At 35.9% G+C, this 59,911-nt stretch overlaps 2 protein-coding genes across 4 annotated transcripts; both read left to right on the top strand.

Annotated features, from left to right (window-relative positions):
- Window positions 1–7,910: 7,910 nt before the first annotated feature.
- LOC306885720 (uncharacterized protein) lies at window positions 7,911–22,871 on the top strand. Of its 3 annotated transcripts, none has more exons than XM_079442451.1 (9): window positions 7,911–7,979; window positions 14,375–14,487; window positions 18,348–18,552; window positions 18,649–18,700; window positions 18,810–18,943; window positions 19,026–19,243; window positions 20,147–20,306; window positions 20,530–20,631; window positions 20,877–21,746. In XM_079442451.1, the coding sequence occupies exons 3-9, from the start codon at window positions 18,351–18,353 to the stop codon at window positions 20,927–20,929; spliced, it is 921 nt and encodes a 306-aa protein (XP_079298577.1). In that variant the 5' UTR covers window positions 7,911–7,979; window positions 14,375–14,487; window positions 18,348–18,350; the 3' UTR covers window positions 20,930–21,746. The 3 variants fall into 3 exon arrangements, with proteins under 3 accessions (XP_079298577.1, XP_079298576.1, XP_079298578.1); XM_079442450.1 differs by lacking the exon at window positions 7,911–7,979 and adding an exon at window positions 13,814–14,130 and having other exon boundaries at window positions 20,877–22,012; XM_079442452.1 differs by lacking the exon at window positions 7,911–7,979 and adding an exon at window positions 13,821–14,130 and having other exon boundaries at window positions 19,029–19,243; window positions 20,877–22,871.
- Window positions 22,872–24,431: 1,560 nt separating this feature from the next.
- On the top strand, window positions 24,432–31,641 carry LOC306885718 (uncharacterized protein). The gene is made up of 8 exons (XM_079442448.1): window positions 24,432–24,519; window positions 29,446–29,654; window positions 29,734–29,788; window positions 29,918–30,033; window positions 30,106–30,332; window positions 30,585–30,744; window positions 30,936–31,046; window positions 31,288–31,641. The coding sequence occupies exons 2-8, from the start codon at window positions 29,453–29,455 to the stop codon at window positions 31,374–31,376; spliced, it is 960 nt and encodes a 319-aa protein (XP_079298574.1). The 5' UTR covers window positions 24,432–24,519; window positions 29,446–29,452; the 3' UTR covers window positions 31,377–31,641.
- Window positions 31,642–59,911: the final 28,270 nt, after the last annotated feature.

Here is a 59,911-nt window from a genome sequence, read left to right as displayed (position 1 = left end):
TGTAACGAAGTAGATTATTTAGCTTAATTTGTACTTAAGTACAAGTAAAAGTAGAGCTTTAAAAATATACTCAAAATTGTCTCAGGACAATGTGAGAGTAGGCCAGCCTGAACACAAGGCAGTCATCGCTCACTCTTGATAAAGGTCAGGACTCCCTCGAGGTTATATTCCGCACCCACCCGCTTCCGCTATATATATTCACTCTTTGTTCACCCGCTGTCTGCTTAGAATAATTTTCTTCCTGACACAACCGTTCCCACTAAATTTAGATTTTGTTTCCAGAATCTCTCATTTAAATTTCCACTACTGAAAGAGAGAGCTATCAAATAAAAGTGTAGTCTAAACTAAATTGTATTTATTTTATTCATCTTGTCAAGTCACAAAATTAATTTAACAATTTGCTGTCAACACTGTAGGAAAAAAAAGTGTTGCAGAGAAAAATGTAGGTTGTACAAAAATTGTAGCCTATTTTTTTTTTTTATTTGTCTTGTCAAAATACAAAATTTGTTTAACATGTTGCTGTTATCTGTCACGGTTGCTGCTACTGAGAGGAGCGAGGAATGAGGAAACGAGGAGTAAACTCAAATCTTTAATGAAACATCCACAGGGAAACACAGGGCATGCAGGCAGGAACACTCACGTAGCACAACGTAGGAGACTAAAAGATGTATAACACCGGACAGGGAATCAAGGAAAGACAACACTATAAATACACACCTAAATGAGGGGGTAATGACAAGACACACCTGGAATCAATGAACTCAGTCACACATGGGAGAAACTGGGTCACGGGGTCACAAACTGTCCATGGGCATGACATGTCGCCCCCCTCCCGGAAGCCACGTCCTCGCGCTGTAGACACAACATAGGGAGGGACGGGTGGGAACTTGGGAGGAGGTTCAGGAGGAGGACGGATACCCGGGAGGGGGCCGGCAGACATATTCCAAGGAGGTGACGAAGGAGGGAGGAACCAGGGAAGAGACAGGAGGAGCCAGGGTGGACCAGACGGAGACAGGAGGGGCTTGGAGCAGGTGGTGCCAGGTGGGGCTCAGGCCACAGCCATAATGTCGACCCACGGTGGAGCCGACAGAGGGAGGAGCCATGGTGGAGGAAGGGCTGACGACTCCAGGGGGCCGACCAATGGCGGCGGAGCAGGTGGCAGAGGAGCCCGAGGCGGAGACGGAGAGCTGATGAGCCAGGGTGACGGGGAAAATCCGGAGGGCCGAGGTGAAACAGATGGCGCAGGCGACTGAGGTGGAGGCGGGGTTCCAGAAGGCCACGGTGGAGCTGGAGTGACAGAGGACCAAGGTGGAGCCGAAGGGAAGGAGGAGCCTGACGGAGCCAGAGGGATGGAGGGACGAAGCACAGACGGAGGAGTGGAGTCCCGAAGCACAGGATGATCGATGACAAACCAAGGCGGAGCCGGAGGGACGAGGGAGCCCAGTGAAGCCAGTGAACTGCCGGGCCAGGGTGGATAGGAGGGAGATAGGAGCTATGGAGGCTCATCACCCATGCTGCAGTCAGCTCACACTTAACACACAATAATCAACAAACACAAACAATAAAACCGAACAATAACAGCAGAAAAAACACTGCGATAAATAAATAAACAAAGAAAAATAAATAAATAAATACACCTAATACTATATAAGGAGAGAGAGACACAGGAATAAATTTGTTTTTAAATGTATTCAATCTTTAACACCAATAACTTTCTAAGCAGCCAAGCAGTGTGTGAATCATCCGGAAGAATTTAGTTCTCAGCGGCACAGACAGATTACCAAACCAGACTGTGATGCTGTATCTTAAGCTCTCAAGAACTGCCTGATAGATGATTATCATAAACTTTTGATTAACACCATGAATTCTCAGACGACGTAAGAAATGTAACCGTTGTTGTAACCTACTACAGAGATTATCTACATGGACATTCCATGTCAACGAATTATCAAAAAAGACTTCAAGATATTTATATGATGGGACCTGTACGATGATTTGATTGTGGATGATCACATTATTCTCCTTACAGCTAGCCTTTTTTGGGACAGGGGTAATGGTAATGATAGAGCTCTTCCAAATTGAGGGAACAGTATGTGAGTATGTGTGTCTAAAGACTTCTGGTAAATGGGGCACAAGCTTCTGACAGCTCTTCACTGCAAGATTTCAAATATCGAAAGAGGTTCCAGTTGGTGCAGGAGAAGCATCCTTTTAAGGTTTCAATACTATCATTGTTCCACACATATACAGTTTCAGTTTGTGGTTTACTGCTTTTAAGCAGGGAAGCAGGCACGTCCTTTTGTAACCACGTCTCAGTGAACACAAGCAGGCATGAATCCCGATACTCATGTCTAACTCTGGTATTAACTCTGAGCTCCTCCACTTTGCTTCTCAGGGACCGGGTGCTGCAAAGAAGCACTGAGGGAAGTGGTGGTTTTCTGCCCTCCCCTGCAATCTCTGCCATACACCGCCACATTTCCCTTCTTCCGGATCCGTATCCGACAGCTTTCCACCAGTGTTCTCACCTGCAATTCCCTTGGTAGCTGGGGGGTAAATTTGTGTCGCTAGGCCGGAGCAGTAAGAGTTGGTCTCGGGTATAGCACAGGACCACCTCCGACATGAAGTCCTGATTCACTAGTATGGAGTTGCATGTGATCAGCAATACAACTAAAATCAGCATCAGTCCTCTTAATAAAAACAGCATTGTGTAACACAGATTGAGCACTGTGTTAAAAGGAAATAAAGTTTAAAAGAATAAAAGAATAAAAAACACTGAAAAAGAAACACAAAGCAGCAGCACGAGGCAGCCCGTGGATCTCACAAAAATCCACAAGAGCCCCCTCTGGGCGGGACATGCAAAACAGGAGAGACAGAGGGCTCTGACAAAGGAGGGAGGAGAGGGGGCAGGTCGGCATACAAGTCAATCAGGTTTCCCTCTGCTTTACATTCACCCAGATCCATGCTCAGATCACCCTCAGCCATGGCATAGAGGGCGAGCTCCTCTCTTCTCCTCCGCTCCTCTCACTGTCCGTGGCTATTCCTCTCGTGGCGAGCGTAGTTGCCGGCTCACGCACCTGGTCTGGTGTCACTTGCAGCATCGTCTCCGCAGTGATCCTCAGCTCTGTCGCTCTGTGCGGCGGTGGCTCGTCGGTCGTGGAAAGCTCAGGCTCTCAGTCTTTCGGGGGTCTTCTCGGTGAGCAAAACACCAGTTCATGAACAGACTCCACTTCAGTGCAAGGGGCTCCAGCTTGAGAGAGGGTGTTTACCACTGCCAGTGGCAGGTCACTTTAGTCTGCTGCATCCCGTCCAGGAGCCACACATGGAGATCCCAGAGATCTGGACAAGGCTGCTATATGGTGCTGAGCCCCTGAGAAAGGAGGTCCTTCCTCAGAGGGATGCGCCAGGTAGAGACTGTCGCGAGGAGCATAAGTTCCGAAAACCAGGTCCGGGTGGGCCAGTAAGGCACAACCAGCAAGACCTTTTCCTCATTCTCCCTGACCTAGCACATATGCTACAGTTGAGCATGGCTTACAATTATAAATATTTAATTCCTGTAAGGAAATCAGGTTTATTCTGAGAAAGCACAAAAATTATAATCCTGTACATGAATAATTATACCAGCAAGACTGACTTTGGTATCCGATACTAAATGAGAAAAAGTAATACCACCCATCCCACTTATACAATAAATGTTTGCCACTGATGACATCATACTTTATTGGTCCCCATAGATGTCATGATTGATCTGTTCAAACACTTTTGTTTAACCCTTATGGTGTTTGGGTCTGTGGGACCCAAAAATGATGTGATTATTTATTTGATTGATTATTTACTCAGGCTTATTGGCCTTGGCTCATTTTCTGTGAAGAACATACATCAGAACAAATTTTCAATGACCACTCACTGTACACTCCCCTACACATTTATATTATATACAGGATGTTCGGGTACACTGGACCCAGGGCTAATAAAAGTGTGAAAATTTCAGATCCTGTGCAACTTCACTCTGTCCTCCTCCTATCTGTGCCTGCTGTTAGTATACAGATGCATGTAAAAAACAATTGAATATGGTGAAAAAGTTTTTGTAACTTATTTCAAAAAGGGAAACTTTCATATATTCTAGATTCATTAAATGTAAAGTAAAACATTTCAATTTTTTTGTTTTGTTTTTGTTTTAATTTTGATGATTAGAGCTTATAGCTCATGAAAGTCAAAAATCCAGTATCTCAAAATATTAGAACATTTCCTAAGATCAATAAAAAAAAAAAGGATCTGCAAAACAGAAAAGTTCAAGTTCTTTAAAGTATGTTCATTTATGCACTCAGTACTTGGTCGGGGCTCCTTTAGCACAAATTCCAGCATCAGTGAGGTGTGGCATAGAAGTGATCAGCCTGTGGCACTGAGGCACTATTGAGCCTTCAGCTCATCTGTATTGTTGGATCGACTGTTTCTCATCTTTCTCTTGACAATATCCCATAGATTCCATATTGGGTTCAGGTCAGGCATGTTGGCTGGCTAATCAAGCACAGTAATATCAAGTGGTATTACTTGCAAGTGGTTTTAGCACTGTGGGCAGGTGGTAAAGTCCTGCTGGGAAAGGAAATCAGCATCTCCATAAAGCTTGTCAGCAGATGGAAGCACACTGTAAAAAAAAGTTCACCTAACTCAAAAAAATAAGGCAACCAATCACAATCAACTTTTTAAGTTAACTCAGCTAGCAACCGACAACTTAAAAACATTAGTTAATCTAATAAATAGGGATGGCTGACGTTTGGAAACACTGCTCCGAAGCGTGATTCGAAGCACCCATGTCACGTGACTAAGGCGATTCAAAGGCCGTTTCTCAATATGCGTACTTGTCTGTACTTGTGTTCTTGTGGACTTGTGAAACGTCATCAGTCGCTGCCCAAGTACTGTTCCAATTCAAAGTTCACATCTAGCCAAGTCCAGTTCAAATGCCCGGATGTGTTCTTGATCCGCCCCTTTTACCGAGGATGCATCGAGAGGTGACTTGTGCGGACTTGATACGGGCCATAACCCAGAATTCAGTTTTTAGTCTTTATAAATTCATATGTTTATTAGCATGAATGTTTGCCTTTAGTTTTAAAAGACAACTATTACCCGTATTATGTAGAGTACTTTGAAAATAACAGATAGATGTTGATAGACTGCCATAGACTGTAAAACAAAATTAAACGATTAAAACTAATTGAATATCCTAACATACAGGATCCTGCAAATCATCTGTAAGAGAGAAAGACAAGACCCGCAAATCTGTTGCCACAGAACAGCAGAATATGAATGCAATGTAAGTCTCTCGTTAAGTGCTTTTAAACCATAAACACTTAATATGGCTTAAAGTGTTAAGATAATGCTATTAAACTTTTTAAAACTTTTTTTTAAAACTAAATATCAAATTCGATGAATAGTTTATTAATTTATTGTATAAGGGAAGCATATGGCCATGAACACAACGAGCAAACTTTCACTTTTCCTCCCATACAGCAAAACGCTTAAGGTGGCATAATAACAGACTAAAGCGGTAATTGTTTCTCATATGGACATTTGTAAAAATATATTTACATATCACCTCAGTGATAAAACTACTGAGCCCCTAAAGGGACATTGGCAAAAAATTAAGACTTTCTCGTGCGCACGTGAAACTATCGCGTGCGCGCGAGAAACTTTCGCGTGCTCACGAGAAAACTATCGCGTGCTCACGAGAAACTATACTTTCTCGTGAGCACGCGAAAGTTTCTCGTGCGCACGCCATAGTTTCTCGTGAGCACGCCATAGTTTCTCGTGCGCACGCCATAGTTTCTCGTGAGCACGCGAACATTTCTCGTGCGCACGCGAACATTTCTCGTGCGCACGCGAAAGTCTTAATTTTTTATTTTTTTGCCAATGTCCCTTTAGGGGCTCCGTATAAAACTCATGGATTCTGATGGTGATTTATTCACAGTGGAGGAGTGAGTTCTGTGATCCTACGAACTCGGAAACCCGCTGCTCACGTGGCCAGTCACATGATTGTGTGCTGTAAATAAAATGAATTTTATTTTCAAATTTACTCTTATTATTCTGTAAAATGTATTGTAAAATACTTATGTAAAATGTATTCTTATTATTCCAAACATATTTTATAATATACAATCAGACATCCATATGAGAAACAATTATTTATAATTTGATTATTTCAATCTCCTGTTTAAAAATAGTCAAATAGACGCAGTATATATCCGTTTATAATGCACATTTTAAAATTGTATTGCATACCTGCTGCTGCCATAATAAAGACCCATTTTGAAAGTTTACGTGCTTTTCTTCTCTTTCTGCTCCCAGTTGCTGTGGTGGAGAAGTTATGAAGTATTGTTCTTTTAAATACTTTCCAGCATTTCAGAAATAACTATGTATGAAAATTACACCGAAGTACAAAGTTCAGGAGTGCTAAAAAAGGGTTTAAATGCTGAATTTTGAATCAATTTCTTCTTGTAACTCAGAGATGTGGATTCAGATGGCAATTAAATTACCACACGACTTTGGTGCAGAGATGGATAAATAGCCTACATGAAAATACATTTAAAATAAAAATACAAAATACTGTGTGGAAAAATGTATTTAAATACAAATACAGTATTTTGTATTTTGAAAATACCCAAAATACATGTGAAATTGGCCATCCAGTGCAAGAATCCCTGAAACTATATCTGGAGCTATTCTGAATGCAAAAAAAAAAAAAACATTTAGATGGGTACAACTGCTTAGAAACTTTAATTTTCTTAATGCACATTTGCATAGGCAAGGCAAGTTTATTTGGTAACACTTTATTTCTCTTTAGACATTCTACTAACAGTATGTAACTTTGCAACTACATGTCAACTAGCAGTCATTAGAGTATTAGTAGACTGTCAGTTTAACCCTCTGGGGTCTGAGGTGATTTTGGGGCCCTTGAGATGTTTTGACATGCCCTGATATTTGTGCTTTTTTCAGCTACTTATAACATACTATTGACCAACATGTATTTTTTTTGTATTCAGCACAAACTGTGCTACAATAATATGTTACCAAGATGGATGTACATGTTTGCATTTGTTAGAAAAAAAATATTAAAAATAGAGGCAGGTAAGACAGAGTGTGAGGAGACTGAAAAAATGTTTTTTTTTTTTATTATTTGTATTTTATTCACAACAAAGTATAATCAAAACTTACATAATGAAGGTCAAAGATACATTATTGTGCACACTGATCTAACCACAAAGATATGAACAGACTTTAACTCATTCCTGCAACATTCTGTTCAACATGTACCTGATATTTACTTATTTCCATGGAATCAAGAAGAAGAAGAAAAACAATCCGTAGTAATTACTATCCTTCCAGTGGCACCAAACAGAATTGTGAATTCTTATTATCATTAATGACATTGCTCACAGAAATCAAATTTTTAATATCAAAATAAAATTTTGAATTCTTGATCTCTAATTGTATTTCCACTAGATGAATAGCTCAATTATATTATAATATATTTAACATTTAAATAACATTTTAGTAAAGAGTTCCACAAGCTTTAAATATCTTTAGTGGTGGGATGCAGTTTTCATAAGGTTAGAAATATATAAAATGATACTTGTATTTTCTGAGCTAATGAAATTATATTTACAGACATTTATAATGAGGGTAAAGTGTATTGTCTGTTCATTTTCAGGCATGCCATGCTTCCTAAGGACAAAAATGTGTGCTCAAAATAATAACACCCACAATATGTATACTATACTGATAATATATTATGTATAAAAAAAATCACTTTACTTTGAACACACACACACACACACACATCCTGTAAGCTGAGATATGTACCACATCCTGTTTTATCTTATAACATCATGAGCATGAAGAGGAAAACAGCGCTTTAGATTGCAGTCTCAAGAGACAATATAACTGACACCTGAGATTCTTGAGACACACATACACAGACGAAGGATAGGGTAAGCTTACATGTAATTGTATTCTGGTCCATGGAATTCTCAGTTTATAAACTGGTGGTGGTGGGAGGATGGAGGGGAACATCAACGTCATAAACTACAATCGTAAAAGAGAAAAGTCAGTACTTATATACTCCAAACATCAAGCTGTGATTGGCCAGAGCTAATAGTTATGCATGAATAACCTGACATTAGCATCTTCCTGGTAGAACCATTACTGATGCTTTCATTTCTGTATGTTGGATGGTCTGAGAGTAAGAACATTTTCAGCAAATTTTTGGGACCACAGTTGCAAGAATCGATACATGATAACTGGATACAAATTTATGAATGATAAATATATAAAGATGTTTCATTTCTGATATAAAAAGCAGCATATTAACAGTCACGTACATAAAGTTGGTTAAAGAAATTCCCCCACCAGGATTTTTCATCCATTCTACAATAGATAGAAAAGAAAAGATAGTGAAAGGTAATTCTTACATTTTATATTTATAAAATATGCAGACTTAATTACATTCTCTCTGTGTGTACCAATTTTATGTTCCAAATCCTGACACAAAATGTGTGATAGCATGCCATCATCAGGCTACAAGTATCTTAATGTTTGCTCTCTCAGCCGTACAAAATAGTTAAAAGTTTGGTGATTAACATCCATGAAAGAAAAAAGGGAGGTTCCAGAGGTGCAAAGTCTATACAGTACATTAAATATGCAAATAAATGCTAAAATAGCAGTCGTTTATATATTTTATTTAATAAATTCTTTATTTAATATTATTGACAAGGGACTGTCTGAGTAAATAAGAAATAATAATGATGATGATAATAAGAATGAAAAACATAAATCTGAGTAACTTAGTTACTCAAAAAAAATTATTTTGATCAAAAATATGAACCCATACATCCATGTCAATGGCAATATTTGCACATAACAGGAAGATTAAAAAGGGGAAATGTCCTTGGCATCTAGTCATAACAGATTGCATACATTTTTATGTGTCTTCTTCCTTTCAGATTAACTTTGTACACTAATTGTTTTAGTTACCCCCCCACCCCCCGATATTCTTTGACTTTCTCTGCTGCAAAGTTCTCTCACTGCACTCACATGAAACAAGTGTTTAGTTGACATATTTTAACATTGACACTCCATCTGAAATAAATAGCTTTCTCTGCTGCTTCGGTTTAAGATATTTAAGACAGAACACAAGTCTGTTTGGAATGATTGTATTTCATGGACACAATGAGAAAGATTATAAGATGTCAAATTTTAGTTTTGTGCATCATCCCACAGCATGTATTTATTTGGTATTTATCTGGCATGATTTCACTATGTCGACATATATTTCATTGTAAAAAAAAATTGAAACATAATCATTGCAAAAAAAGTGAATTACACTTGAAATATAATGCATTTTTTGAGCAATCCTCATTTTCCACTTAAGTGAACATCTCAAGATAACATGGGTGTGGTTTGTGAATCCTGTTACCATGTGAAATTGTTAAAATGACCCAAAAACTGTGTTGAATACATTAGCATAGATATTGAGGAAACAACACAGTGTAATAGTTGTATCGGCATTACCTGGCTGTCGTTAACATTTGAAAGTCTTCACACCTGACAGCCACCAGTCCTCACAACCATCAGTGTTTCAGTTGTATATGTCCATGAAACTTCATGGATTCCTGTATAAGTCCATGTACACTGGAGTATGGGCATTTCTTGAAATTTACAATTCTGTGTAACTCAGGAAAGTTCCTCATACATCTGGCAAACCCAAAATTACATGGCAGTTTACCATGTCCAAATAGACCAGATTTGATGCAGTGTATATTACAGAAGTCTCCATCTATTATTTTAATATGCAAAACTGTTACCTAATCATAGCAGTGGGTGTTTGCTTATCAACACGGAATGTGTTAAAGAGGATCAAGATAAAAAGTAGCCTATTACTAGCCTATTCTAAATTATGATTTTGACAATGAATAATAAATATAAATAAGTCAAAGCATCACGCTAAACATTTTCTGTATAAATCAACCAAACATATACCTGCATAAATCAAACAAAAATACATTTCAATATATATATTATATATTATTTTTGAGAGTATAATTTTCTAATCCCTGTACAACCTTAGTAAAACATTAAGCATTAGCGCCCCATCTAACTGAACATTACTGCTTCTGTTTAAATTGTTAATATTTGTATAATAAGGCTAATTTTGATGTGCTGAGCAATTACATACAAGAACTTTCAGTATATTATGGGTCTTCTCTCTGACAATCCCCACCTTGTTTCTGATGATTTTATTTAGATTGATGTGGTCCTACTCAAGAAAGCCAGGATTCACAGTTGAAGTGGAACAGTTGTAATTGACCCTTTGCAAAAACCCACCCTCCTTAGTTAAAAAAAAAAGTCGTCGTGACGTATTGTCAAGTATGGTGACCCATACTCGAAATTGGTGCTCTGCGTTTAACCCATCCAAGTGCACACACACACAGCAGTGAGTAGTGAACAAATGCGCACACACACACACACACACACACCGTGAACACACACCCGGAGCAGTGGGCAGCCATGCTGCAGCGCCCGGGGAGCAGTTGGGGGTTCGGTGCCTTGCTCAAGGGCACCTCAGTCGAGGTATTGAGGGTGGAGAGAGCGCTGGACATTCACTCCCCCCACCTACAATTCCTGCCGGCCGGGGACTCGAACCCGCAACCTTTCGATTACGAGTCCGACTCTCTAACCAGTAGGCCACGACTTCCCGTTGCTATGTCCGACAAACTGTTACTGTTGCTATGTCCGACAAACAATGCCCCTCTCACACTACACATTATGTGTAGTGTGAGCATACCAGAGCAGGTTACTTCTGGTATGAAACAAGGTCTCAGCTTTAAAATGTTTTATTTTTTTTAAGAAATTCAAATTCAGCATTCTCGCAAAGCATGCTGTGAATAATTCTCAGACCGTACTTATGGCGTCAGTGGTCACGTGGTTTTCACAGAATGCAAAACTTTTGCGTTCTGTTCATTTGATTTGAAGCAAATAGTTTAAATTACACCAACAAAACTTAGTTTTACTTCCAATTAACTAAATATTTTACTTTAGCTCAATGCCAAGACAGAAAAGTAAATTGATTAAAATGGATCAAGTATAAAATGTTCTTTAAAGTAACAACAAGGCTGTATCTCTGCCTATATTAAATGATCACCCACACACTTTCTTAACCAAGTACACCTCAGTTCTTTTTAATTCCCAAATCTTATCTGCCTTTTTCCTTATTAAATGTCACGGAGCCATCTAACGACGGATACCGGTAACAACCACAGTAATACTAATACATGACATCCTCCCTTTTCACTCAAATGAACGTGTTTAAAACATAATAATCCAGTGAACATATTTTGTACTTCTACTAACTGATATTAACATCTTCTTTCCCCCTTTTTCTAACACAACAGTTCTTTAAACATCTTTGCATTTCGCTGAAGACATCTTAACAAACAGTTAAATTTGTTACTTCATATATTATCAAAATATGCAAACATACAGGCCTCAGACTTTACAGTTATTAAACCTCCTTTCTTTTTTCTGTGGTTACATCAAACAATTTAACAGTCCACATTTCTAGTATTTACTCCTGTCAGTTCATGACGTAATCCGACAATTTCACAGGCAATCATCTAGTTTGTTGAGGTCTGTCCTGTGTTTGTATGTTTGACAAATCCACTTTGGAATTCAGGGCCCGGCTGCATGAAAGTCCTTAAGTAATTTGACTTAGGGGTAAAAAATTCCCTGAGGTAAGGGATTTCTTTAAGACTGTTGCAACAAATGTCTAAACTGTTACCCTTACCTATAAGTGTTTATACTAAGCGTTTCACGGTAGTTCCTGGCAACATATGGCAATGGGTGCTGAGGTTGCTATAGTTACTACATCTCATAATAAACATAGATATGCATATCTGTGACAAAAAAAAAAAACAACAAGATACAAACCTAACCAACTAAAACACGAACGCTGCCATTCCTGTGCCGAGGAAACAGCTTTGCTTCTGCAGTGAAAGCGCTCCTGCTGACCAATGACGGAAATTTTACCAAATGTGAAAATTAACCCATGTTTTAGTGCTGCAAACACATAGACTTGTACAGGTGGTACAGAGTCGTGACCCACCCGAGGGTCGCAACCTAGGCAGGGACAGACTGGGAGTAAAAAACAGCCCAGGATTTTGTCCCAAATAGGCCCACCACAACTACAAACAGCCGCTAATATCTCACAGTATTACAGCAATGTATTGCATTTATGGCAAATAACATCACAAAAACCATGGTGACCCTACTGAAAAAAAACAATAGAACCCATCACAAAAATTCTAATGGTTTCCACTACAAATGTCATTGCAAACATTACACAAACCATCAACTTTTAATCATTAAAACCATTAAATAATGGTTTCCTGTAGTGTGTTTTGGGATATGTTCAATTAGGATTTAGTGGTTTTAACAATAATGATATTTAACCAATTACCAGTAGAGACCAATGGGGTCCATTACAATTTCCATTAAAGCCGATACAATTTACATTATAACCAGTAAAACCATTACAAATTCTATTGATGGTTTCTATTTGTTTTTGTTGTTGTTTTCAGCAAGGGATTGAAATGTATTATTATACGAACTTAAATACTTGAAATCTAAATAAAAAGAGCAAAAATGTACTGTATATGACATAATAATAAACATAAAATCTAGAAACCTGAAACTACATTCTTCAATTTGAGTATTGTGTGTGTGTGTGTGTGTGTGTGTGTGTGTGTGTTTGTGTGTGCACGTTTTTGTGACAAATGAGGACATAAATTTGTATAATGACACAGGTATTACAAGGTGAAGGTGACTTTTCAGGACATTGACCCATGTCCCCACTTTTCAAAACGCTTATAAATCATACAGAGTGAAAGTAGAAATGCACAGTCTCCTGTGAGGGCTAAGTTTAGGTGTAGGGTAGGTGTATGGCAATAGCACATACAGCTTGTACAGTATAAAAACCATTACGCCTATGGGATGTACCCACTTTTCACAAAAACAAACGTGTGTGTGTGTGTGTGTGCATGTTTATGTGGTTTATGAGGACACAAAGTTGTATAATGACATGGGTATGACAGAGGTATTACAATATGAAGGTGGTTTATGAGGACACTGCCTATGTCCCTGTAATTCAAAAGGCTTAAAAAACATACTAAATGGTGTTTTTTTGAAAAACTAAAAATGCACAAAGTCTCCTGTGAGGGCTAAGTTTAGGTGTAGGGCAATAGCACACACAGTTTGTTCAGTATAAAAACCATTACGCCTATGGAGAGTCCCCATAAACCACAAAAACCAACATTAGTATGTGTGTGTGTGTGCTAATCGGAGCAATCACCTTATACTTCATTTACTCTATTTTCTAACTCAATATATCTCAAACCGCTCGGATTAGGGTTGTCCTGGGATTTTACTATATAGCTATAGGCTACATCCTGTGTATAGAGAGAGAGGAGGGCAAAAATAACCTGACTGTTCGCTTTTTTTCCTTTTTGCTTCTCCCTACCGCCTTTATCTTCACGTTTTTTGATTGCCATCACGAGCTCACTCTCCTTCGCGTCAGTTTCGCTTTTATATAAACAAAAATAGATTGCATTAGCGCCTCCTTTTTTCTCCCGTCAACGTCTCTTGCTTTGACACTTTTTCTTTGATGATTAACCAGCCAGGCAGACGGCCGTCGAGCGGAGATGGCCAGTCCGCTGTAACGGCCACTAGAGCATTTACGGTAGTTTTGTGGCAGATTGACAACTGCGCATGTGCATAGCGTCTGTCTGTACTATATGAAAAGGTGAAGAGATTATCCGCTCTACCGACATCTTTATTTCCTGTCTATCTTTATTTAATTTAATTCATTTCTGTTTGTGACCTGAGTTGGATGCTTATGTACATTTTTCCTCACTCATTCCTCATGTATGCGGACGAGTGTGTTGGTGCTTGAGGTGCTTTATTAAACTCGGGGAAAACACGCCATCTTCTCATCTCCCGTGTATTATTAGCACCACACAGTTTTCCCATCCGGGCTGTTTAACATTTCAACTCGGTGTTACACCGCCGTTTGAAAACCACTGCCCTACAGTACGTGAGTCAACAAAATGACTAGGCTACTGCTGATGTTCATAATGTCCATACAATTGTTACAGTAATTTAATCTTATCCAGAAAATAAGCTTTATTATTATGGACATTAAGAAATAAAACAAAACAACCAAATACACACTATTATGATTGATACTGATTTTATTCAGTAACCTATAGACGTCAAATAAACTGTGCTAAGGAGACCATTTTACTTTTCCTTTCCCTATCTTTCACTTTCCCAGAAGTCCACACCCAGAGGTGAATCAGATCTAAAGTCAGTTACTTACTCTGCTCAGCCTGAGAGTTGAATCGGCAGTAGCCTATCCTGTCCTACAGACATCCCTAGGAGATAAAGGTAACTTTTCCAAAACTTATTTTAAAACAATGACTTATATTGTCATCTTTTAACTCACTTTTTTGTTTTTTAATGTGTATACAAGCAAGACATTCAAAGGGCTCTCACATGGGGCATAATATAAAAAAAAGCCTAAAATTATTTAAAAAAATTCAGTGTGTTTTTTCACACTATAACATATGTTTGAAAATGTCAAATATGTGTGATTTGTGGAACAATGGTAAACGTGGAATTCTTCATTAAATCAGATAAATCATGGAAGCATGTGCATAAGAATCTACATTCTTTAATGTATATTATATCTTATATATTCTTGGTATATTTCAAAGGCACTTGGTTTTCAAGAGATAACATTATTTATATGCATGCATTGTATAAGATGCTCATGGTTTTATAAGAGACTTGTTTCTGGGATTAATTAATCTAATTATTTGAATTTTTTTAGTGTGTTTCGATTTAGAATTACTGTTGCATTGCTTAAGGATTTTAATTATATTTACTCAATTTTATTTCTGTAATCTAATTATTTGAATCTACTTAATTTTTTAATTACATTTAATTGATTCTTAAGGCATATTTCAATGTTTTCACAACTTTAAAATTCACTCAATATTTTTTTGTATAAAAATGTTTCACCAAAAAAATTTAGTAGATCATAGTAAAAGTTTTTACAGTGTAACACATGGTTAAGCAGGGTGTGGCAGTCATGGTAGAAACAGACACATAATAACCTTAACAAGTGCTACACAACATTAATGCTAAACCCATGCAATAAACAACAACAACAACAATAATAATAGTAGTAGTAGTAGTAAAGTAAACTCAAACTCAAAATAGGGGAAAATTACATAGAATGAAACTGGAGGCATTGGTTCGAGTCCTAGGAAACAGAAGATAAAATTTAAATCTTGAATATAATTTAAATGACTCTGAAGAAAAATGTCTTCCAAATATAAATTTGTATTGCTGTCAGGATGAAGGTCTCAGCAATTCTCTCAGAATGCAAACCAAAATTTTCTACTTTCCATCACCCTTTGTTTCGACAAGGAATTTACTAAATTGAGGATTTTTAGTCTGTGAGAGCAAATCTGTCAATAGTGGCTTCACAGACCATAAACTTCATCACTTGGAATGTTAACAGACTCAAAAGAAAAAGAGATAAGAAATTTCAATAACTACAAAATGCTGATGTTGTTTTCTTACAAGAGACACACATTGTAGTAGGAGATGAACATATTATAGAAGGTCTAAAAAACAAGTGGTATGTTTCTTACACAAACATCCTGAAAGGGAACTGCCGTACTAGTGAGGAAAACACTGCATTTTAAATATATAAGTGATGAAAGAGATAACTGTGGAACATATGTTTTGTTGAAATGTAAACTGGAAGGACAGCTGTACACACTGGTTAGTGTTTATAACAATGACACAGACACAAAAACCCTTGGAAAAACTTTCAAGTTACCTGCAGTCAATGACCAGGGCTGCTGATGATCGGTGGAGATTTCAACACGGTTCTCAATCCATTTACAGACAAAGACAATTAAAAAGGGTGACAAATACCACAACCCACAGAAAGGTGCACTGTTGCGTGAAAAAGTTCATGAATTTCTTGTCTTCAGCTGGTTGATGTTCGGAGAAGAAAGAACCCTCAGAATTATACATTTAACAACCAAGTTGCGTCCAGGTTGGATTATTTATTTTTTCCAGAAGAATGTATGTGGCGTGTCAGAAGTTGTGAAACCAGAGACTCTGGGATGCTTGACCATCATCCGGTGTATTTGGAGATCAGCAATGCTTCCACAATCCTTTTCCAGAAAGATCCCCATACAATCACTCTTCCAACTATTAAATCATAACAAAGCATATTTTGACAGAGGAGATGGGCTCATCACTGGGTGAAGAAAGCCTACATGTAGTCCTTGAGGCTGATATTGTGTCAGCTATACAATCTCTTCAAGTGTCAGACACACTGAGGACAGACGTCCTCCTTGTTTCCTTCTATGAAGATAAAAGTCAGGATCTAATTCCATACATAAATATGCTTTATGACAGAATCCCCAGCGGTACATTTAACTGCTCTGAAAAACACTTCAATGAAACTGTAAAAAGTCCACGTGATGACAGTCAACATTCTTTTAACGTTGATTACTTCATCATTGCAACTATTCTGGCAAGATATTTGGATGATTTCTTGGAGTCAAAAAATTAATCTGCTGTCATTATCTCTCCTAAAACATTCTGCACTGAGATGAGGTTGTCTTGTATCAAGGATGAGATAGAAAAGCAAACACCATCAAACCCAAATCTCTATCAGGATTTCCTCAATGTAAAGGACCTCCTCAGAGATGCACTAGAAGTAGATACTGGATCTGCAGATGTTTCAATCGAGAGAGACAAACTGCTGGATCATGGCTGCCTGCTGACCCCAGTTCTCATTACGCTGGCTCTGAAATGCTTTGTCTCCGAATTAGCTGGACATTTAAAACAGCATGAAATTCTGGTTTTCAAAGAATGTGTGATGCTTTTCATCCAATCTGAGGACCTTGGGGAAGTTAAGCTGCTGTGAAGAACAGCTAATGAAGTATTTTACATTAAGTAATTATCCTGTGGAAAGATCAATAGTGAACAATTAAAGTGTATAGGAAATGAGTTTAAGGATGAAAATTGGGATTAAATGGACACAGAAGCATTTGTGGATAGCACAGAGGAAATATTACAAGCCAGTTGGTCCAGTAGAGTATGAAGAGCATGATTTTGTAATACTTAAGGAAGAAGACATTTGAATGAATGGAGGTGAGGATCATGAAGATGAATCAGATCACATTTGCTGATTTGTTCTTCTTTTTGTGCTCTAATTGTTTCATAATGCAGCAAGGTTGGCCACAGAATCAAAAAAGTGACGTTGCCTTCATCATGCACATCATCAGGTGCATTTGTGCCACCCTGCACTGCAGTCTTTCATGCTTTTTTCACAATCAAAGATCATTTCTTACAGAAGATGGCACTTATGAAACATCAGAAATAGAGCTTTTATCTGGTTACCCCTATAATGACCCCTATTAAAACTTTTCTGAAGACTGTTAGTTCCCCTAAGATAAATTCATAAAAACAACACAAAACACAAACTCTTTTGATTTGCATGAATCATATGCATGGCCCATGTCAGAACAATTACAGAACTTTTACCAAAAGGTGATGAGTTTGCAGGTATAAACACCATGAAGTAATTGTCAAAATTTATCAACAGATCATAAGCAATTGCTTGGCAAAAATGTAGACTTTTCATTGACTGCAAAGTCATTTGAATTCATGAATCTGTAGAACATAAAACAGTGTGTTTTTACTTTAAAACACGCTGTGCTCAAGTAATTAATCCAATCCTTTTGAAGTTTATGATAATCACATTATATTTCACATTAATTGTCAAAGCCCCCCATAAGGCACATTTTCAGACTTTTGTCTGTCACAACTATTTCAGTTCTTAAAGTCTCTATATGAGCTGCTGACCTGATTGGGTGTGTTTGATTGAGATGACATGCAAAATGTGCAATGTTGGGACACACACACACACACACACACACACACACACACACACACACATATATACTGGGAGCCACTGGTCTAAACAATGGAAAAATAAAATAATAACAGTAAATTAGAAAATGTAAAAAGTTGACCAGTCAGATCATCTTTAATATATCTTCTGACAAAATAGAAATACCCGACTCTTTAGGATTGGGTTGGCCAACTTTCCAATTTACTATAAATCTGAGTATATTTATTTTTCAGTCAGAGCTAAGTGCTGTCTTGTTATTTTCTTTTCCTTTTTTCTCTTTCTCTCTTTTCTCTCATGGCAGACCATGTATGCAGTTGTTACCTTGCAAGACTCAGATGAGTTAATGGTGGTACCATCAAACTGGTTGAGCTCAGACAAGAGACACTGTAACTGGCCTCCATTCAAATCTGCAGAGAAATGCATGGAAGCTGTTAAGAACAAACTTAACCCTGAAGAAGAAGGGAAAACATGGGAGAAACTACGTATTATCTTTCTTGGAGAATATGGTAATGGTCACTATTTTAAAATAACTGTTTAATTTAGGACTTTGTACTGTCCAATAAGTTCTCAAATAATATAATACAATATTTATCTTACTGCAGGCACGTTTGAGAAAGCAAAAGAGGGGCAAAAAGAAATTAAAGAACATGAATGGTAAGTAACAGACCTGCATTTTGTTTAAAAAAAAATCTTCATAAGATTTGACCTTTTGAAAGAGCAAAATAATTGATTTGTACTGTTTTGTTTGAATTTTCAAATAAAGGTCATATCCATTTGACACTGTATTAACTGGAATAAAAAGACAGAGACTTGAAAACACTCTAGGAATGTCAAATAATCAGCTACAACCACTTCCTCCAGTAACAGCTGCATCTACATCCAGAACGTTATCTGATGGTGAGTCAGCTTCTTTTGACATAATCAGTATGATAAGTTTATTTTCTCTCTTTATAATTATAGCACAACTCATTTTACACAGCAGACATGGTTGAAATCCTCCAAATGCTAAGGGACATCAAGAGCAAGGTGCAGGAAAACTCTACCATGTTAAAAATAATACTCAAAGACAATACGGTTTCTGAAGCCCCCAGCAGTACATGCGTGCCTTCAAAAAACCTAAAACTGCCTCTTAGAACCTCTGAAGATGTGGCTAGGACTGAAATGGAGCTCAAGAATGCAACAACACGCAAAAAATATGTGAGTCGATACAGCATTTATACAATATTTAAAGGGATAATGTATACTAATTTGCTTATAATCACAAAATATGTAATATATACTTGTTTCATGATGATAGCTTTTTACCAAATAGCCTAAAAATCCACAGCCATATCACCCTGCAGCCCAAGACAGGTTGCCCACTGAAGCTAAGCAGGGTTGAGCCTGGTCAGTAGCTGGATGGGAGACCTCTTGGGAAAACTAGGTTGCTGTTGGAAGAGGTGTTAGTGAGGCCAGCAGGGGGTGCTCACCCTGTGGTCTGTGTGGGTCCTAACACCCCAGTATAGTGACGGGGACACTATACTGTAAAAAGCACCGTCTTTCTGATGAGACGTTAAACCGAGGTCCTGACTCTCTGTGGTCATTAAAAATCCCATGGCACTTCTCGTAAAGAGTAGGGGTGTAACCCCGGTGTCCTGGCCAAATTCCCTCCACTGGCCCTTATCAATCATGGCCTCCTAGTAATCCCCATCCATTTGATTGGCTCTATCACACTCTCCTCTCCACCTGTAGCTGGTGTGTGGTGAGCGCACTGGAGCCGTTGTACTGTGGCTGCCGTCGCATCATCCAAGTGGATGCTGCACACTGGTGGTGGTTGAGGAGAGACCCCCACATGATTGTAAAGCGCTTTGGGTGTACGACAATACACAATAAATGCGCTATATAAATGCATCATAATTTTGATTGTAATCAAAATTATTTTATTATCTTTCTTAGAAAAGCCTAAAGGTTCTACAAAGAAAAATAGTCCAGTAAGACTATTATAACTGTACAGTTTAATCATTATACAAAATATTTGAGCGATTTAAAGCAAGGATTGACTATTAGTATCACACTAAAAACAAATAAATTCATTAATAATAATAAAAAAAATCTTCACAGGTAAAATATTTGTCAAGTCTTGGAGGTTTTATTCCCAAGGATGTGATTAAGAAAATGATGCAGCACGTCCTAACAGATGATCTGGCTATGCAGTTCAACTGGCAGGGGAGAGGAGATAAACAGGCCTTCTCTCATCTCATGTTAACAGATGTGATCAGAGGTAAACGCATCACTGCATGAACACTTCCCACAAACCAATATATATATTTTTTTGTCTGCAGTTGTCTTTACTTTTAAATCAAAACAAAGGCATAGAAATAAAATATATTTCAAGAAAAATATATTTAAGAACATATAAACTCTTTACAGCTGTGATTATGAGGCACTATACAACAAATGCTTGAGAATTTCCAACTCAATTGTCATGAAGTTTCTTTTTTCAGATGCTGCATTAACCCGAAATGTAAACAGGGGTGACTGTGAAACTGAAATAAAAAAATATCTGAGTTATGCAGCTAGTCGGAAGAGACCAAGAGAACAAGGAGGTGAGTGATACAGATGTTAGATTTGATGTGAATCTGCTCACGAGACTATATTTAAGATACAGACGAGCTCCTGACATACTACAGGGATTTCCATGGTTTTGATTTTAAGCTTTTTTTTTTTTTTTTGTAATTGTGTTGAAAACACCAATAACAGTAGTCTTCATTAAATGCCCAATTCAGTAGAAACCACCTTGCTTAATCATCACGTATAGTATATTTTGCATAATTACATCCTTCCCCTGCAGGTCCTGGGCATGAGATTCCAAATGTGATTTCTACCTCAATGATGGACAACTAGCAAGAGAGGGAAATGCCTTGGAACATTTTTGATGAAAGAGTTTTTGATACGGATGCACCGATACTACTTTTCCCTGAACAAGGTCAATAGCGATACTTTTATTTTTGGTACTTGCAGATCGAGAACTGATACCTGTATTTACATTTCATTTGTAATTTTTAAAAATACTGGGTACAGAAACCAAAAGAATATAAATAGTGTTAGTTGGCTTAGTTCATTTTCCTTCAGAAATTTTCATACTTAATTGAGACCATTAAAATGTATTCTACAAGCTTTTGTTACTTTCACTTTCCACTTTTTATTTGCTCTATGGTAATTCATCTTTAATTTAATAGCACATTAGAGCTGCTCCATTACAGCGGCTCAGTAGGTACTGTAATCACAAGACGTTTTCCTGTAATAATGTGAGGAATCACTCCTTAGCCTATAGTCATAAATATTTTAACAGTGATAAACATATTTTCAAAAATGTAAGTCGCATTTTTTTATCATCTGAAACAGGCTATGACTTATATTCCAAAGCGACTCGTGCATAATATCATCATAGGTGATGTAGACCCACTTACACATTAAACATACATTTTGAGAAATTTATTTCAATTTGACATTACATAATTAATGAATTTTCATGTTTTAAAGCATGGTAGCCATATAGTTTCAGGGCTCCCTCAACATCATATTGAACAAAAACTTATAATTGTTTATGTATAAATTGTTGTAAATATTATTATTTTTTTAAAGTAGCCTATATCTGTCGTATCCAATGTTTCATCAAACTGAATGTGATTTCATTCAAAATAAACCAGAATTGCAGATGATTTCTCCTCTATACGTTTTTTTTTTTTTTCACCTAACTAATCGTACACTTGTGAATACAGTATACTGTATTTATGTTCAAAATGAAAGGCACATCCATTATGTTTTTGCTGGCTCTTGTTCATCCCAGTGATTTTTGATGTCATACCGATGACATCTGGTAATTCTGTTAGCATAGAATGCCAAACAATTAACTCAGTTTTCTTTTTTAACTATAAACTTTGTTTACCTGAAATTCATACAATGATATGTAACAATAAAATTCACAATAACACATAGGTTTACAGAATAATTAAGTAAATTTACAGTAATTCCTTTATTTACCATTGGCTATTCTCTGCTGTCTCAGACGTCAAAATCTTTGTCCTGTGCCGGTTGCCGTAGTACCTGTGTCGGTCTGTGCGCAATTTTCAGCCTCACTGCTGTATTAAACAAATTTCAGGGCTGTGTATAGGTCATTACACAAAAACATCTGCAATATTTTCATTGGAAAGACCGAAGAAAAACCAAGGGAATGTTCTGTATAAGTTATTTTTAGGTTATTAAAAAAATAACCACCCTGAAATGTTCTGGTAATGTTATTTGATGGTTTCAAAATGATAACCTAATAACCTAAAAATAACCATTAGTTAACGTTCTGTATAAGTTATTTTTAGGTTATTAACAAACCACCCTGCAATGTTCTAGGAACACCATTTTATGGTTGCAAAATAATAACCTAAAAATAACCATTAGGGAATGTTCTGAATAAGTTATTTTAGGTTATTAAAAAATAACCACCTTGCAACATTCTGGGAACGTTATTTTATGGTCGCAAAAAATAAAACCCAAAAAGAATGTTCCTAGAACGTTATTTCTTGTTTTTAGTTCCCAAACGGGTTCCATTTTCTTCCTGTCTGATTTATCTTTTGCTTTAATCTAATCCTCTCGTCTCTATACTTCCTACAATGCAACAGTATATGTTCTGTATTTTCTGTGATTTTACATTCCATACATTCATCTGATTTACTTTTACCTAACAAAAACAATGTTTTATTTAACCCTGTATGGTCAAACCTCAGCCTGGTTAAAACTGTCTCCCTTCTATTCCTTCACACCCTGTGCATTAATAAATTTATGTATACTCTAATATTTTCTTCCATATTATCCATGTCCCACCTGTCCTGCCATTTCTTCATCATTTCTTTTTTAATTATTGCCTTAGCTTCTCCTTTACCAAAGGGAATATTTATAATTTCGCTCGCCTCATTATCTGACTTAGTGGGAGCATATACAGGCTAAACAAGAGCGGTGCAAAAGTTGAGCCTTGTGGGACTCCACATGTCATGGACGTCCACCTAGACTTATGCTCTCCTATACTCACATAATAACCTCTCCCTTCTAAGTATGACCTGAACCATTTGAGTACCATCCCAGAAAGCTATATCTTGTAAGATATCAGTCAGCATTTAAACCGCTGTGTGTGTGTGTGTGCGTTTTGTATTTTTCATTTGTATCATTACATTATTCAAGTAAGTTCCAACCCAATACCTGCATTTAAAGTTGCAATACGGACGCAGCAAACCGTGGGTGAAACATGCACCGTCTTCTCCATTATGAGGTAAAACATAAAAACAAAAATTAGCGTTTCTGGCTCCATTTCTCCACAGCATATTGATCAAGTCTTGACTAACATTTGACATCAAATGTTCAATCAATCTGACACCAAATGTTAGTCAAGATTTGATCAAACTCATTGGTAATTTTCATTGGATTTAAAAAAGAGGGCGGTGGCAAACATAAACCAGTTTGTCATGACTTTCATGCATGCAACCTCAGCCTAAGGGCAAATACTGAGCTTTAAAAGCTGACATGCAAAAGAGAAATGCAAATTCTTAGGTTTCGTTTATTAACATTTTCGTCAACAACAAAACCATGCTGCTGATGTTCAGAATGTACCCCAGAGCTGATATAGGTTTGGTGAATTAACCATCCTAAAAAGCTAAATAAAAATAAATAAATAAAAAAGATCTTGTACAGATAATTAGCAATCAAGCTTAATTTAAAAAGTTATCATTTCAACACACCAGACTAAAAAGAAACCTGCACTAAACTATATACAGAATAAAATGGACAAGTGCGCATGACCAGCATTTGTTCATCAAAACCTCATCCATGGTAATGCTAATGCTTCTATAAATATGAATAATTATTCACTAATATAATAACGAATAAGAATGATAACAGACCTGAAGGCTTTACATATATAATGAAGATCTTGGATTGTGTAATATTTAAACATCAATTGAACTCAGACTGGATCTTTTCCATTTGGCCAAAAGCGGAAAGTCACTATTTACTTTCACTTCACATGCTTTCACTTTAATTTTCCCTGAAACCTATACCTATTCTTTTTCAGAAGATTAAAGCTCCGGATTTGGTAATTAATAGTGACGCTGATGAAAACTGTCACAGTTATTTAGCCTTTTAGAAAATAAGTCTAAAATGCTAAAAAGCTTTATGAGGTTTATTACTATAGAACATTATGGAATTAAACTAATCCATACACACTGTAAACATTTAAACTGTGTATTCTACTTATTTTTATGATTGTTCTGTATAAATTTAAAATAAAATTCACAAAGTAGAATATTTCTGTTTCACTTTTCACTTTAACACACACCAAGAAGTCCACACCCACAGGTCAATCAGATTCAAGCTCAGAAATCTGACACTAGACAGCTGAATCAACTGCAGTCTCCTGTCCTCACAGACATTATCCTGCGAGATATAAGGTAAAATTCACTTCAAATTATGCTGCTTAAAGTTAACTGAAATTGTAAACTTAATTACTTTTTTTTTTGGCTTACTTTTTAAAAACAACTCAAAAGACAAACATAAGTATATAATTATCATGTATAATTGTCCAATTTATTAAAGTATTTGACCTGTGATTTGCAGTAAAAAAGTTAAACTAATCAGATAAATAATACAAGCTTGTTCACGAGAGTCCATTCTTAACTTGGTTTTCCTCTCAAGAATTTAAATTCTCTGAGGTACGTCAAGAAAAACTACTCTAGGAATTCCAAAAACGAGAACTAACACTGGTTTATAATTTCACGTGCATCACCTAAGCTGCTCAAGTTTCTGCAATGTCATCTCATAAGTATTCATATGCATCTTCTATAAAGTGTCAGTGTAATAAAGTACAATTACGTTGACTTGCATAGACACAGAAACGTGCCATAATGACGTATTAACCGCATCTAAAAGGTAAAATCAGCTGTTCTGATATTCTTTTTATGATCTATAAAAAGGGTTATGTTTAGGCATGGGGCAGGTTTAAGGGATCTAAAATATATAAATAAAATTATATAATATATATATACACACACACACACACGTTTATTTTAAGAAAGATTTGTAAATATCTTATGATTCTACAGCATCTATCCAAACATATGAAAAAGCTGTTTTTCTACCGTCAGCAAGAACAGTTCTAAGATGGGCAAGGAATGGTTAAAGTTGCATGTACACTTGAGCTTGGTTTGGCAATTACAAACAATTTTTGTCCCAGAATTCTAAACCAATTCTAAGTTATTCTATTAACCAAATGTGCTAGCAAAATGCATGTAGTGATGTTAGCATATGCCAGCACTAAATGGAACATTAACTGTTTGGCCCGACTGTGGATTAGTGGATATTAAGAGGAGGCTGGGTTTCAAGAACTGGTTAAGCAGGATTTGGACAAAAGAACTTTGGACAAAGAATACAACAAAAGGAATATATTTGGACACCAGAATGTTTACAACTCAAAACCACAGCAATTATCTCAAAATATAAAAAGTGTCTACCCCCTGCTCTTTGTTTTGACAGGGAACGTACTAAGCTGATGATCTTTGATCTGTGAGAGCAGATCTGTTTATGGCTATGCAGACCATACATTTTATCACCTGGAATGTTAATGGACTTAAACGAAACAGAGATCAAAAATTTCAAGTACTACAAAATGCTGATGTTGTTTTCTTACAAGAGACACACATTGGAGAAGGACATGAACACATTTTAGAATGTTTAAAAAATGAGTGGCATGTTTCCTACACAAAGTTTACCTCCCGAATGGGAACAGCCATATTAATCAAGAAAAGACCACATTTTGAAAAAATAAGTGAAGAAAAAGATAACTGTGGAACATATGTTGTTCTGAAATGTAAACTGGGAGGTCAGCTGTACACTCTGGTGAGTGTTTATAACCATGAAAAAGACACAAAAACCCTTGATAAACTTTCAAGGTACTTGCAATCAATGACCACAGGGCTGCTGGTGATCGGTGGAGATTTCAACACAGTTCTCAATCCATTTATTGACAAAGACAACCAAATCCATTCAAAAGAGGTGACGGACAGTACAACCCACAGAAAGCTGCGCTGTTGTGTAAAAAAGTTAATGAAATCTCTTCAGCTGGTTGACATCTGGAGAAGAAAGAACCCCACAGAGCAGAATTATACGTTCCACAGTCAAGTTGCATCCAGGTTGGATTATTTCTTTCTTCCAGAAGAATGTATGTGGCGTGTCAGATGTTGCGTAATAAGAGACTCAGGGATGCGCGACCATCATCCTGTGTATTTGGAGATTAACAATGCTCCCACGATAGTTTTTCTGCAAGATCTCCAGATACAGCCAGTCATCCAATGGCAGAATCTAAAAAAGGATCTTTTGTCTGATGAGTTGGGTTCATTATTGGATGAAGAAAGCTCACATGCAGTCAGTGAGGTTGACATTATATCAGCTGTAAATTCTCTTCAGGTGTCAGACACACCGAGACCAGATGGCATCCCAGTTTCCTTCTATAATGACAACATTCAGGATCTAATTCCATACATTAAGATGCTCTATGACAGAATCCACAGCGGTGCATTTAACTGCTCTGAGAAACACTTCAATGAAACTGTGAAAAGTCCACATGATGACAGTCAACACTTCTTTAACGTCGATTACCTCATCATTGCAACTATTCTGGCAAAACGTCTGGATGATTACTTGGAGTCTCAGTCAAAGGGCCGTGCGCCAAAAAATTTAGCTACTGTCATGATCACTCCCAAAACATTCTGCACTGAGATGAAGTTGTCTCTTATTCAGGATGAGATAGAAAATCAAAAACTGTCAAACCCAACTCTGTATCAGGATTTCTTCATTATGAAAAACCTTCTCAGAGATGCACCAGAAGTAGATACTGGATCTGCAGATGTTTCAATCGAGAGAGACAAACTGCTGGATCATGGCTGCCCGCTGACCCCAGTTCTCATTACGCTGGCTCTGAAATGCTTTGCCTCCGCATTAGCTGGCCATTTAAAACAGCATGAAATTCTGTTTTTTCAAGAAAACATGATACTTTGCATCCAACCTGAGGACCTTGAGAAAATAACAGCTGCTGTGAAAAAAAGAGCTAATGAAGTGTTTTACATTAAGGAATTGTCTAAAGGAAATGTTGAAGGTGAACAACTAAAATATATGGATAATGAATCTAAGGATACATTGATACAGGAAGAAGACATTTCAGTGGAGGATGATGGAAGGTGAGGATAACGAAGATGACTTGGATGAGTTGTCATCAGAATGATTGCTATTTACTTTTGATGCCAAGTAGCAACTATGCAGGTGATAATGGCTAAATGGATGCATACAGCCAGGGACGGATTATGACGCACCGGTGCCCTGGGCACGGACTGATTAAAGGCCCCCCTCAGTTGAAATTGCGCTCATTTTCTCTTAAATTCAAATAGTAATGGATTCTATTTACACCAAGTGAAAATAGCAGTATTTTTAGCGATATGCTATTTACACTAAGTGCAAATAGCTATAGATTATATTTACACTGTTAAAATAGCAGGATTTTCTGCTATTTATACTACTTGTCGCAAAATAGTGGCAATTATCTGCACTTCAGTATTGTATTACATTATAAAATAGTATGCAATAATAACGTATTGAGTAATTTTTTTATAATTTTAATTCAAATTATTAAATGGATGCCACCTTATTGGTACAATAAAGCCCTCCCGACACCTACCCTACCCTAATCTGATACTTTATTTTCAACTTTTTGGTTATTTCTTTAATTTTTATTGACAATAATTGCTTTTACGATGTGATATGAGATTTGAAAAGGAAGAAAAAAAGTTTGGCAAAAGGCGGGTTCAAACCCTGGTCAAAATGCTTGCGCGTTACCATCTGTGCCACTGGATCTTATGATTCAAAGCCGTTGTTTATAATCTTGACAGTCCCAATCACACTTTGGTGGGCTGAATTAGTGTAAATGGTCTCTGCCAAAAGGAGAGCTATTTGCACTAAATGTAAATAGACACTCCATTTATATTATCAAAGAACATTATCATTGGCAGAATTAAAGCACTCTCAAAAACTCCCATTAATCACTGAAGTTGCTTACATTGTGAAATTAATATCTTGCTTACTTCGTACGCACTTCTGCACTTTGTTGTTTCTGATGAGAGAAATCGGCAGAGAGCAGAATAAGATGCTCAACATACATGAATATGAATATGAACAAAACAGCTGTTTCAGCTTGTCTCTTCTGAACGCCTCTTATTGGCCATTGAACTCATAAGCTCAACAGAATCATGTGTGATTGGTTATAATGCATAATGCTGTAGAAAAACGCAGCTGTCTCTGGCTCCGTGCCAGCCAGCGAAGATGAGCAAACAATTTAGCAGCTGATGATGTGCCGCACTGAATGATCTAATCACACCGGTGTGATCGTTTATTAAATATAAAAAATATTATTCTGCTATTTTTTGTCTTTTGGAAGCGGCATTCAAAATCCACTTGCCTCAAAAATCTGAGGGGGAAATCGCGGTCCGGGAGTAGCGGTATTTCGGCTGGGCCCCCCTCTGGTCCAGTGCCTTGGGCACGTGCCCGATAGGCCCGTGCATTAATCTGTCCCTGCATACAGCATCACTTTTGTACTCTGGATTTTGAAAATTTGGTTTTGTTTGCAAATCACCAACACAGAATGGCACGCGTCTATTACTCACCAATGCAAAGGTTCAAAAGAAGTTAGTTTCTGCTGAAGATAAGTAGAAATGAGAAATATAAATGCTCTCTGTTTGCAGCGTGCTAGTCACGCTTTTCAGGAAAGTGAGCAAGAAAACATAAATATATAGTTTGACCAATCCATGTCATCAAATAGCTGTTCACTTCCATGATTTAGTATGATTGCATTTACATCAGAAATGAACTGTACACCAGACCACCCTTTATATGAGAGTATGGTTTGTGTACGCAGCATTTCAAAACAGCATTTACATTATCTAAACAAATTGAACTCTTGACACCAAATGAACCAATGTGCTCAAAGCAAGTGATAATAAAAAAGAACCCTTAGAAGAAAGACCACATTTTGAGTAATCAACATGAAAATGCAGATACTTCATAATAGGTTCACAAATTTATGAACACAAGGCTAATCTGGTGAAAAAAAACAAACAAAAAAAAAGTACAATAGTTAAAAAGTTGACTAATCAGACATCTTAAATAAAAGATTTATTTTCTGAAAGAAATAAATTCTTTTGTCAACTTTAGATGTTTTGATTGGTCAATTTTGTGATTGATCAAATTTACTACAAACTGAGCATATTTATTTTTCAATCAGAGCTAAATTGTCTTTTTTTTTTCTTCTTTTCTTTCTTTCCCCCTTTCACTAGACTCACCATGTATGCAGTTGTTACTCTGCTGGACTCAGATGAGGTAATGGTGGCCCCGTCACATTGGTTGAGCCCAGACAAGAAACAATGTTACTGGCCCCCATTCAAATCAACAGAGAAATGCATGGAAGCTGTTCAGAACAGAATTACAGCTGAAACAGGAGGGAAACCATGGGAGAAATTAAATATTAGCTTTCACAGAGAAGTTGGTAATGGTCACTATTTAAAATAATTGTTTAAATTTGGGATTTTGTACCAAGTTCTCAAACAATATTAATCTTATTCCAGTCACTTTCGATAAGGCAAAAGAGGAACAAAAAAATATTGAAGAACAGAAAGAACGGTAAGTAAAAGACATTTGCATTTTTTTTCCCAAAAACAAAGTTTGCTCAAAAGATCTGACCTTTAAAAAGTCAAAGAATTCATGTTTTATTTAACGTTTTATTAAACTATTGTTCATTTTCAAATAAAGGCGATATCTATTAGCTACTGGATTCTCTCCAATACTAAAAAGACAAAGCACTCAAGGAATGTCAAAACAAAAACAGCAACTTACTCCTGCATCTACATCCAGAATGTCAGCTGATTGTGAGTCAACTTCTTTTGTCATAATCAATTTGAGAAGATTTTTCTTACATCACAACTCATTTTACACAACAGACAAGGATGAGCTCCTCCAAATGCTGAGAGACATCAAGAGCACAGTTCAGGAAAACTCTGCTATGTTAAATAAACTACTCAAAGACAATACAGTTCCCGAGGTCCCCAGCAGTACTTGCGTTCCACCTAAGGAAGTTAAAACGAGCCTAAACTTGCCTCTTAGAACCTTGGATGATATGGAAAGAACTGAGAGGGAGCTCAAAACTACAACAACACGCAAAAAATATGTGAGTCGACAAAGTATTTAATGTCCCTCGTGTTCCACAATTATTTACCAAATAAATACATATGAGTTGGACTCAAAATTAATTTATCTTACATTTAGAAAAGCTTAAAAATCTTCTGCTAAGAATAAATGATACAGGCAGACAAGTTTAAAAGTACAGTGTTCATTACATATTTGACCACTATAAATACTTTATCATTCCATGCAGTGATTGACCAATTACAATCATATGTAAAAAATGTTTTCTTCACAGGTAAAATATTTGTTAGGACTTGGAGGTTTTGGAAGCAGGGATGTGATTAAGAATATTATGCAACATATCCTAACAGATGATCTGGCTAAGGAATTCAACTGGAAGGGAAGAGGAGAAAAGAAACCCTTCTCTCAGCTGATTTTAGCAGATGTGATCAGAGGTAAATTCGCTGTATGAACACTTCCCACATACCAAAAATGTTTGTATTTTGTCTGCAAACTTCACTATCAAATGGAATCTTCAATGGCTAAGGGTAAAAAATAACTCTTAAGACCAGTTTGACCCTAAGAGTGTATAAACTGTCTGCAGCTCAGAGTATGAATTCATTCATCATCAAGGTTCCTCTTTCAGAGGCTGCATTAAAAAAAAATGTAATCAAGGTCGACTGTGAAGCTGAAATAAAAAAATATCTGAGTTACACAGCTGATCGACTCAGTCGGAAGAGACCAAGAGAACAAGAAGGTGAGCGACAGCAGATATTATACGAATGGGCCAACAGGACTGCTTATTAAAAATAATGATCAATCCAAAAAAATCATGCAATATTTAATGCAGACTTTGATACAAAGTGCTTATATAACTAATCATTAGCACATTTTTTGCCATTTAATGTTCAACTCCATTAAATAAAAAAGTAATAATAATGTTGTTTAATCAACATTGTATAGTATGTTTTGTGTATTTACCTATGTCCCACCTGCAGGTCCTGGGCATGAGATCCCAAATCTGATTCCCACACTGATGGATAACCAGCCCGAGATGTCTTGGGATGTTTTTGACGATGATATTTGATCATGAATGGTCATGCAGACACAATTACACATTAACCATATTTTACGAAGTACTGTACATGATTTTAAATTATTTTATCATATTTTAATTATTTCAAATTGTGTTAATATCCTTTTCCTCAATCTTTAACTGTAAAAAAATATCAAATATTGAAAAATCTGTTTCCCTGTGACATTACTGCATGAATTGCCATGTTTTTCAGGAGTGTGACAGTAGTGGCGTTTGCAAGTTTGTTTGAGCCAATAAACTTTCCTTTCTCAATCTTAAAACAAAAACTTAAGTGTACAATATTTTGTGAATAACTTTTTAGCAGAGGTGGAAAGAGTACGAAAATATTCTACTCAACTAAAAGTACCATTACATTAATGAAATTTTACTTGAGTAGATTTTTAGACTGGTAATTTTACTTGTACTTAAGTAAAAGTAAAAAGTAACTCATTTAAAATTTACTTAGAGTAAAAATTACATTTTAACAGTGGGAGGGAGGCAAAAATGGGATAGGCCAAGGGTGTCAAACTCAGTTCCTGCAGACCACAGCCCTGCACAGTTTAGATACATCCCTGATTAAACACATCTGATCCAGCTAATCTAATCATTTAGGCTTATTTAAAAACTACATGGTATGGGTGTTGGAGCAGGATTGGAACTAAACTCTGCAGGGCTGCGGCCTTCCAGGAACTGAGTTTGACACCCCTGGGATAGGCCTATAAATCTCAAACTAGTTATTTTTAATTAAAGGAATCAGTTATTTAGAATAAGACATTTGGGCTGTTGCCAGGCAAATTAAATCAGTATCAACAAAATTCATCTTTGTAATGCAGAGGAAAGACAGAAGCTTCATCTGAAGTGGCATTTAGATGTTTTTACACACTGTTTAATGCAGGACATGAATGCATTTAACCTGAAGTTACAAATGCAGAAATAATGTTTTGATATATAAAACATCAAATGTTGAATACTCACTTGAAATTATAAAAAAAAATATATATATACTTTAAATGTAAAATTAAAAGCGTCAGTATCAGCAAGTCACTGTTAATAAGTGTGTCATTGCGGTTGAACTGAATCATTTAAAATTCAGGAACAAATCACAGTCATTGCTAAGAGACGCAAAACTGTGCTATGGTGGCTGTGTTTGGAATTGTTTTTGTTGTCGAAATAGACCAAAACAGGCAATATGGTATCTAAAACGCAAGTCTCTTAATTAACTTCTTGTTTATTGAACAGTTGTGAAAAAAAATCTATGCAATCATGCTGATTTTTGGATAAAAAACGGCTCTCTTCGTGTGATATTGATTTACTATATGAAATGATATAAATATATAAATTTTCTGCCCCTATATCTTCAATTTTGTGATTATTCTAAATGCATGTTAACAGACTGAATCACGCAGTGAAAGAACGCACTCTAAATGCGCATGCGCACTAGTTTAATCTACTAGACTTCACAGCACTCTGTAGGAGTGTTTGGTTTGGTTTTTGGTGACAGGGTTTCGTTTTCAGCTGGGTCTGCAACGCCTGTCTTGTCTGTCTGCATCTTTCTTGTGATTTTAGCAGTTTGTTCTCCTGCTCATTATTTACTGCAGTAGTTTACAGGGAGCGATTTTTTATTATTTTTTTACTCAGTAATTAAGGTGTTTTAAAATATAGCGAAGTACAAAACTTCAAACAAAATATACTTAAGTAAAAGTAAAATTACAGATTTAAAAAGCTACTCAATTACAGTAAAGCGAGTAAATGTAATTCGTTATGTTCCACCTCTGCTTTTTAGGCTATATCTGTCGTTTCCAGTGATTCATTAAAGGGATCCCCGGGTATTAAGACATGTATAGCGTAAATTATGTCTCTTATTTAAATATGTAATAGAAAACCCATGAAAAGGTATGTTATTTTAAAAGTTCTACCTCGTTTTTGGACTATGGGGGGCGCCATTATTTTATGTGCACAGTAATTCTGCGTCGATGGCGTCAAATGGTTGCACTCGGTGACCTACTGGCGCTTATTTCTATGGCCTTTGGCTTTTTACCGCAACACAACTCAGAAAATAAAATACTGATACAATACCGCATTGTGTGGCTTTTGGTTGTCATTTTCAGTCAAAGGGCAACAAGAGAAGCAATGTTAGACTGCTTTCCTAGCGATAATAGGAGGAGAAAAGCATGGGAAGATGGCTTTGAGTCTTAGCTCCAACCTCAATTAAACACACCTGAAACACACTGTAAAAAAATAAATAAAAGTTGAGCTAACTTAAAATTAAGGCAACCAGCTTCAGCAGATTTTTTAGTTCTTTTTTTATCAGTATCTCAAGAAAACAACTTTTGTAATGTCAAGATCATAAGCCCTCACCATGATAAAACATAACAGAAAATTAGAAACATATTGCATTGGCCCTAAGGCTTCCACACAGATATGCTGATCAGGAAATGTATAAAAAAATCATAACATTTATGAACAAATTATATTACATTTGTTAATTTCTTTTGGAAGCGGATTAGGTAACCTCAACGCCACAACACTATCAAATAAATAAATAAATGCAACCACCCAACTTTTATATATGACTAATATTCTGTGTAATATGCCGTACAATATTATTTAACAAGGAATTTCTATGTTTCACTGAATGCTGAAATGCATTCTGACACAAGGCAGTTCTACAAAGATGCCCAGTGTTTTAATAATCTGCAATATTATTTGATTATTATTTATAAAATTATAGGAAGTGTCACGGTTACTGTGAGGAATCAAGGAGCGCCAAGACGAAAGAAAATACGAATAACAGTTTTTAATCCAAAAGCAGGGGTAACAGGGCAGGCAGGAACACACACATAGCATATAGCACGGACGACACCGGAACAAAGGAAACACGGGACAGACTACACTTTAAACCTTTCCACCCAAGGTTTAAAGTGTGTTCAACGACTGCCCCCCAAATAATATCTCTTTATAAAATCTAGACAAAAAAAAAAAAAACCAGGCTTACAACCAAGATTTTAACTTGCTAATAAGAAAAAGTCCTGATTTCCACACATTTCAGGCTGTAGAGCTAAAGACCTAAACGGACAGAAGACCTTATGAGTATATTTAAAATCCATAAATAAGATTTTTTTTCTACTTTAGATAAAAGAGAATGTAATGACTGTGCCTCCTCCAGCGGCACCAAACAATTACAGAAATTAGTTACTGACAACCCTTACCGCTTTCTGATGCCCATTTTGCAGGTGGGTGTGCTGGACATGCACTATACGCAGTAGCCTGTGGCACATGGGGGCCCCATCGCAGGACATTCTAAAGCAGTGGTCTCAAACTCAATTCCTGGAGGACCACAGATCTGCACAGTTTTGCTCCAACCTTCATCAAACACACCTGATCCAGCTAATCAAGCTCTTCAGGATTACAATAAACTTCCAAGCAGGTGTGATTTAGAGCTGGTTGGAGCTAAACTATGCAGAGCTGTGGCCCTCCAGGAATTGAGTTTGAGACCACGGTAAGGCATTCACAATACGTTTAAGTGGAATTTAGAAAAAAAAACACAGCGCCTCTTTTCCACCATTTGATTCAGCAATGGTGCTGTTTAACTACAGAATAAAGCATACAGATGAATATTTGTAAATATATTATATTTATTTATGGTGTAGCATTTAAACCCATTATGACTTGTTAAATGTCCATATTCACACTTTATTCATAATTAAAATGTTCATATCTAGCCTAGACTGTACCTAATGACCTAATGCATATGCTCTTTATGTGTCTATCTCACTCAGGCCAAAGTTTTAAAATATGCAATTGTTTCTAAAGCATATTGCCTTGTTTCTACCACTTGAGGGAAGCCTAACCTCACAAAGTAAGCAGTTGACTGTTGTAAGCGGTGCTTTTCCCCCTTTATAACACAGTTTACCACTGGAGGGAGTCATGCACTGTATTGTATAGGTCACATATGGAACATAATATTAGTCTTTCTAAGGCTTTTATTAAAAATTTAATAATTATATAAAAAAATGTATTATATATTTTCTTTATAAACAATGTTAGGGCTAAACAATATAACTTGATTTCTTTTATTATACAAGTATATAAATGAGACTGTAGGTGAGTAATTATAAAAATCACATTTACAAATGTAAAAAATGCCCCTGGAATTTATTTTCACGGGGCAAATATCACCCAGAGTTCATTTCTGACCCTGCTGCATATAAGGTCTCCTAAATGGGCCGCTGTCTATTGATCCTGAAGCCTGTGACCTGTTTATGTGTGAATTAATTTTATAGGAGCTCTGATACTTAACTTGCCTCTTGATTTCTCAAAACACCTACACTTCAATGACTTTATAACCAAATATAATTTAGATTATATCGCACAACATTGTATTGCACCTTGATTTTGTAATACAACATACTCTGAGAGTAGCCCCCTTAATTTAATATTTCTTATAAAGATAAAGCTCAAATGTAAATGTAGAGCAAATAGATGTCTAACTACTCTGATCTTTCCCTTTTAATTTAAAAGGCATTGGCTGATAAGAATAAGTCAGAGTAACGGATACTCCAAAGTAAACGTCTCTCTCTAGACAGTGAATACATCTATTGACTAGCACTTCGCATTTAGCTACAGATTTCCTTTCAAAGGGCTCGTCATTAAGCCCTCCTTACAACACAATATTTCACTCAGATGGATCGAAGCACAAGTTGCCCCTCTTGCTAGAAGTCATTTCATTTCCACAAATGGCTGCATTACACTGTGACGGTGGGTTAAAAAAGGTGTTTAAATGGAGCTGAGTCTGTATTGATCCAGGAGAAGGCACAGCTTTCACTGGCTTCGCTATGACCCCGGGAAGGACTTGGAGACCACTCTATTGATTAGCCTTGAGTTGGTGTATGGTAGTTATATTGAATCGTCTTCTTCAGACTGTCACCCGACAGGTGCCACACTGAGGATATTTAACCAGAAAGTGCTAATGAACTGCCTGAGGTGAGACTGTACACAGCATGACTGTACTATGTACATGTTGCTAAACTGAGCTATTTAAGTTTATTAAACTGAAAAATTTAATTAATGAAGCATCTAAAACACAGTTTAGAGATCTGGATATCTATAAACGACTCCACCAGGGGCATTTAGGTGTATTGCTGAACACTCCTATGTAAAAGTTTGGGGTCTTATGCTCATCCAGGCTGCACATTTATTTTATATATATATATATATACACACATACAGTTGTGTGTATATATATATATATATATATATATATATATATATATATATATATATATACAGTTAAGACTGGAGTAATGATGCTGAAATATATATATATAAGCAGTAATATTTTGAAATATTATTAGAATTTAAAATAACTGTTTTCAATTTTTAATTTATTCCTGTGATGAAATTCTGAATTTTCAACATCATTACTCCAGTCTTCAGTGTCACATGATCCTTCAGGAATCAGTCTATGCTGATTTGGAGCCTATTAAGCATTTCTTCAACATTTCTTCATTATTATAAATGTTAAAAACAGTTGTGTTACTTATTTTTTTTTTTTTGAAACCTGCAATACGTTTTACAGGATCCTTTGGTGAAAAGGTCAAATAGATTTTTTTTTAACAATATAATTCTTAACTATCACTTAGTGTTAGTATTTTAAATAAATTCTGTTCTGTTGAACTTTTGATTCATCAAAGAATTCTGAAAAAATGATCACAGATTAAAAAAAAAAAAAACAGCAAAACAATTTTCAACATTGATAGTAAATCAGCCTATTAAAATGATTTATAAAGGATCATGTGACACTGAAGACTGGTGTAATGGGTGATGAAAATTAAGTTTTGCATCACGGGAATAAATTATATTTCAATATATATATATATATAAAAAAGTTAGTTTAAATTGCAATAATATTTCACAATATTACTGTTTTTTCTGTATTTTTGATTAAATAAATGCAGCCTTGATGAACATAAGAAACTTCTTTTTAAAAAATCTTACTGATCCCTACTTACTGATGAAAAGTCTAAAACATGAATATCAGTATTATGACTAATATTATTCTTTTTTTCTTTTTTTGTTGTTGTACTGAGCGATGTAGCTCATTCCCACACATTTCTCTCATCTAGTTTTGCACTGTTTTCTCCAGGTTTGTGTCTTGTTAATGTCCTGTGTTCTTTGTTCTACTAATGTGAAAGACACAAACCAAGAACATACCAGACCCCCCTTAACATCAAAGATGAATCTCTCAGCAGAGCAGCCTTCAGCCTGATGAAAGAGCACAGAGGAGGCTGGGGTGATGGGACAATTTATGTGGCAAACTAAAAAGAAAATAGGAAGCGAGTAGGATGGTGACAAAAACGATGGATACATTTATGTTTGAATTTTTTTTCAAAACGTTATTGTTGGCAGGATCGTGTGATACTGGGGGCAGTTGACCATTAGAAGCTACACACAGCAAAGACATAAAAAAGAAGAGAGGATCAATTAGAGAGAAAATGTCTATAATGACTAGCAGGAGGAAGGCAGGAAGAGGAGATGGGGGTGAGGAAGAGCAAAGAGAAAACAACAGAACTATTTAGTGTCTCGCTGCTGTCAGATACAGGGACATGAGCAAAGAGGAACAGGCATCTTTGTTTGTCTGAATGTGCGCTTAATGGCTTCCTTTCAATTCACTGTCTGTTCATCTACACTTTTGATCACACGTGTCTGTCAAATATCACGGTACAGTTTTTGCCTCTAATTGTAGGTCTGTTTAAAACCTAGTGAGCCGCCTTCTTTATATTCCAGAAAAGGAAATTATGCTGTCTTTTAAAATTTGTTCTGGTCAAATTCAAAGAATGTATCATTCTTAGAGAATAACAATCCAAAATTGCACTGCAAACAACAAGTGAGAGAAATGTTTATTCTAAATAAATACATATTTCATTCAACTGATGCAATTGATTCAAATAAAAATATAAATATAAAATACTTCTGTAGTAAAAAATTTATTAATATTTTTTTTAAAGTGATACTTTAAATAATTATAAATTGAAGGAGAAAATTGTGATTAAAATGGATTATTTTAAAAACATACTTTTTATGTATTGATTAAATAATTAAAAATCATTATTTACCCAAGATTTATGTGATTCAAATAATTATTTAAAAATATTATTTTGGTAATGTCTACTTACTGTGCTAAAATATATTTAAAAAAAATTTAATTATTACTTGTAAAATAATTACAAAATAAATTGTTTTACCCAACATGTGAGATTACAATAGATTTTAAAATTTCATTACTGATATTTTAAAATTTAATAATTAAATAAGTATTGTCTTTATTAATTTAATCATTATTAATAAATATTAATTCCATTATAATTCCAAAAATCACATTTAATTTTTTTTATATTTAAATAATTGAATTTATTATTTTATCCAATATTTATGACTCAAAATAAGTGTGTGTGTAGATTATATATATAAGATTATAAAAAATAAGAGATATATATATATATATATATATAATCTGTAGTTTTTTTGTAGTATTATGGTTACTGTGTAGTTATTTAAAAAATCTTATTTTCATTATTTACAAAATTATCAATTGAAAATTGCTTGTTTTATCCATATTTGTTTTATTTGTGTATTTTTATGCTTATTAGAGTTTATAGAATTATGTCTTTCAGGACCTCACATCATGGATGTCATGATTTTAGAAGCTGTGACAAGTTAAGCATTTAAAAAAAGGGGAACATTTAAAAAGAAAAAGCATCTCAAATCAAGAGCATTTTATTCCATTCCATTCCATTGTACTTTCTTTTTTTTAACACATATATGCATGCTGTGTGATCAACCCTTTAAAGGTGTAGGGCAGCTCACTAGGTTTTGTACCAAAGCGTGTGTGTGTGTGTGTGTGTGTGTGTGTGTTCTCATCATTAGTAGCCTCTATTTAGTATCTCTTCTGGCAGATTTGTCAGGTTTAGGGGGCTGGCTGTCTACCCCTTTTTGGGTTCATTAAAAAGTCCCATCTTAGCTCCACTACGTTTAGTTATCAGGTACGGCGGCGGCAAGCGACTCTTCCAGTTCTCTCTCTGCTGCTCAGATGACTGCATTAGGCAGCACCTTTAAAGATAATTGCTTAATTGGGGCCTTTTCATTTGCTGTCAGCGTATGATGGGCCATGAATGGTTAAGATAAGACTGTAATTATGTGGCCAGCTTCGATATCCACTTTCGCTAGAGAAAGATGCTGACAAGCGGCTCTTGTGGTCCAGCGTCGCTCGCCGCGGACTGTCAGAGAGCCCCAGACACAAAAGAAGATGAGTGGGAGAGAGAAGAAAGGCTTCAGAGAACATTAGAGGGAAAAGGAGGAGGAAAAAGGGAGAAATGTGGTTTCGCAGACGTATAAAAACACATGTGATTAGTGAGAGGACAGACATGCTATTAGCTGAGATCATAAAAGGCAGAGGGATCGTATGGTCAGAGGAGCTATTACAAGGGATCAGATGGTCTGAAAATATGCTGTGATTGATTAAGACTGCAGGAACGGTAAAGTGTGGCATTTAAAAGAAAAAAAAGCGGAGTCTAAAAGTACTTTCATCCTGACAGCTGTTAAATTGATGGAGGTCACCAAGTCATTGTCCTGCTAGACGCTAGCCGATCCAATTGGTGGTTGCTGCATTGCACCACTGCTCAAGTCATTTTTAGGGCATTTATTTAGTCGTTTGGTTGGTTATTAATAGCTCAATAAAGCTAAACAATTAAGGAAAGAGTTACTTAAATACATTATTTATAGAAAAACCTTAAACCATATTATAAAAAAATATATATATTTTTAGAGTGCATTAAATTGATCAAAAGGGACATTAAAGGCATTTGTAATGTTGCCAAATATTTTTCTTTTAGCATTTCACATTATGAGTGCTATGATTTGAGATGCTGTGCCAAGTTTAATCAATCAATAAATAAAAAGCCATTTAAAAAAAAAAAGCATTTGTTCCATTCCATTGTGCCCCGTCCAGTTTTTAAAACACATATTATTAATATTAATGTGTAATATTTCTACAATTTAAAATAACTGTTTTCTATTAGAGTATATTTTAAAATGTTACTTATTCCTGTGATGCAAAACTGAATTTTCAGAAAACACTACTCCAGTCTTCAACGCCACATGATCTTTTTTTTTTTTTTTTTTCAATATCTATATATAGTTATGCTTTTCAAATTTTCTCTGCATGTATCAGACAGACATCTTTGGCTGTTACAAGACCACCAAAAGCATCTGTTTTGTCTAAAGTTTTAAGCACCCTTACAACATACCAAAAATCAACCAGTCAACAATCACCAGTTTTAGACCGTCAAATTGAAAAATATAAATCGCAGGGGCTTTTCAGGTGGTTTGGCCACCAATAGACTGGCACAAATTGATTAGCAGCTGGATGGCGACGGGCTCTGGGGATGAGAGGTGCTTTAAAAAAGCCCAAAATATGAAGGTGAATTTACTTTGAGGTTTAACCGAAGATGACAAATGTGTGACAGGTTCATGAGCTGTTTAGGTCAACGGTGTCATACATGTGGAAGGATTAATATACATCTATAAGTATGAAAGCTAATGCTTTAATACATAACCTCAGTTTATTTTAAGAACTTCCACACCTTTTAAGCATATAAAAAAAGGTCTAGTGCTGTCTATAATCAATAGTTTTTTGGAAATGTAAATTTATGGCTCAATAAAGGTGAATATCTCTGAAACTATCACAGCGTCTGGAATATCATTCATACTGTGAGAGCAGAGGAGAGGATGAGGGAAACTGAGAGATAAGGGTGAAGAGAGAGAGCGATGTGCAACACAGGAAGTGGATGGGGGCAAGATTAGTTTTGCTCCGGTAGTGACAGATCAGAAAAACAGGAGAGGCAAGAAGAGAGATGAAACCAGGAGAAGAGCAGGATTAGTACCACTTGAGGGATGCTATGTGTGTGCGCGCATGTGGGCTTTACCGGGTCGAGGGATCCTGGAATATGAGGAATTCTGGGAGTTCAGTGGGGATTAGTCTTGGTTGAGGAGTGAGAGCTTGAGAGGAGGATGTGAGAACATTTCTTGATCTCGCCTTGCATCATACGCGGAAAAGCCGTGAATTCTTACACTTTCAGGGTGGCACAATACTGAAGGTACAACTGAAGAAAAAAAAAACCTTTTGAGCAAGACCAAAAAACTTCAGGTCACTTATAAAACACCTGATATTGATTACTGTTTCTTAGGTGTACCAGAAAAGTGGAACATCAATCAGTTGATCGTTTGGTTTGCTCAAGCAGTTGTAAGCAGCCTAGTACCTGTGAGATCTGCGCTCTCTTCTTCTCAATGTTTCTGGTACTGCAATGTGTTTTTCTTCATCCACCTGAAGGGTGATAATGTTTACATCCTTACAAAGAAACACTAGAGATTCACTGTCTTGTGTGAAATGGATCATCCACATCCAGAATTTAGTTTTTCTGTTTGTGTGTGCCAGTGGTAAAGTCTCATTCTAGTGGTTGATTCATAGCCTTTTACAGTGTTTAAAGCCTTCTACACACTGCACGATTTTCAGCTGTCCCAGATGAAAGATTGGCATTGTGAAACAATTATGGAGATTTCTGTGATTGTGGCTCCTGACTGTGGTCCTATGTTGTACAGGGAGAGAGGTTCAAAGACACCCGTTGTCATGCCCTCTGAAGGTAAAACAATTGATCATTGATAATCGACAATTGATAAATCGCCCTCTGATTGATAAAACAATCATGGCGGACATATTGAAGGGTCATTCCAAATACTGTGTGGTTCCAAATATGGAAAGGGGCGTAACATTTCCGTCACATGCTTGAGGTATTCGGCCAATCACAACATACTGGATAGCTGGCCAATTAGAGCACACAGTGCTTTTCAGAACAATGACCTTGTAAAAATCGATGCATTTCAGAAAGGCGGGGCTGAGACAAGCCACAATAATGTACGGTATGTGGAAAATAATGTGTTTTTGAACCTTAAAGCGTGTAAACCCATTGCTTTGCACATACACAAAATAGTGTTCTTTTTAGCATCATCATATGACCCCTTTAAAGTGGTTCCCTTATGATTACGAGCCAATTAACCAGTGCTATCTAGTACCATTTTTGTTTAGAGTGTACAGTTAAAGTGCTCCACAGAAACAATCATTTAAATGATAACAAAAAACTAAAATTTAAAGAATAAGTAAAAAAAATAAAATGACAGATCATTTGCAAGTTAAAAATACATTATACAGGTCTATATATTTTGTTTGTCCACTTAACTATTTTGAATACACTACAGTTTAGGTTTGGTGAGAATGAAGATTGAAAGAAGTCCCTTTTGTATACCAAGACTGCAGTAAAAATACAGTAAAAACAGTAGCATTGTGAAATATTAATAAACTTTAACTTTTATAATTTTTTATTGCTTCAGAAATCATTCCAATATGCTGATTTGGTGATCAAGAAACATTTCTTATTATTATCAGTCTTGCAATCAGTTGTGCTGTTTAAAGTTTTAGTGGAAACTGTGATACTTTTCTACAGGATGCTTTGATAAATAGAACCTTCAAAGAACAGCATTTAGTTTAAATAGAAATCTTTGATGTCTTTACTGTCACTTTTGGCAATAATAATAATCAGTTTAATGTATCCTTGTTAAATAAATGTATTGATGTCCTTCAAAAAACTTTCAAATAGTACTAGTGTATTTTCTGTCCTATTTATGTGCCATTTAATGAGGACTTATCATTCACGCAGAAGAGGCGAATCAACACAACTATAAATCAGTATTGATATTATAATGATATTAGATTTAAAAAATATTTCAGTTCACTGCAAAACCATAAAGTGAGTTTTTTGGGGATGAAAAAGATCCACTGAAGTGTCATTGATATTACAACATCAATATGACACTTAACATACAAACAAACAAAAAATTTTGACAATAGCTTGCATCCCCATGAGACACAATTACCGTCCGAATAGGGCTTAACAAGCAATGTTTTTTAGATGTTATTTTCATGCATTTTATGATGTTATTTATGGCTCCATGAATCACCTCATCTTGATTTCCAGATTACTCCCTTGCTAGATGGAAAGCTGAGGCCCCGTTTACACTAGTGCGTTTTCGTTTTAAAACAGCGTTTTAGAATGAAAACGATCAACGTTTACACTGGCGTTTCTGCTGCGTTTCAGAAACGACCTCCGTTTACACCACATGACCGAAAACGCATGTCACATGACCATTTATGCAGGTACAACCATAGATATGTATGGGGTAGATTACCGTAGGCCGTTTTAAAACGAAAACGCACTAGTGTAAACGGGGCCTGAGTCTGTTGTGTGTTTCCATGGCAAAGTCAAGCCTGTCTTTTAACTGGGAGCACTGGAAAGGAAGAAGACAGGTTGATCAGCATGTCTTGTTTATTGTAATATATTCTCACAAATGTGAAACTGATGGAGAGAGTGATGCCGAGGGGGAAAAATAAGAAGCCAAACAGACAGAGATGGGGGAGGGGGAGGAGGAAAAAAAGAAAAGAAAAGAAAAGAAAAGAAATGGCCTGTGTTTACTGAGTGACCCTTGAGAGTAACAGAGGAAAGCTGGATGGACTTTAATTGGCCCTGCACATATAGAGGGCGGGGAGAGAGACAGGGATGAGCACAAATGAGGGGAAGGTTTGATGGAGGATTGTACAGCAAGAGCAGCCGAGAGGCAGCGCCGGTGTTTGTCATCATTTTAAAATGGCAGGGGAGAATAGAGAAAAAAGAAAGAGAGAAAAAAAACAAAACAATGTTATCTCATTAGTATTCACAGATATTCCTACCTCAAGTATGCTTCAAGCTCACATATGCTTTTGTACATGTGCATAAAAACGGAACAATACAATATTAGCATACTGACAACATCATACTGAAAACACCTTCACATATGAGCAAATTTCAAATTATAAGTTTATAATTTAATAAATGAGATTACATTTTACCTTTACTACAATTATTACTTCTATTTACACTTTGTTTGAATAGCATCAATATTTGCACTTAGTATAAACAAGATTCTATTTGTTGCTATTAATACTTTTTGCAAACTGTATTTACCACTATTTATAGTAAGTACAAATAGCATGTATTTTTTAAAAGTCTTTTTATCAGACTTTTAGGAGTCTCAAATACTGAAACGGACACTATTACCATAATGGCAACATTTAAAGCATGAACACTTTTACAAATCAAAATGACAAATTTCTTACAAATTTCAGTTTATTAGTTGATTTTAACTTAACCATAAGATCTGATTTGTTAACATGAACTATGAGAAATATATTTTACAGAAATCATTGTTAATGTTGGTTAATAAAAATACAATTATTCATTGTTTGTGCATGTTAGCTCACAGTGCATTAACAAATGTTAACAGACTGTACTTTTAATTGTATTAGTAAATGTAGAAATTAACATTAAGATGAAAAAATACTATACAAGTATTGTTATGTGTTAGTTAATCTTAACTACCGTTAAGTAATGTTACGAAATGATACTTTATAATAAATTCTTACCAATATATTAACATATTTAATAGTTCATGGACTGTTTACTGTATAGCTAATTTGACATTATCATGCTGTTCTATGCGATTTCTAAAAACAAACCACTAAATAAGCAGCATGTGTATTAATGCTGGGTAACATTTTAGTATAGGAACCAGTTCACACTACTAACTAGTTGCTTATTAGCATGCTTATTATTAACATATTGGCTGTTTATTAGTACATATAAAGCACATATTCTCCATGTCCATATTCTGCACCCCTAATCCTACACAATACCTAAACTTGACTACTACCTTACTATTAAAAAGCAGCAGTTTAGTAGTTTATTGAGGCAAAAGTCAGTTCAAATAATGTGTGACTAATGCAGTCATATGTTGATGTACAGTATGTTTCAATATCTAAGCTTATAAAAATAAAAATGGACACTTTATGAACAAACACCTACAAATGCGAATGAGTTCAGGCTTAAAAAAGACATGCGAAGAGAGCGAATACTGGCAGAATAAAGCTGGAGCACATGGGGAGAGAAAGATGGATGATGGTGGACAGAATGGAAAGAGTGAGACAAAGATGGATGTATTGGGACTAGTCCACACACACACACACACACACACACACACACACACACACAGAGAATGAATGAGTGACCAAAGGGAGGGAACTTCACAGATGGACTCAATAAAGCTGCTGGAGTCTTGAAAAATCAAGTGAAAAAGCAAGAATAGTTTAGAGGATGAAAATTAAAAGGCTTATACCATTTATTTGTTCTGAAATCTTCTGTGGAAGGTATAAAGATATTTCGAAGAATGTGGGTAACTAAAAATGTTTGGTTCCCATTGACTTACATTGATCTTTTTTTTTTGTCCATACAATGGAAGCCAATAGGAAACTACAACATTCTTCAAAATATCTTCTTTTATGTTTAACAGAAGAAAGAAAGTCATATAGGTTTGGAACAACATGAGGGTGAATAAATGATGACAGAATTAAAATTTTTGGGTGAACTACCCCTTTAGTGTGCAAAACAACAGAATAGATGTAATAGGGGGGGAGAGAAAGAATAAAGAGAGCTCGGCAGAATTCCTCCTCCCGCCAGGGCTGACAGCTATTATTCCAGCCAGAATGAGCTTCAATCAATACAGGTGACTGGCTATCGGTGATCAATTACAGTGCAGGGACAGCATTGATCATGCTCAGTCACATGTGACATAAACAAGACGCCGGCGATCAATAGCGTTCGGCTCCGGACAATCGCCGTGTGTCTCAATTAAGCCACCGTGTGCGCTTTGATAAAGAGACTCATTTAGCCACATCACTGTAAGACAATAGAGCTCGCCGCCATCGTCCACTGAGCGTGTGATACCGCCGCTGTGCCAGCAGCCATCAGGGAGCCTGCCAAATCAATCATCTTTTGTTGCTTATTGCAGCAAAGGGAAAGAGAGAGATAGACAGAGTGGCAGAAAGATGGCGAGACAGCCTGATGAATGCTGTGGCAAACAAATGAGTCAGTGTTCTGGCTCAAGTCATAGTTGGTAGTGGTGGTTTTGTCATTATTATGATTATGCCGGTTTAGGAGTTATAAACATCATATTTTTTGGATACGTCCACACTACTTTATGAAATAGCTCATGGATTGATGTAATACAAAATAAAAAAAAACAAAAACAAATTAAAAACTTATATTAGGGCCAATTACAATCCTAAACCCCTAAATCCGAAGTGAAAATGTTTCATGAATCCAGCGTGTCACATTTGACAATCAATTACTGATGAATTTATCCACTGACCTACATAATCCAAAGACCGACAGTAGCAGAATTAAGTTATCAAATGAAGTATGTCACAAGTTCATTAGAGTACTTGAATTAGCTGACAAGCATGATTGATCCCTCAAATCACTGTGTAATGAGAACATCATTTATGTCAAAAAATAGGGACTCTATGAGTTATTGAAATTGCTGTTCACATGATTTTTTGAATATTTTTACATGTTTTTTTATTGAGGGGGGGGGGGGTGAATCTCTTTGAATTATTTTTGAACATATTCCTATTAATATTTATTTTATTAAAATAAAATAAATTATTCTCTGTCGCTTATGCTCACAGAGTCTGCATTTATTTGATCGAAAACACCAAAAAATAATAATATTGTAAAATATTATTACAATTTAAAACAAAATTGTACATTTTATTTTAAAATTAAAATAACGATTTTATGATGTATTATATTTAAAAATGTAATTGATATGTGTGATGGCTAAGCTGAAATTTGTAACATCATTATTCCAGTCTTCAGTGTCATGTAGGTATGTGTATATGAATTATGAATGAATGTGAATATGAATTAGGCTATATGTATATATATATGTGTGTGTGTGTGTATATACTGTATATATATTCATATTCACATATAACCTAATTTCTATTCATGAGCAAAGCCGTCACCATGTTGTGACCTCACAACTGTCTCCTCCACATTTTAAAACAAAGTGACACTCAGGATTGCACTCCAGCCATAGTGGTCTCATCCTCACTTTCTTTTCTCTGAAATCCCTTTATTATTTCTAGGTTATGAACGGCACTCACTAATGAGGTCCTCTCATCTTGACCCGAGAGCTGGAGGAAAAATAGACTCAAACACTGCTGCATAAAGCTGATGAAGTGGGAGTGTGTGTGATTGGCGGATAGTGTTGCAGTGGTGAGATGGCAACCACACAATACTAATTTCCATATGGCATTATCAGCTCTGCTTTTTCAGCTCGTCTTAAATTTATGTTTGTTATCTGATATGTTACACCTGACACGGATTCAACTGTAATCACAGTCCAAAATGTCCATTGTCCAATGTCCAGAGTCCATGTCAAGCTCCATGTCAAGTACCCCGACTCTACTATATGCTGATCCTAAAACTTGACAAAATTACTTTTGATGCATTTAAATTCACATTCTCTTCTGAGCATATCTTGTGATAACGTTTGAAATCACTTCAGAAACCCTTGAAAACATGAGATTACTAGCGTCTTTTTCTCAGGAGAAAAATCTTACAAGCAGTAGACGTGAGAAAAATCTCCTTATGCTCTCCGCTTAATCTCATTGCTGTCAAGGAAAAACAATTGAGGTATTAAAGAAACCATTTTTCCAATGGGAACGCTTAAAAGAGCTGATCTTCACCTGCCCTTCCTCTTCATTTATTTCTCTCCTATCAACACAAATAAGTCCACTGAAGTACAGCACACATATGCTGAAGGTCTAATGCGCCGATGTGTCTAATGGTGCACTCTGATCTGATTATGTACACTAACATATATCTCAGCTCACCTCCTTCAGCCAGACCACAGCCACCCATAAACAGCTCCCCGGCTTCATCAAAGCTAAGCCATGGAAAGAGAAAGGCACTACAGCAGGAGATGCAGTATTATCTCAGCTAATGGCATTGTGTCCCTCAAATAAATCCTTGCATTAACTGTGCTCTAAAATTGAAGCTTTGTGTGACAGTGGGCTTTCATCTGTAAACTCTTCTTTGGGGATCACCATGGTATGGGCACATAAGGAGAAAGAATTCAAAAAAAAAAAAAAAAGGATTTTTCTACCAAAGATTTGGTCTTTATTCACATATCTGTATGTTGTTGTTTTTTCTATCATTTGAAGGATATTTGACCACTTTCATTACTTCATGATGGTTTCATGAAGAATATTTAGCATCCATGGAATCTTTCTATTGCATAAAAGCATCTTTAGATTTTAAAAATATTTTATATATCTTTTTAAGAACTGTTCACTGAAAGGTTCTTTTGGTGCCCATGAGACCTAAAAAGACAATTCAGCTGTCATCACAAGAAAAAAATAAAATAGAAACTATATTAAAATGGAAAACATATTTAAACTGTAATCATATTTTCTAATATTACTGTTATTACATTTTTGATCAAATACATGCAGCCTTAGTGATTATGAGACACTTTTTTTCAAAAACATAAGAAAATCTTTGACTAGGAAAGATTTGCATATAATTTTACTTTATGATGCTCTAAAGCCATTCTTCATAGCATATGAAAGTAAGCAATCAGTACATTATTTCTCCAAATAATACAGGCTTGGGCTAATGACAGAATTTTCATTTTTGGGTGATTTTCGAGGTCTTTTAGGCAGTAACCTAATGCAAAATTCAAAAATCCATCAGAGTTGAAAACTCTGCCAATAAATTTGATGTTGTAAAGTTATCTGGAGCCAGTGGATGGCAGTAGAAATGAAGAAATCCAAAGCCTGACCTCAGAGGCAACTAACAGCTGGAGTGCAAGTAGCTTATTATATAAAATATAAAAAAACCTCTCTAAAAAATTATATAAAAGTTGTATTTTTGAGACATTTATTAGTAGCATAATCAAGCAAAGAACATGCATGCTACAACAACCTCATGCCCTTAACATCAACTAATTTATTAATTATCCTGATTGCTCTCTAATAAATTCAATTTACTACATATAAACTACCTCGATATAGAAACCAAAGCCATCACATTGATTGACTAGTAAGGTTTGCCCATACACAGACAGCATTAATCTTACTTAAGCTGGGGCTCAATGTTCTCAATTTGAATAATATTAAAAGCCTGGTTTTATTAAAGTGAAGTGCTCTCAATGAGAACAAGCAGCAGTAAATGGCACTTAGGAACAAAGAAGAAGAAAGTGCTGGAAATAGTTAGAAACCCTGACTTCAATCACAGAAAGTGCTACTTCACTAACTGCAGGACTTTTGTTTGTTTCATAAAAGGTGAGACAATCGCTGATTTCTCTTCTGAAAGAACTGGAACAGGACGATATTACTAAGAGTATGAGTCCGTGCAGCCCAGTCACAGACTGTAAAAAAAAAGTATTTCTCAGAATGACTGATCGTGGGCACTCACAAAGCACTTCTTTTGATTCAGGACATGTGTCTAACAGCACCCATGATTAGTATAACTGCTAATTGCAAGGAATCAAGCACAAAGCTAAATATAAGTCTGGCATATTTCTTAAAAAAATTGAAAAAAAGAAAGAAAACAAAACAAGATTAAGAAAACAAACAAACAAAATGTTCTTAAACTTATTATCCAGTCAAAATATCTGTAAATGAAATATAAATTTATATATATATATATATATATATATATATATATATATATATATATATATATATATATAGATTATCTTCATTATTTTAGCTAACATTAACTTGCTGTGCCAAATTGTAAAGTGTTACCATACAATATTTAAAAACTGTGTGAGACCTTATTTTCAGGAATTTAGGAATTGGCTAAATGTTTTTTTCCTCTTGTTTTAAGCATAAAACACAAAATTGTGTGAAATAATGGCAGTGTACTGAGAATAAACTTAATTTAAGAAACATTCTCATTATCTGTTGTTGTTTTTTTATTTTTTAAGTATACTAAAATATTTTCCACTGAGAAAAAAAGACAAAAAAGTGATTAAGTTTTTTTTTCTTTACTGAAGCGCAGGCTTGAATACAAAGCGATGCACAGTTTGTCCTTGAAACCATTCTGTAATTAGCTTCATCGTTTCTCAGCGCCAACTGCCCTGACCTGGGAATGATAAAAACACAAATTATATCGGTTCAGTCCCCTGACGCAAGAACTGCAAATGGACACACATGGAAAGATGAGAGCAACATATGTTTTCATTTCAGTAAGTGCTAGCCAGTCGTCTAGTGCTTTAGTCCTGATTAAAGTAAAGTTATTAGCCCCTTTGTGGTCAATGCTAAAAAGCCACCTCTCTCATAAAGCCGAGAATGATTTATCCTTGACCTAGAGGACTGTGGTGAGGACATGTGCCCAGTAAAGCTCCATTACGGTATTAATTCTTAAACCTGGACAATAGCAGACACCTATAACAGTTAAACTCACAGGGGAAGGATAGCGGAAGCTAAGTCTCCATGCTAACAGCTGCTTTTTGAAGCTGAAAGCTACATGGATAGAAAGAGCTGGAAGCACTAAACAGCTGTCAGTTCCAGTGGACTTTCTTTTAATTTGTCTTGGTTATGGGTTAATGTTATGTGCAGTGCTGAGTAAGGCGCACGACGAAGGAGAATAGGAATTAATCAGTCTTTTAATATACAATCCAAGAAGAAGATACATGTCTCAGGAGTCAGTCTGCACAAACACGTAGACATGAAATAATAACCGACAAACTCAAACTCAAAGGACAGGAACTAATATAGGGAAGCTAACGAGGGCTCGACAGGTGAACACAATGACTAATTAAACGGAACGGGAAAAACTAGGGCTGTATCCGAAATCGGCCCCCTATACCCTCATTCACTGCTCCCTATATTGGTCCACTCATACAGTTCACTTGAAGGAATGAATGAAAACGAGTGAGTGAATTCGGACACTGAGTGCACCGGAAGGACTGCCACTTTTGCATAGTTTGCTTGCGGTTTAATAATCATTTGAAACGGGCATCTCCAGTAGTAAGATTGAAGTATTTATTTTGAACTCTGTCACAGAAATTATGTATAAACCTTAATAGTCAATTTACAATTAATTTTGTACCTTTGTTGCATTACGCTGTATTACGCCGTGGACGAGCGCTTCTAAAATGAATGAATGGATGAACCATCTTCTGGCGAGATGCGGGAATTCACTTGGTGCGCGACTCTCACAGTGCATTCTGGGGATTCTCTAGCCGTTGAGTGTACATCGTTTGTACACTTGTTTTGCTGTGCATTGTGGGTTTCATTGAAAGCAGTGTTTATTGGTTTGATCAAGTGTATTATTTTGATATTTTCTATATGTTTGTCCCTCAACAATACCACGGTTGTTAGTGCCACTAACTACGTTGAGACAATATCAACTTTTAGTTAACACGAGCTCTGCAACAATGTTTGGATGTGACCCAGTTTTGTCTAACGCTTGCAGTTGGCCTGAACACCAGTCCTTTGTTTGACTGACAGTTCTAAATACTGTTATCTGAAACGCCATTTGTCGGCAGCACATTTAGCTCAAATCAATGCAAGCAAAAGATTCTGCAAATGAGGAGAAAAATCAAGGTGCTAAATAAATTCAATTAGAATGATAGGACGTTTGTTTAGAGCTAAGGCTGATGAAAGTGTAGCCGAGGGCAGGAATCATGTGGTAATCATGTTTACTGAAATGATGATGAAGGAGTCGAGCTCATGGGATTTAATTGCTGGAAGACAAAACATTATGGAGGTGTGGGTTTAATTATAATTATAGTAACTTAACAAATACTTATAAATAGTACTTGTTACCAAAAAAATATATATAGTTAGGTAATATAAAACAATCAAGATATTCACATTTTCTGTGTCTGGCAAAACTTGCCACAAAACAACACTAGGGTGTTGTGATTGGTTGCCAATGTGTTGCTATACAGTGTGTAGTAAAGTTAAATGTGAAGTATTAGAGGTTTGTTGCAATCACTATGAGCAATAGGATCATCATCAAAATCAAGTGATTCATCTCTTGTTATAATATCACTTGAGATTCATTTTTTGGGTGTATTTGTAAAATAGCTCTTTTCACAGCACTCATGATGAATGGCGCTAATTGAAAATAATACGATTATGATGACGATATGCTTGTTCACATGATATGCAGTTTGCAAGCACAATCATTCAGATGAGGTTTCTTATTCGAATATGTAATATATTACAAAAATGTTTGTGTAAAGTGAAGGGCAGTGTGTGTTAAATATTTGAGCAGTCATACATAATTTGAAGGCGCAGTAGCTGAACAGTGATATTACACTCATGTTGCATTCAGGTGCAGAATCCACCGTTAGATTCATCTCATGCCTGTAGATGATGAGAGATGCATTATAAATCAATAGACCAGTGTTTTAATACATGCAAAGGTGGACATAACGATTTTAAGACTAGATCTTAATAAAAAAAAAACCCGTCATGCCTGCATAGAGTATATTGGTCTGAACCAACAGCCTTAGTAGTAGCTCCACTTTATCTCACTAAGGAAGACTGGAGCATTTTATAGTTTTACGATTTGTCCCGGTGAAGGACAAATGAAAAGATGCCAGTGGAGAGAGGAAAAAAATATAATACAATATAATAATATATTGATATATAAATATAAACAATCTATACAATTATTCATGTTAATTTTAAATGTTATAATAAAAATGTTACAATATTTATAATGTTATAATAATAAAAATAAATAAAACTAAAAAAAAAAAATACAAAAAATAAAACAAATAAATAAATAATATTCAAATTAATTTTTATTTAAATATATTTTATAATTGTATAATAAAAAATATTATGATAATTATAATTTCTTAAAAATAGATACTTAATTTGGCCTACTTCTAACGCAGCATCACATTTATTCATCAAAAGTTAATCCCACAATAATAATAATAATAATAATAAATATATATATAGTATTTGCAGCTTCATTCAATGTTGAAAACATTAGAATATATTACAAAATTAATCAACTTATATTAAATATGGGTCTGTGGCAAGATTAATTTTTTTCAACAATTATTGTCATTAGCTTTAAGTTAAATTGACAATAGTAATTTTATGGCTATTTGAGTGTTGTAATTTTAGTTTAGTGAACATCATCATGAACCAAATTAGGTACTATTGTAGAATGTTCAAAATCCATCATTTATGTTAGGATTCTGACTTTAAAGGTAGCTGCCTAAGTAGACAGCAAGGCAATTGATTTCAAAACAGAGCTAATGTGTGTCATCAGCCCGATCTCATGGCAATTCGTACATATTTTACGAGGTGGCTAATTCGTACAAATTCATATGACCTCACTCGTACAAATTCATACAATTTTTGCCTAATCGTATGTATTTTACGAGTTGTCAATTCGTATGAATTTGTACAAATGACATACACCTAACCCCGCCCCTAAACCTACCCGTCACTGGGGTTTAGACAAATTGTACTAAATCGTACGAGTGAGGTTGTACGAATTCATATGTATTAGCCACCTCGTAAAATACGTATGAATTGCCATGAGATGCGTTGGTGTCACACCTTCAAGAGGCCATTTCACGTCACTGCTCCCCCTTTCCATGGGCCTTCTCTCCATCACCATGTCAAAGAGCGGAATAGACAGAACTGCCTAAAGCCAGCCGAGCAGTGGAGCGAAAGAGAAACACAGACAGGAATAGAAGACAGTGGCAGAACGAGGGAACAAGAAAAAATAGCAGGCCGGCAGAGGGATATACAATAACTACAAATGAGAACAAGCACAAGAGTGATTACACGTGACCGCGGGCCGGGGCCGGAGGGGTCACTCTCCTCCACACTCTCGCTCACTGCATCCGTGTCAAAGTATGTGAGTGGAACAGAGGGCCAGCAATTTCCCCTTCCCACTCAAAACGTCCTGTAATCCCTCCGCTCAGAATCCACTCTGGATTTTCCTGCTCCGAGTTCACTTTATAACAACATTTTCACTGTCACAGCTCCACTGCAAAGATCTGGAAAGTTCAAAATGGTGTTATGTTACATTCCATGCTGAAGCCCAGAGGCTTGTGTCAAAAAATACAACCAATTTCACAGGACACACTGCATCGGAGCTTGGTTTGTTTTCACCAAAAGCATATGAACTGTGTGTAAAAAGCACAGATTTAATGTGTTTCATTTATTTTATTTTAGTGAATATACTGACACGAATTCACTTTGACAATTACTTTTTTAATAAAATAAAATAATCAGTTGTAAAACCAGATGTGAAACCACCATTTGTAACGGGACAGAGCAGACTGATACGTGCTATTCATCATTTTGTCCACCAGATCCTTTTGACCACAACAACATACATTGTGTTAAAAAAACAAACCGGTTTACAGTAAAGTTGAGAGGAAAGTCTTTGTGCTTTTCAAAGCTTATATACTTATATTATAGAGCTTATATAAATGTATTATCAAAATGGTGGTAGTCAAAAGAAAGTGTCACAATTTAAAAATTTAACTGACATTTTTAAATGTTATTTTTTGGTTTACAGAGTACACCACAGGGATTTACAGTTTAAATTAAAACATTGATGAAAAATTGTGTGCTATGTATATTCATCCAATATATTCATCCAAATTTGGCCAAATTCCATGCCATTCCAAGTTATACAGCATATTTCATTTTATGACTGAATTGTGGTATTCAGTCAGCATTTTACACACTGTTAAACTCATAGAGCCCTAATTATTATATTAGCATATAGATGCATATTTTTGGCCATGGTCTTCCCAAGTTCCTCATTTTCCGACTGCTAATAATTAACACATGAGCTGTTAATATGTTCATGATGTAGCAGTAACACAGAGTAAGAGAAAACAGCAACGCTTTGACTTCCAAACAAATCATTCCTCGCTCCAGGCAAAATCGTATACTCCGATCCATGTTCCTCGCTCCGTAAATGACGCTCTCTCTGGCCCTCCCCATCTCCCCCGACCTCTTTGTCGTTGTCTGTCAGTCTTTTTCTCTTTGCTCTGATGCATTTACACAGAAGACCTGCCCGGCCGCAAACGCAACATGAGCTATGTGTGACAGCTGTGGCTTTGACCCTTGACCTATGAGATGTTCATGAACCGCAACATCGCCACACATTCTGATGTGCGCAGCCAGACACCAGCTGGAGTTTATAAGTTAATTATCATAAACACTTCTCTGTGTATCGCTATGCGTGTTTGTGTGCGCAGCGACCGATGAACAGCTTCTCATCATTTCTTTGTCTGACCGTATCGCTCTCTCAGCCTAGACTGACATTTCACTGCACATTTCTTTTCATTTCATGAATCTAATTTCATGAAGACAATTCAGTGACCACAAAAATGACACAAACTTTGTAGCGTAACGCTTGAAAGGAACACCAAATCTGAAACTTTTACTTTGGTGAATATTTCAACACACACTTCAATGTCTCGGCTACAAAAAAGCTAATGAAAATTTAAGTCACTTTAGTTCAGGGATTAAGATACAGTTCACTGAACACAAGCTAATCTATAACGAAGTTGTCACATTGGAACCAATAATTAAACAGACTATTATAGATTTTTCATGACCATTTTAACAGTTTTTAAATGTCTGGAATCACTATGATTGATTGATTGATTGATTGATTGAGGCAAGGATGCCTAAAATTAATCAAAAGTGACACTAAAAGAACATTTCAAATAAATGCAGTTCATTTGAATTTTCTAATCTTCAAATAATCCTGAAAAAATAAAGTTTTTGTAATAGATGCTTTGAGCATCAAATCAGCATATTAGATTGATTTCAGAAGAATCATGTGACACTGATCTGAAGGACTGTTCAGGAAAATAGAAAACAGTTATTTTTAAAAAGTTATATTTCATATTTTACAGAAGTTTTGGATCAAATAAATGCAGTTTTATTGAGACTTCTTTAAAAAAAAATTAAAAAGTATTGACCCCAAATTTTTGAACAATATTGTATGTTTTACCTTCTTGTATGTTCATGAAATGTTTGCATTTTAAATAAAAATGCCTTTGTAAGATGTGCGTTACAATGCATTTTACTGTGATTGGGGACGATTTATGTACACCATGGACCGACTAAACCATAATGAAAAACTGTAATATATTGCTTCTCATGACTCACTGCTTTTGCAAAAAGACAGCCTCAACATTATGATCAAAGATATCAATGCTCAATAAATATTAATAATAACATTTACAAAAAGCATAATAATATTCCAATCATTTGGAGATCTATCATGGTAATACATGGCAAATTAATACAGCAATTATATCAATAAGAACCATAGTATATTTCAAAGTCTTCTGCCATATAATAATAGATTTTTTTAATTAATTTTTTTGACTGTAGTCTCTCATCATTCGTAATTCAACCGATATGTGTCACACTTGCATACATCAACCCATACATTGTCTATTGTACAACAGCACTAGCCGTGTCTCATCCAGTCAGATTATAGAGCCATAGCTGTCTGTTTCACAAAGCTCTTTTGCAGCCATGGTAGCAATTTCAGAAGTCCCGAGAGTGCTAAATAGTTAATTGCAGTCCAGTGAATTGGTGGTGCCACCATTTTCAAAACGGTTGTTCCATTAACACCACACATTTGCCTTCACTTGATCTAATTTCCTCTCTCCTCATTTGTCCAGGCCGTCGCTGTTATTCATTCCGGCTGATATCTGATGATCAGTCTTAGTGTTTCAGTCGTGTTTGTATTTTCTTTTTCTTCTCTCTCTCTCTTTACAGTCTATTGCCCTGTCTTTTCCAACCCTCTGGCTCAATTTGCTGGTTCATCTCTTTATCTCGCCTGTACTCTCTTCTTCTCCTCCTCCTCCTCCTCCTCCTCTCCTCTCTTGCAGTGTTTATTTAAGCACTTTCACGGTCACTGCACTGTACTCCCTCTCACAGGACAGAGCCATCCTTTCTCTCGTTCTGTCTCAGAAACACGCTCGTCTTATGCATTTGCACACCGTCCCTTTGTTCCTCTTATTTACCTCCCCTCAACCATCTTGAAATCCTCTCTGACTAAATGTACATCCACTCCCGTTGTCTTTAATGCAGTTTTCCCATTCTTTTATCCCCCCAATACCTTTAATGTGGGTTGCACTCTCACTCTCTCTCTTTTTCTTTTTCTCGCTCTCATCTCATCGGAAAAAAGAGCTCTGAAATTCTGTCATGCTTCACAGACGTCGCTGGCTCTCCTCTCCTTACTTTTGAGATCTAAGGCTGAATGTGAGCCAAATATAACTAGAAAAAAATCTACCACTTACACTTTCGCTGCCTCACGGTTGTTTAAATGAAAAGAGGACTTTTCTAGACGGCAGATGATTCAATTGAGTTTTTACCTGCCATAATTACAAAATGAATAGTGCTTTACTTAATGAACGAACCATTATCAAGTAAAACCCCAAAATGGCACAGATAGCCTAATTCACAATTGCAAATCATTTTGTTTGAATATGTTTGAAAATCGAATGGTATGCTTAAATTTAAACATTTTAAATATACACGTGTCTTATAAACCAACACATACGTGAAAAAGGTCAACATTTCACAATGAACGATTTTAAATATTCATACTGTGTGCATATATGCATACGTACATATATACATACACACACACACACACACACACACACACCTGTGCATCTACAAACAACAATAAAAAATAAAGACTGGAATTATAAATAGTTAGACAAGATTGGTAAACAAGATTGTGCCCAAACAACATCAATATTTGCTCTATTCACTGACCCTATGTAGGCCATGCGTCCCATAAATCCTATGTATATTCACACAGATTAAAGTGAATCACAAACAGTGTGCCAATAATTACTTGTTCTCATCGCTAAAATATTGAAATGCACAAAGAGTGATAGATAATATACAAATACCTAAAAGACACTGTCCTATTTTTATGGAGATGTAGGGGAAACTGGGCTTCCTGTCCAGCAATCACCATACTGTCTCCCAGCATGCCTTTCTACACACTCTGCCTTTAAAATAGTAAGTCAATAACAACAGCAGTGAAGTCAAGTCAAATTCTCTCTCTCTCTCTCTCTCTCTCTCTCTATCTATCTCCCCCAAAGGACCTTCTTAGTGTTACGAGAGTTCTGGTCTGATGACTCGCCCTCAACCTGTCCACCTTCTCTCATCTCATCTCATCTCATCTCTAATGTGTTGTCTTCCCTGTTGATCCCACAGGTGCACATATACATGCACATAGACACATAGTTCCCTGGTATGATTCATAAATATAGACTTTGTCTCAGATGTTTCTCCTAAAAGAGGAAACAAATAGGACAATGAATCCTTTATAAACCCTATAAAGCCTACTTTATTATATTTTAAACTCACATTTCTGAGGCCTCTAAATGATCAAATATAGACTGATTAATAGTTTATAGATTTTTTAACATTTTTAAGAAAATTATTTTTAGTATAATTGTAAAAATGTCCACTTTCAGGTCATGCGCCTATTTGCCATGAAATCTTGACTGATTCTTAGAAAATCAACATAAGAATAACTTGTGCATTTTAGTAATATTTCAAGATGAACATTTAGAAAGCTTAGTTCATCAGGTTATCCTTTTTTTTTTTACTGAATCACATTGCATTTTATGTTTTGTCATCCACAATAAAAACTACAGAGCTTTGATCATAAGCATTTAAATATCATCTTACTAAGACAGATTATTGGGAGATATAAAATAACGACTGATATTTATATGCATTTTATACAAGAAATCTGCTGTACTGTTATAAAAATCTCATTGATTTACATTACAAGCACAGAATTTCTTCTTTTTGGTCATATTATTATCAAAGACTGCACCACATTGCATATGTTTTGCTCAGTTTTGTCCTCTGAATGAGGTGGGGGATTTTTTCCTCTGCGAGTGTAAGCTCCTTTTTCTCACTATATCCTACTATATGAGCCATAAAAGCCTGATGAATCAAATTTGATTCTCAAACATCGGCAAACTTTTGTCTGAAGGTTCAATAAAGCATAGGTTTTTCTGACTATTAGTAATATGTCAGGCTTTACAGGGTTTAGCTCCACTGCTAGTGTGGTTTACAGTAAAACGTGATCATAAAATGGTAAAAATAAATAGATATTATCCTTACAAGGGCTGGAATGAAGGTATAGGTCAGATATAATTCTCTTGGAAGAGCTGGATGAGAAATTACCTTAGCAATATTGATGTCTAAGAGACACATTTGTAATTTATTCCGTTGTTATTTATCTTTACAACAGGCAGGCTTCACACGTACCTGCACACACACACACACACACACCTTCAGTTCCTTTTGTGGTGCTGAGAACATGTTCAAAACGTGGATGAATTGAGGGAATACATGTATGTGGAGATACAGGAAGACTAATGAAAGCATTTCTCCAGTCTCTCTCGCTCTTTCTTTTCATGCCAGTGTTGTTTCCTCTGCCCTGTGTTTGTCCTCCAAATTGAATTATTCCTTTGACGTGGCGATAAGG

Source organism: Barbus barbus (genome assembly GCF_936440315.1).
Source record: "Barbus barbus genome assembly, chromosome: 19".
Lineage (NCBI taxonomy): Eukaryota > Metazoa > Chordata > Actinopteri > Cypriniformes > Cyprinidae > Barbus > Barbus barbus.
This window is presented reverse-complemented; position numbering and strand designations above follow the sequence as displayed.

Bases quoted from the DNA above. Each gene is read 5' to 3' on its own strand.
- LOC306885720 (XM_079442450.1), top strand. From the start codon at position 18,351: ATGTATGCAGTTGTTACCTTGCAAGACTCAGATGAGTTAATGGTGGTA. The intron at 18,701-18,809 runs GTAAGTAACAGA...TTTCAAATAAAG, and splicing joins GAAATTAAAGAACATGAATG to GTCATATCCATTTGACACTG. The intron at 18,944-19,025 runs GTGAGTCAGCTT...CATTTTACACAG, and splicing joins ATCCAGAACGTTATCTGATG to CAGACATGGTTGAAATCCTC.
- LOC306885718 (XM_079442448.1), top strand. From the start codon at position 29,453: ATGTATGCAGTTGTTACTCTGCTGGACTCAGATGAGGTAATGGTGGCC. The intron at 29,655-29,733 runs GTAATGGTCACT...ATCTTATTCCAG, and splicing joins TAGCTTTCACAGAGAAGTTG to TCACTTTCGATAAGGCAAAA. The intron at 30,034-30,105 runs GTGAGTCAACTT...TTTACACAACAG, and splicing joins ATCCAGAATGTCAGCTGATT to ACAAGGATGAGCTCCTCCAA.